This window comes from Macrotis lagotis, chromosome 1 (genome assembly GCF_037893015.1).
Source record: "Macrotis lagotis isolate mMagLag1 chromosome 1, bilby.v1.9.chrom.fasta, whole genome shotgun sequence".
NCBI classification, from domain to species: domain Eukaryota; kingdom Metazoa; phylum Chordata; class Mammalia; order Peramelemorphia; family Peramelidae; genus Macrotis; species Macrotis lagotis.
In genome coordinates, this window is record NC_133658.1 from 299,235,939 (window position 1) to 299,296,886 (window position 60,948).

A 60,948-nucleotide genomic window follows, 5' to 3' on the forward strand; every position below is an offset into this window, starting at 1 on the left:
CTATCCCCTTTCCCTCCACTGGCAGGTAGGCTCTCAGGTGGACTTGTTCTAGGGTTCAAGTCTTAACAAGATGGTGGATGGGATTGAGACCACCATGTGTCCAACCCACCTCCCCTTCTCCAACCCAGGGAGAAAGCATGGAATCTTTCCCAGACACTGATAAGGATAAAAAATCTTTCCTCCTAAAACTTCTCAATCTTTGCCTTAAAGATTCTTTCTTCTCTTAAACTCTTCTAAACTCTCCCCAAACCACAGCTTTTCTCTTTAAGAAACCCTCTCCCTTCCCTTAACTCTGCACAGCTACCACTGGCTCAGTGAGGGAGGGGCTGATTTCCACGTGGGGGGGGGGGGCAGCCCAAAGCACAACCACTTTCTTCTCCTCTTAGAATGATTTGTAAGCCACTTTACAAAATTTCCCAAAATCCATGTGTGGCATACAACGTCAAACCTGCTCAAACCTTCTGTCTACATTCTTCAACCCATTTCCATACTTACTTCCTTTTCATTAGCTCCTCTTGACTTTAATTCATACTATTCTTAACTAGAATCACATAGCTTATCCACTTATAGAAACCAAAGATAGGATTCCACCCCCAGCTTTTAATAGTTAGCATTTCTTGATTATAACTGCTAAAACCCTAGAAAAGGCAAACAGTTATCCAAAACTCCCTTAGACTAATCAGAATAGTCCCTGTCCCTCCCCCCACTTTCTTCAAATAGAGTAAAGCTGAATAACTTTTATAGAGGGACAATTCTTTCGGGGGGGGGTTGATCTTCTATTCTTAAATCCTTACATGTCCCATAATTTTCTGTAATAACCAACATTACCAGAATCTAAACTGATAAACTCCTGAAGCTTTGTTACCATATCATTCTGGGAAAAGATTAACTATTTAGTTTCCCCTATACTGGCATATCTTGGTAACCACATTATATACTTTAGGATTAACCTCTCTAACAACCTCTTTTTTTCAAATTAAAATAGCATTTCTTTCTCTTTTTTCACTTTATTTTTTATTTTTATTAAAGATATTGAGTTTTACAATTTTCCCCCAATCTTGCTTCCCTCCCCCACCCCCACCCAACAGATAGCACTCCATCAGTCTTTACTTTGTTTCCATGTTTTACCTTGATCCAATTTGGGTGTGATGAGAGAGAAATCATATCCTTAAAGAGAACAGAATTCTCAGAGGTAACAAGATCAGACAATAAGATATTTGTTTTTTCCAAATTAAAGGGAATAGTCCTTGTACTTTGTTCAAACTCCAGAGCTCCTTATCTGGATACAGATGGTACTCTCCTTTGCAGACAGCCCAAAATTGTTCCCAATTGTTGCACTGATGGAATGAGCAAGTCCTTCAAGGTTGAACATCACTCCCATGTTGCTGTTTGGTTTACAGTGTTTTTCTGGTTCTGCTCATCTCACTCAGCATCAGTTCATGCAAATCCCTCCAGGTTTCCCTGAAATCCTGTCCCTCCTGGTTTCTATTACAACAGTAGTGTTCCATGACATACATATACCACAACCATTCCCCAGTTGAAGGACATTTACTGGATTTCCAATTCTTTGCCACCACAAACAGGGCTGCTATAAATATTTTTGTACAAGTGATGTTTTTACCCTTTTTCCTCATCTCTTCAGGGTATAGACCCAGTAGTGGTATTGCTGGGTCAAAGGGTATGCACATTTTGTTGCCCTTTGGGCATAGTTCCAAATAGCTCTCCAGTAGGGTTGGATGAGTTCACAGCTCCACCAACAGTGTAACAGTGTCCCAGATTTCCCACATCCCTTCCAACAATGATCATTATCCTTCCTGGTCATACTGGCCAATCTGAGAGGTGTGAGGTGATACCTCAGAGAAGCTTTAATTTGCATTTCTCTAATAATTAATGATTTAGAGCATTTTTTCATAGGGCTATGGATTACTTTGATCTCCTCATCTGTAAATTGCCTTTGCATATCCTTTGACCATTTGTCAATTGGGGAATGGCATTTTGTTTTAAAAATATGACTCAGTTCTCTATATATTTTAGAAATGAGTCCTTTGTCAGAATCATTAGTTGTAAAGATTGCTTCCTGATTTACTACTTTTCTTTTGATCTTGATTACATTGGTTTTATCTGTGCAAAAGCTTTTTAATTTAATGTAATCGAAATCATCTAACTGGTTTTTAGTGATGTTCTCCAACTCTTCCCTAGTCATAAACTGTTACCCTTTCCATAGATCTGACAGGTAGACTAGTCCTTGATCTTCTAATTTGCTTATAGTATTGTTTTTTATGTCTATGTCCTGTAACCATTTGGATCTTATCTTGGTAAAGGGTGTGAGGTGTTGGTCTAATCTAAGTTTCTTCCATACTAACTTCCAATTATCCCAGCAGTTTTTATCAAAGAGGGAGTTTTTATCCCAGTGGCCGGACTCTTTGGGTTTATCAAACAGCAGATTACTATAATCCTCTGCTGCTTTTACACCTAGTCTATTCCACTGGTCCACCACTCTCTTTCTTAGCCAATACCAAACAGTTTTAATGACTGATACTTTATAATATCATTTTAGATCAGGTAGTGCTAAGCCACCTTCGTTTGCATTTTTTTACATTAAGCTCCTGGCAATTCTTGACTTTTTATTTCTCCATATGAATTTACTTACAATTTTTTCTAACTCATTAAAGTAATTTTTTGGAATTTTGATTGGTAGGGCACTAAACAGATAGTTTAGTTTTGGTAGAATTGTCATTTTTATTATATTAGCTCTACCTATCCATGAGCAGTTGATGTTTGCCCAGTTATTTAAATCTCATTTAATTTGTGTGAGAAGTGTTTTATAATTGTTTTCAAAGAGATTCTGAGTCTGTCTTGGCAAATAGACTCCCAAATATTTTACACTGTCTGAGGTTACTTTGAATGGGATTTCTCTTTCTAGCTCTTCCTGCTGTTTCTTGCTAGACATATATAGAAAAATTGAAGATTTATGAGGGTTTATTTTATAACCTGCAACTTTGCTAAAATTGCTAATTGTTTCCAGTAGTTCTTTAGATGATTTCTTGGGATTCTCTAGGTATACCATCATGTCATCTGTGAAGAGTGAGAGTTTTGTCTCTTCCTTCCCAATTCTAACTCCTTCAATTTCTTTTTCTTCTCTAATTGCTGAACCTAACATTTCTAATACAATATTGAATAGTAGTGGTGATAATGGGCACCCTTGTTTGACCCCTGATCTTATTGAGAATGCCTCTAGCCTTTCCCCATTGAATATAATGCTTGTTGATGGTTTCAGATAGATACTGCTAATTATTTTAAGGAACAGTCCATTTATTCCTACACTCTCTAGTGTTTTTAATAGGAATGGATGCTGTATTTTGTCAAAAGCTTTTTCAGCATCTATTGATATGATCATATGATTTCTGATAGGTTTGCTGTTGATATAATTGAGTATACTGACAGTTTTCCTAATATTGAACCATCCCTGCATTCCTGGAATAAATCCTACTTGATCATAATGTATTATCCTTGTGATGACTTGTAGTCATTTTGCTAAGATTTTATTTAGGATTTTTGCATCTATATTCATCAGGGAAATAGGTCTATAATTTTCTTTCTCTGTTTTAACTCTTCCTGGTTTAGGTAACAGTACCATGTTGGTCTCATAGAAAGAGTTAGGCAGAGTTCCATCTTTCACTCTTTTTCCAAAGAGTTTATATAGGAATGGAACCAATTATTCCTTAAATGTTTGGTAGAATTCACTTGTGAATCCATCTGGCCCTGGAGATTTTTTTTAGGGAGTTCAATAATGGCTTGTTGAATTTCTTTTTCTGAGATAGGGTTGTTTAGGTATTTAATCTCTTCTTCATTTAACCTGGGCAACTTATATTTTTGTAAATATTCATCCATTTCACTTAGATTATCAAATTTATTGGCATAGAGTTGGGCAAAATAGTTTCGAATTATTATTTTAATTTCCTCCTGATTGGTGGTGAGTTCACCTTTTTTCATTTATAATACTAGCAATTTGGTTTTCTTCTTTCTATTTTTTAATCAAATTGATCAGAGGTTTATCAATTTGTTTTTTTCATAATACCAACTTTTGGTTTTATTTATTAATTCAATAGTTTTTTGCTTTTGATTTTATTAATTTCTCCTTTAATTTTTAGAATTTCTAATTTGGTATTTGATTGGGGATTTTTGATTTGTTCTTTCTCTATTTTTTTAGTTGCATGTTTAGTTCATTGATTCCTCTTTCTCCAATTTATTCATATAAGCATTTAGAGCTATAATATATCCCCTGAGAGTTGCTTTGAATGAATCCCATAGGTTTTGGTATATTGTTTCATCATTATCATTATCTAGGATAAAATGGTTAATTATTTCTATAATTTGTTTTTTGGTCCACTCATTTTTTTAAAATGAAGTTATTCAGTTTCCCATTTGTTCTGGGTCTATATCTCCTTGGCCCAGTATTGCATATGACTTTTATTACATTGTGATCTGAGAAAGATGTATTCACTATTTCTGCCTTTCTGCAGTTTATTATCAGGTTTTTATGTCCTAGTACACAGTCAATTTTTGTATAAGTTCCATGTACTGCTGAGAAAAAGGTATATTCCTTTCTATCCCCATTCAGTTTCCTCCATAAGTCTACCATATCTAATTTTTCTAACAATCTATTTACCTCCCTAATTTCTTTCTTGTTTGTTTTATGATTTGATTTATCTAGATCTGATAGCGGGAGATTGAGGTCTCCCACTAGTAGAGTTTTGCTGTCTATGTCTTCCTGTAATTCTTTCAGCTTCTCCTCTAAGAATTTGGGTGCTGTCCCACTGGGTGCATATATATTCAATATTGAAATGACTTTATTTTCTATGGTACCTTTTAGGAGGATAAAGTTTCCTTCCTTATCTCTTTTAACACTATCTATTTTTGCTGCTGCTTTGTCTGAGATAAGGATTGCTACCCCTGCTTTTTTTACTTCAGCTGAAGCAAAATATATTTTGCTCCAGCCTTTTACTTTTACTCTATATGGATCTCTCTGCTTCAAATGAGTTTCTTGTAAGCAGCATATTGTAGGATTCTGGTTTTTAATCCACTCTGCTATTTGCTTACGTTTTAAGGGAGAGTTCATCCCATTCACATTCAAGGTTATGATTACTAATTCTTTATTGCCCTCTGTGCTATCTTCCCTCTGTTTGTATTTTTCCCCCTTTCCCCCTTTTTATCCATATTCCCCAGTATTTTGTTTTTGAATACCACCCCCTTCAGTGTGTTTGCCCTCCTATATCACACCCTCCCCTTTCTTTCCCCTTTCCCTTTTTCCCTTTTCCCCTTCCCTTCCTTTTGTTATTTCCCCTTATTTCCCCCACTCCCCTTCCCTTTCTCCATCCCTCCTCCCCTTTTCCCCTTTTAATACTTGAAAGGTTAGATGTTTTATAAGTTAACTGAGTATGTGTAGGTTGACTTTTAGCCAAGTCTGATGAGAAGAAGATTCAGGTGTTTCTCCTCTGCTCCTTTCTTCCCCTCTATTACCATAGGTTTTTTGTACCTCTTAGTGTAATGAGATTTGTCCCATTCAATCCCCTCCCTCCTCCCGTCTCTTTCCTGTCCCCCTTTTTAGGGAGGTAGTGTATGTTTTTAGATCATTCTATCTAGGCCATAGAAAATTCTGAGTGTCTGTCCCTTCTAGTTCAGTATATATTCTATTGAATAAAGTCAAAATTCCTGAGAGTTATTAGAGTCTTTCTCCCAAGTGGGGTTAAAGCCAGTTACATCCCATTAGATAGCAGTCTCATGGATAGGTCATGGATGTCCATCATTTCTGGCTAGGTATATTCTCTCTGTTAGAGTTCCATTTCTCAGGATTTATGAGAGTCTCTTCCCCCCCATGCTGGAATATAGCCAGTTTCAACTTACTGGATTGCATTTTTTTCCTTTTACCACCTTTTTTTTAACCTTTTCATGTGTCTCTTGAACCTCCTGTTTGATATCCAAATTTTCTGTTTAGCTCTGGTCTTTTCATCAGAAATTTTTGGAATTCTTCCATTTCATTAAATGTCCATCTTTTTCCCTGGAAGAGAAGGCTCAGTTTTGCAGGAAAGTAGATTCTTGGCTGCATTCCAAGCTCCCATGCTCTTCAAAATATCTCGTTCCAGGCCCTTAGATCCCTTAAAGTTGATGCAGCCAGGTCCTGCGTGATCCTTACTGTGGCTCCTTGATATTTAAATTGTTTCTTTCTGGCTGCTTGCAGTATTTTCTCTTTTATCTGATAGTTCTGGAGTTTGGCCACAACATTCCTTGGTGTTTTCATTTTAGGATCTTTTTCTGGTGGAGATCAATGTACTCTTTCAATAACTACTTTGCCCTCCGATTCCATGATATCAGGGCAGTTTTCCATCACTAGATCCTGTAATATTAAGTCCAGGCTTTTTTTCCTTTCAATGTTTTCAGGAAGTCCTATAATTTTCAGGTTGCCCCTCCTCGATCTATTCTGGAGGTCAGTGGTTTTGTTGATGAGGTATTTTACATTTGCTTCTATTTTTTTCTATTTTTTGATTTTGTTTAACTGACTCTTGCTGTCTCACTGAGTCATTAGTTTCTGTAGACTCCATTATTTTTTGGGGGGAGGAGTTTTCTTCATTAACCTTTTGCAACTCCTTTTCCAATTGGTCAGTTCTACTTTTGAAAGAGCTTTCCATTTGACCAATTGGGGTTTTGAGAGAATTAATTTCTTTTAGCATTTGCTCATTTGAGGATCTGAGAGAATTATTCTCATTTTGTAATTGTCCAATTGATGATCTGAGAGATTTATTCTCCTTTTGTGTTTGTCCAATTGTACTTTCTAAGGTACTAATTGTCTCTCCCAAATTTTTAAGCTCCTTCCTTATTTCTTCAAGGATGTCTTTCTGTGCTGGAGACCAGATTGTATTCTCCTCAGAGGTTCCAGGTCTCTCTGAGTTGGGGTCTTTTCCTTCCAGGAATTTTTCTATGGATCCACCTTTCCTCTGACCCTTCTTCATTATGCTAAGACCTTGAGTTGGGGCGGAGCTGGTTCACCTGGGCTTGGGATAGCTAAAAGCTTTACTGAGTGCATTTTCTCTGGCTGGCCAGTAGGAGGTGCTGGTTGCTTTCTCTGGGGTGTCTGTGACCTTGGTTGGGAGGCCTTCTCCCTTTGCCAGAAGGCAGGAGTTGGAACTATTGAATTCTTTTGCCTTCAATCAGTGGTGGGCTTTACCCTGGCCTGAGATGATTCCTCAGCTGGGCTGGTTCTTCTGCTCACACACCTGGGCCTGAGGCAGAAATAATTTGCCTTTGAGGAGAGGCCTCGGTGCAATGGAAGCATGCCCACAGAATTTCTCAGACCTGAGAAGCCTAGGGATGGTGTCTGCCGTTCTCCTGCACCAGAACTCTTCCCCCAGCCTGGTCCCTGAGCTCCAGGGGGATAGCACCAACACCAGTGCCTCTGCTTCTCCGCCGACCCAAGCCCCTTTCGTCCAGCTCCACCGCTGATCCAGCAGGTCCGGCTCTCGAGCCCTCAGACTACTGGTTCCAATTTAGCTGTTAATCTGGCTGATCCCAGGCTGCATCTCCCTCGGAACCCAGAATCACCTGCCAGTACTCAGCCAAGGCTGCTGCAGGAGACAAATCCTGAGGTAGATCTTCCTCTCCTGGCTTTTCTTTCTGGGTTTCCTGGTTTGGCTTACTTTTAAGAGGTTTGTTTCATGTGATAGATAGGGAAGAGATCAGGAGACTTTAGAACTGTGCCTGTCTTCTCTCTGCCATCTTGGCCGGAAACCAATAGCATTTCTTTCTATGATAATATTCACTATCTCTTTCCTGTTTCTTTTTATTTTAAAATAAGGTCCCTTTGAACATTTATTTTACTAATTCTCCTGAAGTAATTTTCTCTCTTAGTCCTTTTCTAAAAGAGAGTGGGGGAAAAACATTCTAGCACAACAGAATCATGGAGAACTGGGAAGAGAAGGGAACATAAACAGGGAAAGGGGGGGGCTTCTCAACAGGGTGAGTAGTTTGGCCTCCATAATCCATTCCTTTTTAATCAAAATAAAAATGCCTCTTTAAGTGCTCAAGAGTGAGGAGGGAGGTATCATTATCTATTGTAACACAGGCAGAAAGCAGGCTCAAGGGAAGAGCCAGAGAGTTAGATAAATACTTCCTAAAAGTCCAAACAAAATGAGGCTACCCAAGTGCGGGGGTCCAGCCTCCTTGGAACCTGACAGGAAGGATAGAGTCAGTGAAATGAGTTGATTCAACAAGTGGGTAAAGGCAGGAGCAGGTTGACTGACTATCAGCTGCTTGAATTTATTTTTATAGTTTCAGAATCATGTATGCTTCAAGCAAGCAAGCTGAGATCATTTCCTTGGTTACAAAAGTGTACAGTTTTCATTATCAATCATATAGTTCATATGGTTACAAGTTTTAATCATGTGATTACAAGTTTAAGTAATAATCATGTAGTTAATTGATTTCTCATCCCTACTCAAACCATGATGACCTTAACCTGTTACCTTATTACTGCATTGTATAATTGTTAATTCATTTAAAGTTATTAATTAAGCAATTCTTTTAATGGAAAGTCTTTTGTGTAAGTAATGTTTTTCGATACACTTCCTTAACAATCTATAGTGAGGGTCTTTATGCTTGTCCACCCATCCGTTAACTCTTACAATAACCAATTTTTCTTTCAGGACTTGTTGGTAGAAACCACAGTTTCTGTGACTTTTTTATTCTTTCCCATGAAACTAAGGCTGCTGGAGTTCACATATCAGTCACCTGTACTATTTTCTCACCATCTTTTTCATATATTCCTGTGTATGGTAAGGGGGGCAAAACTATTAATTTCCCTGGAATTCTATCTGACCCATCTTTTATCTGTTTTCCCTGTATATATTCTGGCATCTCCTTGGAATTCCCAATATTGGGTTTTCCAGAGATTTCATAATGTTGAAGCCTTTTGTATGCCTCAGGGAGAGGCAGTCCTGTTAAATTTGGACAGTGTTTACAATCTGTTTTATTCAAGGAATTTTTCTGAAATCCTTCCTTTATAGTCATTCCAGTATTAGGGTGAGTAAATATTGTAATCAATAATAAACCTATAAATATTGGTATGCATGAAATCCCTATATATATTGAAGAAGGAAATGTTGTTCCATCAGGCAGTGTGACTGCCTTGAATTTTCTTGCTGCGACTGTGTCAAACAGCTTAGAGACCCTGGCTCCCAACACTCAAGGAACTCTTTAGGGGGAACCTGCCAACTCTTCTTTTCCCTGTTTAACAAATCACACAAGTAAATAGACATTCTAAACACATAAAGACAGACAAGGCACAAACACAGACCACACAAAATGCAACAGAATTTTCCAAAACAAATTTCAAAAGACAGGCCAATGGCAAATTCCTGACATCTCAGGAATTCAGAGAGGGCTCTCCCTCCCAAAGGCAGACCAAATTCATTACAATACTTAATCATTTTCTTCTTACTTTTCCTTATATTTTAGTCTTATTTACCTGATTTCCCATGGGGGAAGGTGATGAAGTGCCCTAAGATCCAAGTCCCTTATGCCCAAACTGGAAGGGGTCACCTCCAACCCTCAGTCACCCAAATGAACCCTCAAGGAATCTAGTGCCCTCAGATTCCAAGGCCTAGGCTTACCCAAATGGACCCTCCAGGAATCTAGTGCCCTCAGATTCTAAGGTCTAGGCTTACCTTTTTTTGGGGGGGAGGGGGGGCTCTCTATGCATAGAGTTTTAAAGACTGTTCTTTGTCCTCACTGACGGCGGGTTCCTGCCTCGGATTTGCTGTTCTCTTCATATCAAGTCTCTCTGCTTTGGGTCATTTGCGCAGAGGGGAAACCAAGGCTTCCCAGAAAATGACAAACTGCCATAATTTTGTGGCAGCAGTGCTGTTCTGCCAAATTCTGAGAAGCCGAGGTCCCCAATGGGTATGCTATCCCGGATGAGCCCCCAAACTATGTGGGACAAATGCCACTTAAATAAATTCCAGAGATCTCTCAAGGTATGAAGAGAAGGCTTTATTTGTTTCTCAGAAATGGGCCTCAATCAGTTAGAGAGGTTGAGGCAAAAAGGGAAAGGTTCAAGAATCACATTTATCCTAATTCGACCCCCCCACTGACCCCACCCTCATTCCCTCATTAATGAGGAATGTGGTCTTACAATCTAAACAGGAAAACTACCCTAGGGAAAGGGGCATAGAATTCAAACAAAGCAAACTAATCTAGGGAAAAGAACATAAAATTCAAACCAAACCAGATTATCTCTTTAGTCCCAGGAATTGAATGATTTTCCAGATATCAACAGCTAAGATGAAGTCAGTTGACTCTTCAACAATATCCCAGAAGTTTGCTTTGTCAAAGGGAGGAGGGGCATATAGCTAACCAAATTCAATCTATTATTTTTTTACTGAAGAAATCTCAAAACTTTATCCCACACACAATTTACAGGGATTTTAATTTTAATAACAGTAATACTAACAGTAAACATCTATGACCCTAAGTATGAGCCATAATCTTCCAGTCCATTTTACCTATTCATTTCTATAATTGTTAAACATATACTCCATATAAAGCACTAAAATAAGAATTGAATATTTCACACCTTTAAAGTTCTGCACTCAAATCATAAAACTACATTGAAAGCATTTGGCAATCAATGAACAATTATTTCACCCTGTGACACAGGCACTGAGAATAAAATGAGTAAAATGAAACAATCCTTGCCCTCAAGGAGTTTATAATCTATTTGAGGAAAAAATATATACCCAATTAAAACATATACAAAAATATGCTAGAGAAATACAAGGCAATTTTTTAGGGGTTGGGGAGAAGGACACTCAAATCTATGTGTCTATATTCCTCAATTCCTACTTTACCTATGCCCTTGAATATGTATGTCAGTTATTAAAGATTTAGAGACTGAAGACAGAAGATTTAAGACTACTGAAAAAGCAAAGAAATTCACAGCTCTCTGGGACATTAAAACTGCTCAGGATTTTATTAAGTTAAAATATTGTTACAAAGTACATTGGCCAAAATTAGTAAGGAAGGCAGTAAGCAGATGAAGACCAGGTGGAGAGAGAGAGAGAGAGAGAGAGAGAGAGAGAGAGAGAGAGAGAGAGAGAGAGAGAGAGAGAGAAAGGGCAGGCAGCCATGGGGTTTGGTTTAACCAGGCCTCATGGAGAGGCCCATGGTGCTCCATATGGATTAAGGTAGAGCAAAAGAAAGCGATATCCTTCTGTATGGGAGATTGGTAGAGGGCTTGAAGGGGTGCTTCTGTTATGGTAGGGTGGACAGAGGGTACTGCTAATGGCAGTCTATGTACTGGTCCTTCTTGTCCCCAGGTGCTCAACCCCCCAAGTTCAGCATGTTATTTCTTGTCCTGCCAGTGTCCAGGCCAAAGTCAAGTGAAAGGGAAAATGGGGACAAGATAGGCAGGACACAATCAATAGGGGGTCACTTTACATCTCAAGAGTGGGGAACCTCCACCCATTCAACATGACCCAACAGAATTTAAGACTACAGATTTTTCTTTCTGCCACATACATAATTCTCCACATCATCCCCCTGTATCATATAAGGCACCAAAGTGTGAAACCTGCACCAAGAATCCTAGCAGTTTTAAGTGTAAGTTATTTCTCATTCCTAAAAGCTAGCCCTTGCAATAAAACAGCTGTTAATCTGGGGCCCTTTTCCTAGCTCATTTCATTTCTTATTCTTATTTTTCTAAGCCAAATGAGATTGAATACTTGGTTTCAGTAAACCTGGGGCCTGAAATTAGGAAGGATTTAGTTCTTATTACCCTACTTCCCTCTTTATAGGTAAGAAAAATGGTGGTAAAAACCTAAAAGAGAAGAATGGAGAAGGAACTGAGTAATTTGATGTACAACTAGGCTTAATGGGGGGGGGGGGGTGTCTTAGCTTCACTGCTCTCTAACAAGGTCATTTTCATTCAATTAGGTAATCTTTTAAGTGTCTCTTGCTAGGAACCAAATTTGGAAAGATTAAAAGTAGGCTCTTGTTCATTAGCTCAAATTCTTCTACAGAATAAAAGATTCACTGGAGATGAGTGGGTGGGGAGGAACAGAGTATTTATAAGCACCTCCTACATATTAGGGCAGCTACATGATACAATTAATTGAGCACAATCAGTCCCTGACACTTGCTAGCTGTGTGACCTTGAGCAAGTAACTTATTTACCTCAGTTTTCTCATCTGTCAAATGAGCTGGAGAAGGAAATGGCAAACCACTCCAGGATCTTTGTCAAGTAAACGTCAAATAGGGTTTGAATATGGTTGAACAACAACTATATACTAAGTACTTTATCTTAACAATTCCCATTTACAGTTGAGGTAGAAAGTGAGGTAGAAAGCATTAAATGACTTACCTGGGGTTAGAAAGCTAATAATTGTCTGAGACCAAATTTGAACTTGGGCTTTCCTAACTCCAGAACCAATGCTCTTGACCCTGAGTCATTCAGCTGCCCCAAGATAAAGTCAAGACTAGGTCTAACCTACGGCATCTAATTCTCAAATCCCCATTCATTCAGCATTGCTACATTTTATTATTATTATACTCATTAGTAACATGAGTTACACTTTAGTAAATAAATATTGAATTCTGTATGTGACTCTTGACAAGTTTTTATTGGGCAATGTAGCCCAGAAGATCTAAGTTATTGGTCATAAGGGTCAAGACATTTTGACATGGGATGAGGAATCATTTTGAGGTGGGATAGAGGAATTAGGGGAACTTTCACATGGGAAGTGATACCTAAGGTCAGCCTTAATAAAGGGAAAAGATTGAAGATACAAAGATGAGAAGAGAAGGCATTACAGAAGCAGTAGTCTGTTCAAAGCATGGAGCTTGGGGTGGCTAGGTGGCGCAGTGGATAGAGCACCGGCCCTGGAGTCAGGAGTACCTGAGCTCAAATCTGACCTCAGACACTTAGTTATTACCTAGCTGTGTGGCCTTGGGCAAGCCACTTAACACCCCCCCCCAAAAAAAACCCAAACCAAATAAAATAAATAATAAAGCATGGAGCTGGCTAAATTTGGAAAGCAAATAAATATACTGTTATTATTATCCTACAGATTGTAGGAGAGAGAGGAAAAGTTTGGAAAGGTAGATCAGCTTATCAGTCTTTTTATGGCAAACCCTTAAATTTCTCTTTGATTATATAAGCAGCCGGAAAGCATTGATAATTCTTAAGCCAGTCATTGTGATCCAGACCTGTAACTATGGTACCATCTCTTGTTCCCTGCTCCTAGGGAGACTGAAGCTGAGGCTGAAGGATTATTGAAACTCAGTTGTTCTAAGCTTCAGTACAGCTCTGCACTAATGTGGTGAGCCCAAGGAAAGGAGGGCTGCTAGCTAAAGAAGGGCAAACTTCCCCCTCTTGGAATAATGGAACAATTCAAAACTTCCATGGGGTTCAACATTAGGTAGAAGCTACACTTTCAATCTAGGTGAACTAGAGAATCCCATTTTCATAAATTTTTAAAATTTATTTTTCCAACAACATGCAATTTTCAACATTCATTTTTTGGTAAGGTTTTAAGTTCCAAGTTTTTCTCCCTCCCCCCCCCCCCTTTCCCCAATAGAGTAATCTAATATAGGTTATATATGTATAACTGTTAAGCATATTTGTATATGAATCATATCATGCAAGAATCAGAACAAAAGGGAGAAAAAAACCATGAGAAGGGGAAAAAGAAAATTTTAAAAATGGAAAATAGTAAGCTTTAGTCGGCATTCAGATTCTACAGTCCCTTCTCTGGATGTGAATCATATTTTCCATCTCAAGTCCTTCAGAAATTGTCTGAGAACCCCCTTCTCAAAACCAAAATAAATACTTAAGTGGAAATGAGTGTGACTATGAGAGGACAGGAGGGGAATAAGCAATTAAATAGCACTATTTGTATTTATTTAACAAGGTACTCTGCTAATAACTTTTTACAAAGATATCTTACTTGATCCTCCCCAAAACCTTGCAAGATAGGTGCTATTATTATCCCCAATTATCAGGTGAAGGAATTGAGGAAAATAGGTTAAATGACTTGTCCAAAGTCAAATAGCTTGTGACTGAGGCCAAATCTGAACCAGGGTCTTCTTTCCTTACTCCAGTAGAAGACTTTTTTGGCCTCTGGGTAGAGGGAAGATGGACTGCAGAAGGGAAACATACAGGAAATTGGGTGACTTTCTGAGAAGCTATTTTAACAGCTTACCTGACAGAGGTGATAGAAGACAGGGTGATCACTGTTTGGCAGTAAGGGAAACAGTTATAAAGGTTTAGGAGACTGTTGGGCATATTGCCCATTATTCTGAAGTAGAAGCCTTGGCAACTTTGTAAGAGCTATAGAAACCTAGGCTTTTCAAAAAAAAAAAAAAAAAAGCTTAGATTTCAAAGTCCCTGCCCTTCAAAAATCTGAGTAAAAAAAAATAAAAATTAGTCTTTTTTAAAGGAAGCAACTCAAGTATCCACTACAAGAGGCAAAATCATCTAGCAGAGATTCTGTAAATAATGGATTTGTAGAACCTAACCTTAAAACAATTTGCCAGCAAAACTGTTTCCCAGCATTCTCAAATATACTGAAAATAAGAAAAGGAGGACACAAGAAAAGAAGGACCCAAAGGACTCCTTTTTTTTCCCACTCCTTTTTCCAACATAGAGGAGGAATGACTTATCAGAAGACCCTTTTGAGTCCCAAAACATCTAAGTCTGTGGATTTTACCCACCCTTTCCACTGTTTCCTTCCACCCTTGAGATATACACATAATGAAGAAAAACAAACCAGGAATTTCCTTTGTTCACCAAGTTTATTTTCATTCAAAAAAATGAATACATTTTTATAGTAGCCCATGCACACTGGTCATGCCTTTCCTCATGCCTGTAGGAAAGAACAGTTACAAGAAGCCAACAGCTCCCTCAATGGCAGCAACTGCCCTTGTCATTCCCTTTGCTGGCACACTCCTTGGAACACTTGGGACACCCAGCAGGGCAGGAGCTACAGCAGCCTAAGAAGACAGAGACATACAGAGAGAGAGAGAGAGAGAATGATTATCTTGGTTGTAATCCTAGTTCTGGTACTACAAATTAACCTTCTCTGGATGTCAGTTCTCTCATCCATAAAATGGGAGGGAGACAAACTAGATGACTGGGGAAGGGAGGCAAAATAGATGACCTGTGATGTCACTTCAAGTTCTAAAATGACCCTATGATCAGGGGTGGCTAGGTGGCATAGTGGATAAAGCACAGGCCCCTGTGTCAGGAGTACCTGGGTTCAAATCTGCTCTCAAGACACTTAATAATTACCTAGCTGTGTGGCCTTGGGCAAGCCACTTAACCCCGTTTGCCTTGCAAAAACCTAAAAAAAAAAAAAGACTTCTTTTATTGGCTATGATAATTAAGATGCCTTCTAACATTCTAAATTTGCAGAAAGTTTTCATCATGTATATATAGAAAGTTGGGAAGGGGTCCTGATTTTTTTTTATTTTAGATTTAGAGAATGTTACCAAAAAAAGACTACTTGGTTTCATTTAGATCTGTTACCATGGCAGCACAGGAAACAAAAAAAACAGGGTCTAGAATGATCAGATTCATAGAGATTTGTCCAGACAGAAATGCACCCCCAATGAAGAATAGGGAGAAGATTGTGGAACAGGAAAGCAGAGGAAAATTCATATTAGAGGTTTAAATTTAGGAGTTGGAAGGCAAGAGCTCAGGAATAGGGTTGATGGGGAATTTCCAAGGCAAACCGTAAATTGGGGTCACAACCTCCTGACACTCAGTTCTACTTTGATATCTTCCTTGAGATAGGCTGCTTTAGTCTCTGGTGGCAAAGACATGGTGATGGAATCTTTTAAATCTCCCTGGGCCTCTAGACTTACCTGTGATGTTCACAGGGGACCAAGAGTAGTTAGTCCCTCTATGACTGTAGCAACAGAAACTTGTAGAGGGCTTCTTAAAGAATGAAGGGAGGAAGGAGGGAAATCTGAATTGGCCCCAAACCACATTCCAGCTTACTAGACCTCCTTGACTGAGGTCAATCTGCCTCATACAAGGATGACTGGATGACTCTTCTGGTTCCTTTGTTAGTTTTAGAAAGTAAACAGAGTTGAGTGACTTGCCCAGGGACACACAGCTAATAAGTGTCTGAGGTTGGACTTGAATTCAGGTCCTCCTGATTCTTGAGCAGTTGCTCTGTCCTCTGCACCACCTAATTGCCCCCTGGGTGACGTTTCACCCTCCCTCCTAGCCCAGGATTCAAGGTCACTGTGGGGGAGAGGGGAAGACACTCACTCACCTCCTTTCTGGCAGGAAGTGCATTTGCACTCTTTGCATTTGCAATTGCCAGAACAGGTGCAGGGGCCTCCTAGGAAAGGGGGGAAAAAACCACATCAGTAGAAGGAAATACAAATTTCCTAGGATACAGTACAGAGTCATGGAAAGAATGCTGGTTCTGCAGTCAGAAGGTCTGGAGTCTGCTGCTTAGGTCACCTGATCAAGAGTCATGGACTCTAATCGGCTCATTCTTCTCTAAAGATGAAGGAAATAAGCCCCACCATTTCTTGGCTCTCTTACAGTTCAAAGTCCAAGATCTCTATGGAAAGAATAATTCGTCATGTATTTGACCACAGCTTAGAAAGCCTCCCGGGCTCCATTCCCCCCCCCCCCCTTTACAGACAGAGGGTCTCCTGAAGGGAAGGCAGGGAACGCTTCGCCTCCACCCATCACTAGCCAAAGGGCGTGAGGGAGGAGGAACAGAATGCTGGGGCACCCTCAAATGATGCATTCGATAGTGGGGTTCTCGTTAATGCCTCAAGCAAAAAGAGCTGCTTGGGCATCCTCTGTTCAGCTCGGGCTCCCCTTCTCCCTCTGCCCTCCGGAACCCCCGGGCAGCCGCGGGTGGCTCGCTCCTGGGGACCATCAAGCGGGAGATGTTGTTCGGCTCCATCCTCCCTCACCTGTAGGGCAGCTGCACTTTCCGGGATCCATGTCTCGGGGTGTCTGGAGCTGGCGCAGTTCAGACAGTAGCCGCCGATGGCCGCCGGATTCCTCGGAGCCTGGGCTTTGGGGAGCGGCCGCGGGTCCCTGGAGCTTTATAGCTGCGGGAGTCCAGGGAGTGAGCGCAGAGCCGGTCCCCGCCTCGCTCCCCCTTGCGCACGTCCCCGGCGCCTCCCCCAGCGCATCCACCAGCCCAGGGAGCCGGGCGCTTGGCAGTCGCCACTGCCTCCCGCCTCCAGACTCCCGGCTGCGGCCGTGCGCAAATACTTCTGGCTCCCCAGATTTGGACCCCGCCCAGCCTTGCTTCCCACCTGCACCGCTATTTACAAGGCACCAAAGACCCCATAGTCTCTCCCAGGGCAGATCGGGTTCCCTCCAGCCTACCCTTGTCATTTGTAATCTCCCCGTGCCTCAGTTTCTCCTTCGGTAAAATGAAGGGATTGAACTCATCTACCCCGACACACACTCATGTCCCCATTTCCAAAATTCCCTATTCCTGTCATCCTTTCATTCACTGAGATCAGCAAGCCTCTAATCCCCAATATCCTTCATCTCCCATATCTCATCCTTAGCCAAATCTTTTTTTTTATAAAGATGTATTCAAATTTTTTTTTTATTTATAAAGGCAATGGGATTAAGTGACTTCCCCAAGGTCCCACAGCTAGGCAATTATCAACTATCTGAGGTCGATATGAACTCAGTGCCTTCTGACTCCAGGGCCTGTACTCTATCCACTGCCTCACCTAGCTACCCCTCCTTGGCCAAATCTTGTCTTTCCTATCCTGCATCATCTCTCTGAAATTTACCACCCTTGTGACCCTAGGCAAGTCACAGTTTTTTTATCTACAAAATGGGGATAATAAAATAATAATGATGTTGATGGTGCCGATGATAAGGAGCTGTAAAAGGGAGGGGATAATTAATAATGGTGATGGTGATGATGAACTGTAAAATGGGGATAATAAAAATAATGGTGATGGTGATGATGATGATGAGCTGTAAAATGGGGATAATAAATTAATAATGGTGATGGTGATGATGATGATGATGATGATGACAGCAGTGGTGGTGGTGGTGTTGATAGACCTCCCAGGTTTGTTTATGAGGTTCAAATGACATAATATTTGTAAAGTGCCTTTTACAATTGTAAAAGGCAATAGTAAAGCTTAGCAAAGTGCCTAGCATACTCTGTTATATTATTGTTACTGTTATTATGTTTCCTGTTGAAACTCATACATCCACAACCCCAGTTGAAGTCTGTGTCACATCTTGCCAGGACCACTTCTCTTTGATCTCTGCCTCAAGTGTCTCTCTTCTCTGACCCATTGTCCACTCAGCTGCCAAGATGATTTTTTTAAATTAATCTGACCTGCCAGAGGACCTTTAACAGTTCCCTATTATCTCCTAGATCACATTTAAAATCCTCCATTTGACATTTAAAGCTTTTCACAACTAGGTCCCTGTCTATCTTACCAGTTATCTCATACTTTACCCCCTCTGTCAACTATGCCAACAAAATAGATATACAGGCTAAATTAGGGGTAGTCTCAGAGAGGAGGCATGAAGATCACGGAGGACTTAATTTCCTTAATTACAGAACAGAGGAAACTGGCCTACTGGAAATTCTTGGAAAACTTTGTCTCTCTCTGTACTTTTTCCCTGGCTGTATGGAAGGCCTGGAATTTCTTTCCCTGCCTCTTCTTCAGATTAATTTCAAAGTTGCAGGAGACCTTTACTGATACTGTCCAGCTGCTAACACCTTAATTTTAAAATTACTTTCCATAGATACCATATAAATTTTGAATGTACCAAGTTACTGACATTTTGTTCCTTCCATTAAAATGCATGCTTCCTTAGGACAGGGACTGTATAGGTGTGCATGTGTTTCCCTTCCCTTTATCTCTCTTAGCTAGTGACTGGCACCTGTTAAATGATTAATCCTTGCTGACTTGATAAGATAGTATTTGAGGTCTCTTCCAGCTCCAGATCAATGATCCTGTAACCTGGGGAGGCATCACAGTTATTAATGAGTAAGGTAAGACCTAGAGTTGGAAGGCATCACACCTATCAAGTCCAATATCCTCATTTTCCAAAGAGCAGAACTGAGTCCTTGGGAAGTTAAATGACTTCCCCAAAGTCACTTGGGAAGTAAATTTCAGGAGCAGGATTTGAATCTAGGTTTTTTTGAAGCTTGAGTCAGTGTTCTTGGCTCTATGGTGCAGTATCAGTCAGTCAACTAGTACTTATTAGAAGTGCCTACTATGTTCTAGGCTCAGTATTACAGGATGGAGGTACAAAGAAACATTAAAAAAATCTCAATCCCTGTGCAGCACTGAGAGCAGCCAGGTGGCACAGTGGACAGAGAACCAGCCCTGGAGTCAGGAGACCTAAGTTCAAATGTAATCTCAGATATCTGACACTACCTGTGTGACCTTGAGCAAGTCATTTAATCCTGATCGCTTCTCATCCAGTGCCATCTCGGTCCTCTTAATCCATATCTGCCATGGGACTCAGATGGCTCCAGAGGAGAAAGTGAGGCTAGTGACATAGCACAGCTCTCCCCCCCCATTCAAATCCAATTCACATGCATATCATGGCATCACCTCCCTGATATCATAGTCTTCTTCAAGAATAAGGGACAAGGGGTGGCTAGGTGGTGCAGTGGATAGAGCACCGGCCCTGGAGTCAGGAGTACCTGAGTTCAAATCCAGCCTCAGACACTTAATAATTACCTAGCTGTGTGGCCTTGGGCAAGCCACTTAACCCCATTTGCCTTGCAAAACAACAACAACAACAACAAAAACCTAAAAAAGAAAAGGACAAACCTTCAATTGGGGAATGACTTAACAAACTGTGGTATGTATGTCATGGAACACTATTATTCTATTAGAAATCAGGAGGGATGGGAATTCAGGGAAGCCTGGAGGGATTTGCATGAACTGATGCTGAAAGAGGTGAGCAGAATCAGAAAAACATTGTACACCTTAACAGCAACATGGGGGTGATGATCAACCTTGATGAACTTGCTCGTTCCATCAGTGCAACAACCATGGGTTGTCTGCAATGGAGAATCATCCATATCCAGAGAAAGAATTGTGGAGTTTGAACAATGACCAAAACCTATTACTTTCAATTTAGAAAAAAGTTATTTTATTATGTAATTTTGCTATCTCTTATACTTTAGTTTTCTTCCCTAAGGATATGATTTCTCTCTCATCACATTCAACTGAGATCAATGTATACCATGGAAACAATGTAAAGACTAACAGACTGCCTTCTGTGGGGGGGGGGGGAAGCAAGAATGGGGAAAAATTGTAAAACTTAAAATAAATAAAATCTTCCTAAAAATAAAGAATGAAGGACAAACATTATCATCATGAGGCACATGTAGGTGCTTAATAAATATTGATTGATTAAAGAGTTTACATTCCATAGGAAGACAAAAAACACCTCCTGCTTTATTTGGGAGAGACAACATGAGAACAACTGTATATAAACAAAATAGATACAGGATAAATTGGGGTACTCTCAGAGGGAAGGCACTAAGATGAAGAAAGACGTAATTTCCTTAATTAAAGAAAAATATTCCTTGGATATGTTTAATCTATATCAAATTGCTTACTATCTCAGGGAGAAGGCAGAAGGAAGAAAATAATTTGGAGCTCAAAATTTTTAAAAAATGAGTATTAAAAAGTCTTTTTATATGTAAAATTAAAATTAAATTTTATTTAAAAATTAAAATAGCATTTAAAAGAAAAAATAAACATTTTTGAAAAAATCTTCATGTAGAAGGTGAGGGTTTTGCTAAAACCCAAAGAAAACCCAGAAAGTTGAGAAATGAGCATAAGGAGGGAGAACATTGCAGGCATGGTAAATAGCCAGAAGAACTCTAATGGAGATGTAGGGTCATGAGAGCAACCTATGGTTTCCTGTCTCACACCCTCCATCTTAATCAAATTGACTTATTTGATAGTCCCAGTACAGAACATTCCATCTCTTGCCCCTATCCTTTTGCACAGGCTCTCTAGCCCCCACTCCCATGTATGCAATATTCTCCTTCCTTACATCTGCTTCTTGCAATTCCTAACTCCCTTCAAAATTCAAAGTCCTTCCTGATTTCCTCCAGTTATTAGTATATCCCCCACCCTTAAACTTACTTTGTAACTTTTAAAAACATATTTTGATCGCAGAGATGGAATGACATGTACTGGGACTATCAATAAGTCAACTTAGCCAGAATGGGGAGTGTGAGAAGAAGAGTCACATATAATCAAATTGGAAAGATAGACTGGAGCCAAACTGTGAGGAGCCTTCAATGCCAGAGGAATATTGTTATCCTTGAATGAGAAAAATGGTTGTTAATAACCAGTGATTTAGGGATATCTCCCCTTTTTTCTAAAGTCCTGATTTTAAAAAGTTTCATCTCTTGAAGGACATAATATTGAACTAACTTTCTTGTTCATAAGTCACTCAAGTGGGAAAGCTATTGTATTTTACTCAGGCTTAGATGCGGCATAAATTCTTTAAATAGATTGCTCACCCCTTCTCCATAAGGGGTACATGATATTATTCTCATCCTCTCTCATCCTCACCCTCTCATTATAATAATCTTTCTTTCATTAATTGTTAAACAGAGTTGATTACTACTCTTCTTCTAAAAACCCTGAGCCAATACCATAATTATCTTTGGTCTAAGAGAGAGATGGTGAAATGACCACTCTTTTATTACTAAATGTACTGATCTTATTAATAAAATAAAACCATTTCTCTTGAATTATTTTAATCACCACAGATGGGGAAGCTAGATGGCAGAGTGAATAGAGCACTGGACATGAGTCAGGAGGACCTGAGTTCAGATTCGACTTGATACGCTTAATTACCTGTGTGACCTTGGGCAAGTCACTTAATCCCATTGCCTTGCCAAAAAAAAAAATCACCACAGAGGAAATGGGGAACCAAAATGACGTGATCAGTTGTGGGCTTTAAGAATATTAATTCGGCAGCTATGCAAGGGATGAATTGTCAAAAGGAGAGGCTATCTTCATGGAAATCTCTATGAATACCAGGTGATGCCTTTTGGCTTATGTAAATAACATTTTTATTGATATCTTGTTTTTTCATTGCTTAAATTTCCTTTAAGAGAAAAAAATTATAGGGGCAGAGCCAAGATGGCGACAAGAGCAGATCCTGTCTTGGGCGCTCTGTCATAAAACTTCTAAACTAAGGACTCTAACTAAATTTTCAAGAGACAGAACCCACAGAGGGATGCAGTGAAGCAGTTCTCCTACTCAAGGTAACCTGGAAAAGAGCAGAAATGCTCTGCTCCCCGAGGTTGGAGGGGCGGCCCATCGGAGGGGTGGCCCGCCAGAGCGAAAGAACTTCAGCCTCCCAGAGGCAGCCCCAGGGTGCTGGGAGCCACAGCTCCCAGAAGCGGGGGAGTTTCCTGACCTACGTCCCAGGGAGCCCTGGGCACAAATTGGAGGAACGGGGGGGGGGGGGGGAGGGGGGGGGGTGGCGACCTCTGCCAGAGCAAGCATGTGAAGCCCAGCCCTCAGGGCACACAGGGAGCAGGGAGCAGCAGCATGGCCTGATCCAGGAAACAGAAGCAGGCAGAGCCAGTAAACAGGAGCCCCCAGGACATGAGCCCATTGAACCTAGGGAGGGGAGTGAAGAGAGGACTGCAGAGCTCTGTCCTCTGCCCCTGGAACAGGACTCTGGGCCTCTGAACACATTCAGATCCTGATCACAGTCTAGGGTCCCCCCACAGAACAGCAGGGCCCCCCCACCTCAGCCCCGTGGCAGAGGGGGGGTGCATATGGTCATTCACAAACCAGGAGGGAGGACAGAGCCTCTCCCATTGAGACGCTTGTGGGAGGGTCCCAAAAGCTCAGGAAGCACCCCCAAAACAGGCTAAGGCTGGGAAAATGAGCAAGCAAAGAAACAAGAGGAATACCATTGAGAAATATTTTGCCTGTGAGCCCAAGAAGGATCAAAACACTCAATCTGAAGATGAGGAAGCAGAAGCTCCTGCATCTAAAGTCTCCAAGAAAAACAGAAATTGGGCTCAGGCTATGACAGAACTCAAAAAATACTTTGAAAATCAAATGAGGGAGTTAGAAGAAAAACTGGGAAAAGAAATGAGAGAGATGCAGGAAAAACATGAAAATGAAGTCAGCAGCTTAGTCAAAGAAATCTAAAAAAATGCTGAAGAAAATAGCATGCTAAAAACCAGCTTAGGTCAAATGGATAAAACAGTTCAAAAAGTTATTGAGGAGAAGAATGCTTTAAAAAGTAAAATTGGTCAGATGGGAAAAGAGATAAGAAAACTCTCTGAGAAGAACAAATCCCTCAGATAAAGAATAGAACTCAGGGATATTGATGAATTTACGAGAAATCAGGACTCAATACTTCAAAACAAAAACAATGAAAAATTAGAAGAAAATGTGAAACATCTCATTGTAAAAACAACTGATATGGAAAACAGATTTAGGAAAGATAATTTTAAAATTATTGGAATACTTGAAAGTCATGATCAGGAAAAGAGCCTTAACATCATTTTCAAAGAATTACTACAGAAAAATTTCCCTGATATCCTAGAAGCAGAGGGCAAAATAGAAATGGAGAGAATCCACAGATTCCTCCCAAGAAAGAGATCCAAAAAAACCAACCCCCAGGAATATTATAGCCAAGTTCCAGAACTCCAAAGTCAAAGAGAAAATATTAAAAGCAGCCAGAAAGACACAATTCAAATACCGTGGAGCTGCAATCAGGATCTCACAGGACTTAGCAGTAACTACATTAAAAGCTCGTAGGGCTTGGAATATAATATACCAGAAGGCAAAAGAGCTTAGAATGCAACCGAGAATCAACTACCCAGCAAAATTGAATGTCCTCTTCCAGGGAAAAAGATGGACTTTCAATAAACCAGGGGAATTTCAAATGTTTCTGTTGGAATGGCCAGAGCTTAACAGAAGGTTTGATCTTCAAATACAGGACTCAGGCGAAGCATAGAGATTGGAGGAGAAGGGGAAAACATGAGGCACTTAATGATGATGAACTGCATGTATTCTTGTATAGAAAAATGACACTGATAATACTTATATGAACCTTCTCAATCAACAGAGCAGGTAGAATGAGCTTTTATAGATGAAGCACAGGAGAAAGCTGAATTTGAAGATAAAATATGGTGCAAAAATGGAGTCAATAGAAAAAAGGGAAATGTAATGGGAGAAAGAAAAAGCAGAGGGGGGAATAGGCCAGTATATTTCATATAATAAGATTTTTCTTTATTACAATGAGCTATTGCAATGATATGGAAGGGAGGAAGGCAAGGGGGAATGAGGGAATCTTTACTCTCATCAGAGGTGGCTAGGAGAGGAAACAGCATATATACTCAATGAGGTATAGGCATCTGGAGTAAGAAGGAGGGGGGCACAGGGGGAAGGGGTGGGGATGTGAATGAAGGAGAGGATGGACCATGGGGGGAGCGTGGTCAGATATAACGCATTTTCTTTTTTACTTCTTGCAAGGGGCTGGGATTGGATGGCCTGTCCGGGACCATAGGGCCAGGTGGATGCAGGGCCTAAGGGGTGGTATGGGGCTCAGGGCCTCTTGGCCCCAGGGCCAGGGATCTATTCTCTGGGCCACTCAGCTACCCTACAGAAGAGTCAGAGTGAAAGGAGAGAGAAAATATATTACATGAAAGTAGAGAAATACAAAAGGAGGGAGTTGCAATCAGCAATGGCAACGGTGGAAAAATATGGAAGTAACTTTTGTGATGGACTTACAAAGAATGTGATCCACCTGCAACAGAGTTGGGAGTGTTGGAACACAGATTGAGGCACTTTTTTCTTATTATTATTTTGGGGAGGGGTACAGGGCAAATAGGGCTGGGTGGCCTACCTGGGATTGCATAGTCAGGTGATCATTGGGTGTCTGAGGCTGGATTCAGACCCAGGTGCTCCTGGCTCAAGGGCCAGTGCTCTGTCCACCACCCAGCCGCCCCTACTATTATTCCTATTTTATTTTATTTTAGGTCTTTTTTTTTCTTTTTTTGGTTTATGCAGGGCAGTGGGGTTGGGGTGGCTTGCATGTCACATAGCTGGGTGATTGTTGGGTGTATGGGACCGGACATGGGCTTGGGTGCTTCTGGCTCCAGGGCTGGTGCACCATCCACTGTGCCACCTGGCCATACCTACAATTATTACTATTATTTTTAATTTTAATTTTAATTTTTTTCTCTGCCCTCTACTTTATTGCTCAAGTGTGTCTATATTTTTGGGGGGAGAAGGGGTATTTTGTTTACAAGAATATTTTATTAATGTATAAAAAAATTCTACAAAATGAGAATAAATATTAAATTTTTAAAAAAGAGAAAAAAATTAGCAAAAACAATATATTAAAAAAATCTGAAAGTGTATGTGACTTCTTTGCTTATAGACTTTTCACCACTGCAGATGAGAAGACTTTTCAGATGTCTTCTTTGAAGCCATGCTTGTTCTTTGTTATTTTGCAATATTCATTTTTGATTTTCTGGTGGTTTTCTTTCCAGTCATATTGCTGTAGTTGAAATGTATATTTTTTCTAATTCTGCTTACTTCACTTTGAATCAGTGCATTATATGTCCATACTTCTCTATATTCATAATTTTTGTTGTTATTTACCACATAATAATATTCAAATACATTCATGTGCCATGATTTATTTAATCATTCCCCAAATAATCTTCATTTACTATGTCTCTAACTATTTGCTACCACAAAAAAATCCTGCTATAATTCTTTTTATCAGTTAAGACCTCTCTGGACCAAGGAGTATTTTAGTTACTTTATTTTCATATTTTCATATTGCTTTCCAGAATGGTAAAGCTAATTCATAACTCCATCATCACTGAATTAATGTACTGACATTTCAAAAAGTCCTTGAACTTTGACTATTCCCATATTTTGTCACTTAGATGACATTTTATTATTTTCCCACTATAGGCAGGAACATATTTCCCATTTCAGGGTGCTGTTAAAATAGCTGGGGTGCCATGATTTGTTTTATAAAATAGTGTAATGTGCCTTCCTTCAGACTTAGGTAACCTTTAGATATATTTTAGAGTTACATAGATTACAATTGCATTTGGAAAATATACAGATCAGAAAGAACATGATGGCATCCCTGGAAGGGAGTCCTTTGCACTTCTTCCTAGGAATAGCCATTTTACAGGAGAACTTTGTCAAGTTACAGCTTGTTTGCCTCAGTTTCTCATCAGTAAAATGAACTAGAGAAGGAAGTGGCGAACCACTCAATTATCTTTGCCAAGAAAACCCCAATGGGATTCATGAAGAGTTGAACATTATTGAAAAATGTCTGAACAAACATCTGAATTTAGTTGAGAGGCCCCTTCTCTGCTACCCCTAGATACCCCCTGGTACTGCCCTTATGATATAGCTAAAAATCACTGCTTATGAGCTTCAAAAAAAAACCTAAACCAAACCAGGACAACAAATATAAGGCAAAGACATTTGACAAAATATCAATGAAATTAAATTGGATATAAAATTTCTCAGCTTCCATTTCCAAATAGCTGCAATTCATCTCCCACATAGACATCTCCCAGAGAGGTTTAGTATCACTTCTGATTAACCCTAAGTCTTTTCAAAATGACAAGAGAGAGATGTAGAAGCTACAACAGATACTAGGAAATCTCTCTATAGGCTATTATGTGGTTTTCATTGTAGAATACTGTGGCAGCTCCCTCTGTTTGGCTCCTGACAATTGACTGTTTGTACATATGATATTTTCACTTGTCTCCTTGGCTCCAGGTTATTTCTGTTCCTATCTATTTCTTGTATTCTATTCCATGCCTTATTGACATCTGCACTCTGATGCTCAAAAGCCCCTCACGCCAATGCTTTTAAGATTTTCTCATGTTGGAGATTCCCAACATTCCCTGGATTATGAATCCATGATGCATTAGCACTTAGTAAGTACCTGGTACTTGCTTAATAAATGCTTTTTGACTTTTCTTGACTTGTAGATTCCATACACAGGCTTCTGGGAAATGAAAAGGGGGCTTTCTGAGACTTGAAAAAGCCATCTGTTCTTTTATAATGTCTTGCTTCTACCCAAGCATTTATCTGAGGTGATCTTTGAAGCAGCTCTTAATCAAAGAGCTGTAAAAAAGGGGAATATCCTAAATCTCAAGATGATGCCACTATTTGGTGTCTACCATTTGTACCATCTACTATAACCCCACAGAAAGAATTAGTAGAGTTATAGATAGGGAGGTATTGGCAATTAAGGTGACTCTAGGACCAGGGTGGCATCATCTAGAGGGAGCTTGAAAGTCATAATGGATTTCACACATCATAAATATTTGACATTTTAAGAGAAGAGGCAGAATGGCAAATGGATACAGAGCTGATCTCAGGGAAAGGAAGCCCTGGGTTCAAAGTCACTAGCCATATACTGGCTGGGTGACCCTGGGCAAAGCACTTAACTTCTCAATGACCCTGGCAACTCCCTAAGATAAGGGGTTGTTGAGGTGCCAATTCAAATTGGTAGAGGAAGTTTCTCACTGGAAATTCTCAACAGTAATGAAATCATAGGTCTATTAAAACCAACAAACAAAAAAAGCGACTATATGTCGCCTGCTCAGTCAGCATGAACAATGAATATTTCTGTTCTCCGGCTCTTTCCTCTGGGTAGTTCAGGTCCCGGGGAACAAGAATATTTTGCTAGATGTATTGCCTTAGAATTAAGAGATTGGACAGAGGGAGTAAAAGATGAAAATCTTGGCACAGGGGACCTGGGGCTACAGTATTTCAATGGCTAAAAGACAATGTCTCCATACTACTCAGAAGAGATTATATGGATTAATCATAATGACATACTCACAAGGTTCATGGGGGATGAAGGAGAAAAGAAGTGGGCAAAAGAATTAACTCAGAACTATTTTACCCTGGCATCCTTTCTCATCTCAGTCTCCTGGCTTCCTTTCGGTGTCAGTTAAAATCTCATCTTCTACATGAAGTCTTTCCCAAACCCTTTTAATTCTAGGTAGCCGAGGTTGAACATGTGCTACAAGAAGGACTGTGCTAAGAACTCCCATACCAAGAAAGCCCACCATGATCTGTGGGTCTTCCATGACTTTCATTACTTTCTCTACACCATAGAATCTACTGCCTTGACTTTGATCTGAGGGCAGAACTCACAACCAACTTACTTCCATTCTTGGCAACTCAACCATTTTCATAAATGTAAACCACATCATTCACTTTGATAATGCCATTTAGCCTTATGTCCAAGGGTGTGTTCTCTGGTCCAAAAATAGTCCTTCCTAAAGAATATAATGAAGTTATTTCATGGATGTCTGGCATAGTTGCAATACACAGCTAAATTCTAGAGGCCCTTACAAAAGGGATTCACTTGTCTCTATTTTACATAGGTCCCTTGTCAAGGGAATGGATTAACCAAGATATTATAAGAGTTTTTGAGCTACTGCATTACATTTCTGCACTGAAATATGTCCTAGAACCAGCTGGTGGCAGAATTTGTTCAGAATAGGGTACATGGGCAATGCCCCTTCTCTACATATATGGTCATCCCTATGACTTTCTTTGGGATGCATTCCAGAGACACATTCCTTGCCTTGGAGGCATAGGAGCTGCACTTATTAGGTTATCATTTGTACTGCATTCTCCAAAAGGATGGTGACATCAGGTAGGTGATGCCATGACTACAAGTGAATTGAATTTGAGGGAGGGTTTTGCAAAGTCACCAGTCTTACTTTCTCTTCCAGGGTCATCTGGGTTCAGTGGCCAGATGTGGATCAGAACTACTGGAGAAGCATTCCAATGCATTAGGATACCTTCAACTTTTTGAGATAAGGTCTTTAACAGGTCTCAGAGGTCTATCTGAAGGAGAAAAACTCTATGAAAGACCTGAGTCTTGTAAGGAGACCTGACTCTAGGGAAACTGGAACTAATAGATATTCTCTTTCTGGAGCTAGTAAAACAGATCTGGCTAAATTATCTATTAAATTATTTATCTATTTCAGCACCCAATCCTTCTTAGGCCCTTGATGTGAATGCTACTTAGATATGAATTTTACTTAGAACTATTGACCATTACTTGGACAATTATGCAGAAACAATTGATTCTGGTTTTTAAAAAATTTTTTTACATTAAAATGGCACATCCTCCAGAATTCCTGTAGCATCTGTGGAGGCAACTATTCCTTAGTTTTGGGTCACAGAAAGAGTATGAAGTGAGGAAGGTTGTAAACTTTAACAATAGAGAGACTGTTGGTATTACCCAATGTCTTGGAAAGCATACAGTCTTAAGAATTCAATGTGAGAATTTTCAGAGAATATCTAGATATATGAATATAGATAACTCTATATCAATATATCCATATAGGGGTGGCTAGGTGACACAGTGGATAGAGTACTGGCCCTGGAGTCAGGAGTACCTGAGTTCAAATCTGGCCTCAGACACTTAATGATTACCTAGCTGTGTGGCCTTGGGCAAGCCACTTAACTCCATTGCCTTGCAAAAAACCTAAAAACAAAAGTCAATTATATCTATATCTATATCTATATCTATATCTATATCTATATCTATATCTATATCTATATCTATATCTATATCTATATCTATATCTATATCTATATCTATATCTATATCTATATCTATCATCTATATCTAATCTAATCTAATCTATATCTAATTTAATCTATATCTACATCTATATATATATCTATGTCTGTGTCTATGTCTATGTCTATGTTTATGTCTATATCTATATCTATCTATATATCTATCTAATCTATATCTATCTCTATCTCTTATCTCTCTCTCTCTATCTCTATCTCTATCTCTTATCTATATATTACCTGATACTAGTCATGTGTTGATATCAAAATTACCCAGAAAGGCTACCAATACCTTTTATGGGGAAATAGAGAAACCTTAAAAGGTGAAAAAAAAATGTGATAAATAAGCATAGGAAGAAGGAGCATGAACTGAAGATGGAGAATAACAAGCACTGGTGAAGGATCTCAAGGGAGCTTGTGCAACAGAGAAGAGTTTACTGACAAGCACAGGGGGATAGTAGAGTAACCGGTCCTAATGATAATAGCAGCTAGCATTTATGTATAGAATTTTCAAAACCTTACAAATAGTATCTCATCTGATCCTCATAATAGGATCAGATAATAAGTTTGGGAGGTAGGTATTATCCCCATTTTAACGGAAGAAAACAGACTGAGGGAGATTAAATGACTTACCCAGGTTTACACCACTAAGAAGATTCTGAGGCAGAGCTTGAACACAGGTCTTCCTGATTATAGTCCCAGCACTCTATCCATTGAGTCCTGTGCTAGGGATGAGAGGCCCATCTGTCCAGATGGACTGCCCCACCTACACTTTTGGTATACACTGATCAGCCTGACATAATCCTTCCAAGTGTTTCTATGTAGTATATGAGAAGGAGTCTAGAAAAATGGAGGAAAGTCTGAGGAACTTGCCTGGGGGGGACTAAAACCTTGACCCCATTATGGGAGTGCAGATGGGGAGATGGACAACCAATCACATCTATGTAGCATCTTCCAAAGGTGAGGCAATAGAAGGGAGGTGCCCTGCATCTTCAAAGTTTGAGTACACTTCTTAGAAACCAGAAGACCGTGTAGTAGATATTAAGAGGATATAGCAGGATAGGACTGGTAAACTCAACTTCCTTGTATCTAAACTCCATACTAAGAAGGGAGATTTATGTGTAAGAAGTCCATCTTTGTGGTAAATCACAACACAGCTTAATTCAATATATGAATGGATCCAGTTGGTGAATATGATGATTGATTTAGAGTTTCCCAAGGCCATGTGACTAATTAGGGCAGAATTCAAGTCAGAAGATCATTGACTTAGAGCTGGAAGAGAGGTCATCTACAACATATTCATTTAACAGATGAGGAGATTTAGGCGCTGAAAGATGAAGTGATTTTTGCAAGATAATATAGATAGAAAAGTGATGAGTCAGGATTGACTCCAAATCCAGAATTCTATTGTCCCTCTCTCACAGACCATGAGTAGTCCAGTTCCATTTATATATATATATATATATATATATGTGTGTGTGTGTGTGTGTGTGTGTGTGTGTGTGTGTGTGTGTATGTGTATGTGTGTACCTTCATACACACACACACAAACACAAATAGATCTGTAATTTATGTATTGCTTTAAGATTTGCAAAGTTCTTTATAAATAATATCTTATTTGATCTTCATTACAACCCTAGGAGGCAAATTATGTTATCTTCATTTTACATATGAGGAAACTGAGGCAGACAGTAGTTAGTAATAATAATAGCATTCATAGAACCCTCTGAAGTTTACAAAGCACTGTACATATATTGAATCACTTAATCTTTACAACAAATACCTATGAGGCAGATGCAATTATTTTATAAATAAGGAAATGGAGGCAAACTGTGTTAAATGACTTTCACAGAATCTCAGAGCTAGAAAGTATATGAAGCAGGATCCAAATTCAGGTCTTCTTGACTCCAGGTTCTGCATTGTGTCATCTAGCTTCCTCCTAGCAAGATAATATCTTTTTAACCAAGATGTCAGTTAATAATCAATGGCTGTTTGTGGTGGCAAAGAATTGAAAATTAAGTGAAATGTCCTTCAGTTGGGGAATGGCTTAACAAACTGTGGTATATGTATGTCATGGAACACTACTGTTCTATTAGAAACCAGGAGGGATGGGAATTCAGGGAAGCATGGAAGGATTTACATGAACTGATACTGAGTGAGATGAGCAGAGCCAGAACACTGTACACTCTAACAGCATCATGGGGGTGATGATCAACCTTGATGGACTTGCTCATTCCATCAGTGCAACAATCAGGTACAATTTTGGGCTATCTGCGATGGAGAATACAATCTGTATCCAGAGAAAGAATTGTGGACTTTGAACAAAGACCAAAGATTATTGCCTTCAATTTAGAAAAAAAAAACCATTATCTTATTATGTAATTTTGATATCTCTTATACTTTATTTTTCTTCTTTAAGTATATGATTTCTCTCTCATCACATTCAACTTAGATAAATGTATACCATGGAAACAATGTAAAGACTGACAAATTGCCTTCTCTGGGGGTTGGGGGGAGGGAAGTAAGATTGGGGGAAAAATTGTAAAACTCAAAATAAATGAAATCTTTCTTTAAAAAATTCTTAAAAATAGAAAAAGATAAAAAATTGTCTTAAAAAAATAATCAATGGCTGACAAATTACAGAGAACAAGTATGACCCAAAGAAGAGTTATGAGAAGAAAGTCTTTTGTGAAGTGGAAGTTCATGGTTGTAGAAGATTGCATCTGTTTTCAAATTCTTTCAATATATTGACTAATTTTTTGAATTTTTTTCATTTTCCTCTTTTTTTTCTTTTTTTGAGGGCTTTTTGGTGAAGTTTTTTTATTTTAAAATTAAATACAAAATTAGAAAAGAAAAAAATTGCCATTTGCACATCAGACCATAAGGGAATACTTAATATAAAATATGTAATATAGTGAGTAAACAGATTAGTCGGGTAAAATTGCCATTTAAAAAATTATATTGACTTTACCTATGAACCACGAATGCTGCTGCTGCAGTTATTTAGACCAGAGTTTATTTGTGTGAAAAGTAGTTTAATGTTTATTTTCGTAAAATTCCTATATCTGTTTTGGCAAATATATACCAAAGTATTTTATATTGTCTAGAGCTTTGAAATGGCCTAAAACAATATTGAATAATGTTCCTGACACATAATGTAGTTTGTCTATTTTTCACTTTTGATTAAATCTATTTTAACTTTAACTTTGTTTGGGATCATGATTAAATATCCTTGATTTTTATATACTAAATTCTACTCCTGTCCTTTATTTTATCTTTTTGCACATCTAAAATTTTTTTGTTTCCTGAAAGTAATATATGAATTCAAATTTTTAAGATAAGTTTGTCTCATTCACATTCTAAGCTACTATTACTTGTTATGTATTTTCTTCCTCCCTATTTTTTGCTCTCTATTCTTCTCACCCTATTGATTCTGTGCCTCCTCCCTTCTTTCCTTTACTTTTATCAGCTTACCTTGTCCTATTCCTTAACCTATCCATCCTTCTAAAAGTCCCTCACTTATCCTCTTCACCTACCCTATTCCCTTTTCCTCATTTCTTTCTGAATTTAGAAGACTTTTCTACTCTTCTAGATTATGTTGTTCCCTCTTTAAATCATTCCCTAGAGAGTAAGGTTCCAGTACTATGTGCCCTTCCCCTACCAGCTTCATTTATTTTTAATTTTCCTTTTATACCTCATTTGTGTGAGATAATTACTCGTCTTTATTGCTCCTTAATTTTATTTTTTAGAATTTCCCCATTATACTCAGCTCAGTCAATGCCTTTCTTTCAAACTACCCCACTAATCCTGACAATCATAAAACTGCTAATATTTTCACAAAGTACACAATTAGATATGATATATGTAGATATAGATATATAACAAAAAATTGGTCTTTAATGTTTACCTTATGTTTTGTCACCAAAACCTGAAAATTTCTCAGTTCATTAAATGTTCATTTAAATTCAAGATTATATTTAAGTTTACTGGACAAGTTATCTAGTTGTAAACTTAGATCTTTTGCTTTTTGGAATATAGTGGTCCCAGACCTACAGTTTTTTGAAGTAGTAGCTGCTAGGTCTTACATAATCCTTATTATAACACCATAATATTTAAATTTGGGGTTTTTTTGGTTATTTCCAATATTTTCTCCTTAACCTGGGAGCTTTGAAACTAGACTATGATAGTGATACAATTTTTTCTCCTGGGATCTCTTTTAGGTAGTGATCAGTGTATTCTTTTCTATTTCTACTTTTGCCTTCTTGCCCCTTCAGGGCAATTTTCTTTGATAATTTCTTATAATGTATCAGAATTCTCTTTTTTAATCTAATTTTCAGATAGTTTGACAATTCTAACATTATTTCTCCTTGATCTGTTCTTCAGATAGTTGTTTTTCTGATGAGATGCTTCATCTTTGTTTCTATTTTTTCATTCTTTTTTTGTTTTGTTTTATGATTTCTTGGTGTCTTTCATACTATTACTTTCTAAGGTCTGTCTTGGGGCCCAACCCTGGGCTCTCCTCTCTGCTCCCAAGCCACAACTACACTATTGTGTAAAAAAAACTTGTTCCCTGTATTCAAACTACAGCTGTCATCTCTGCCCTGGAACTCTGTCCTCCTGCAAGTGCCCACAGTCAATAGGGTTCCTGACCGTCATAGCTACACTAAACAGGTGTGTGTTATATCCTTCTCCCCACAGCCACAACCCAGTCCGTGTCTGCTCATCACAGCAGTGCTTAGCATGCCTGGACAATGGAAGGTCCTTCATTGTTCTCCCACTCAGTTTTCAGACCCCCCCCCCAAGAGTCTGATCCCCCACACTGTGTGGGAGATGATAGTTTCTAAGGCCTCAGCTGCCTCCAGAGCTTGTGGTTTGTTACTTTTGCAGAGTAAACCTGGGGGTGTTTGCACTTTACTTTGATCAAACCTCAAACCCAGAAGGGTCTTTCCTGGAAGTTTTCTCAAATTGTCTTAGGGGCACAACTGTTTTATCTAGTGTTTATTTCGGCTTCTCTGAGGTGATGTTCTTCCTTTTTTTGTGGAAGAAATTTAGAAAAAATACTTTTTTGACCTATTCCATCTTTCCATAATCCTCTTCCTCTTTTTTCTTTAAAAAATATCTTTGTTAAATAGGATAACTTAGGGGTGGCTAGGTGGCGTAGTGGATAAAGCACCAGCCCTGGAGTCAGGAGTACCTGTGTTCAAATCTGGTCTCAGACACTTAATAATTACCTAGCTGTGTGGCCTTGGGCAAGCCACTTAACCCCATTTGCCTTGCAAAAACCTAAAAAAAATAACTAGGATAACTTTCTGGGAAATAAAGATGCTGGAGAAATATTAGGCAATGTAAAGACTAAAGATATCAATATAATATATATTTTTTTTATTTTGCTTTTTGCAAGGCAATGAGGTTAAGTGATTTGTCCAAGGTCACACAGCTAAATAATTATTAAGTGTCTGAGACCTGGACTCAAGTCCTCCTGACTCCAGAGCCAGTGCTCTATCCACTGTACCACCTAGCTACCCCAAGAAAATGTATTTAAATTATTTTTTAAAAAATGACTGAGTGCTTACAGAGTCTGAAGATCTGAAAAGAGATACCCCATTCACACACATACACACACATACATGCACACAACTGGAAATTGCTATATAGTAGATTATATTCTACATAGGGAAGTTATCTAAACAAAGAGCCCATGGGTGCCCTTCTTCTAAGTTGGCGTTACTTAGGCAAAGGTTTTACTGAGTCTCTTTTGCTCACTCCATTAAGATACTCCCCCCTTTGATAGTGCAGAACAACAGCCTAGAAACATACTCCAGTTTACTGAGATATGATTATTTTTCCTACAGCAGCTATACTTCCCATCTTTTTGTTGTTCATTACAGTTGTACTTCTAAACACATTTGGGGCAGCTAATAAGACAGTTTTGCCAGTAGAATGAAAAAGGATGAAAAAATAAGATGAGGACTCAAATTCAGCAAGCTCTCCCAGAACCCCAACTCTTCCAACAAAAGACTCTTGCCTATGCATCCAAGTCTGCACTAATGACAGGTGGAAGGGAGCTGACATCTAGGATTTTAAAGTTCCCAGAGACCTTTGAAATAATTTAGTCCAACTTTATTTTACAACTGAGGAAATGACTTGGAGTCAAAGTCACCCAGATAGTAAATGGAAGAGCCAAAATTGGATGCACTAATATAGGGCTCTTTCCATTCAACCAAGCTTTCTCTTATTAACTTTTACCTTCTTGACTTTGGTTACATAACAATTAAGTTCCTAAAATCTTCTATTTCTAATCAAAAAATGATTTCTCAGACTCTAATTAATATTTAAAAATTTGAATGTTAGCCTCTGTGCTTCTCAAGGTCTATGTATCTTCTAAATCTGAAAGTGGACTCTGTGAGAATTAATCTGGTCCTACTCTAATTGAACCTACAAATTTACTTTCCCAGTTATGTCAACAATTAGAGAAAGACCATCCTGAGGAGGCAGGAAACTGGTCTGCTTAACATATGAGATCTAAATAAATTCTCATACTATTTTTACATTTTAGAAAGGGAGAAATCTCAATGTTTTATATGTCTATAACATTATCTGATAGCATGATATATCAAGCTAGAAAAGGAGACACTAGTCCTGCTGTTAATTGAACCTTTGTAAGTTCTGACACAGAACAGACCTTACAGATGCATAAGAGGATCATAAAGTAATCAATGACACCTTTATGAACTAATGTGTAAGCTGATTAGTCGACCACCAAAAATATATAACTTTTTATGTGTTTTCTATAAATACTTTTCTAAGTCTTCCATCTATAGGTTTTATGGTAAATCTTAGAGAATAAACTTTATGTATAACCCAATTATTTATTTTAGCCCAAAATAATTGTTTCACAGTTCATAATCCTGTCTCCTGATTCAACCAAATGTTGAATAAAGGGGTTTGATCATATGTCTAGAGGAGAAAGATCCCTTTGCCTTGTATCCTGAAGTTGCATAGAACCCTCCTTCCTCCCTACCCCACTCCAAACATAATTTGGACACCTCAGTTTCCTCTTTTATAAACTAAAGAGACTAGATGACCTCTAAGTCTCTTCGACTCAAAGATGTGCTTGTAAATTTTATCAGCAGGCTCTCTGAGAAGAGGATGCCAGGGCACACAGTTTAAAATTTAATCTGCATTATTAGAACTTTCTTAAGTCTAGACAATCAATACAGCAATACATCAGGCCCCCATGTGAAACTTTTGAGGATTTCAGAGATATAAATGCTCACACTGACAATTTAACCTTGTGAATCAGTCTGAGGTAGCTCCAGTACCCATGCTTCCAGCTCTAACATTATGTGGTTTTTTGAAGAAATAAAACAAGTAGGCACCTATTTTGTCTCAAGTAATGTGCTAAGTGCTTTATCTGTATAATCTCATTTATTTTTCTCAATAGCCTTGGTAGATTTATTATTATTATTATTATTATTATTATTATTATTATTATGTGGTAACTTTTTAATAGTTTTATTATTTTTACATTTTATAACTGAGGAAACCTGAGTTAAACTGAGGTTAAAACTTGCTCCAGGTCATACAACTAGTAAGTGTGTGAGGTCAAGTTTGAACTCAGCTCTTCTTGATTCCAGTTCTGTGTCCCTACCTAGATGCCTCCTGGATGAGAATTGAAATAGAAAAAAATAAGTAATTTTAATTCTTTCATGTTTGGAAATTCAGCTCCCTGAACTGTGTGTCCTAACAAATCTCTGGATTCTTGTTCTATCTTATTACATGCCCTGTCACATACAAAGTCACAATGATAAAGTTCCAAAGAACAAGAGTTGGCCTTCAGAAGCTACCTGACCCCTGTGTCATCTTCCTTCCCTTGATCCCTATGGTCATTCTGTAAGAGTCCCTGTCATTTTAACTGGCTCTAATTTTCACTGAAGCCTCTCACCCACTGTACAGCTAGAAGGGATCCAAAAGTGCAACAAATTGAAGGGATAGCTGAATTTAAAATAAGAAAAATCGTCCAAAGGATGAATCTTTAATAATGGAATTTCAGGCATCTGAAGGGAGATTGTTTTTGGAGGTTGGAGGTAGAGATATTTCCCAGAATCCCTCAAATCTTACCTACAGTTAAATACTTGTTCTGTTAACTTTCTTACTGGCCTGGCCATTTAGTTGCCCAGGGGAAAAGGGAGCACTCACTTTATTTTTTCTTGTCTTTTGTTTCTAGTCTGAAATGCCACCCACTCCTGTGTTTTTAAAAAACACACTACCTGGAAAGAGAAAATGGAAATTTAGCTGAGTACATGGCAATGAAACATTCAAACTGAATCCTTCAAAAGTTCAACTCTTATCCTTTCTCTCCCTGCATTTCTCTCTGTGTAGTAATCTCATCTTTTTTAATGATCTTTCTTAAAAATAGCCTTTTATTTGCTTAAGAAATCCCTCATTTCAGTAAACTGACCCACAGAACACCTGCATATAGAAATTTGTTATTAATTAGGGTCAAAGAAAATAATGGGGTAGTGGGACATAGAAATATGTAAGAATAAAAATATTCTTTCCCCCTGCTTCTTTCTGCCAGTGTCACTGGTTTTCTGAGCTTCCAGTCAGCATCAGACTAGTCGAGGCTGTTTCAACTAGTGGCTATATTGGTTGACTTGATGTTGACAGATGGTTCAACCAACCATTGACAAGGCAACTGAAAGCAAGTTTTCTCCTCCACCAATCCAAGATACATAGGAAATTATTCCAGGCAACAATCTGAGGACTCATTGTTTGCTGTGGTTATGGAAATACTGAGAGACAATATTTCCCTAAATACAGGGAAGGAAGCTACGTGAGTATATAATTTTCCTCACTCTGTAATTGAGAGAAAGAGGTAGTTCTGCAAAGCTGGACAGACAATATCAAATTTCTGTTCTAGTTTGTTTCTTCCCTTTCGGTATGGAAATACTGAACATAGACTAGTGATATTCAGACTTCTGTTTGACATCTCCTTTTCCAATAACTGCCATGGAGCTTAGCTTGCTCCCCCCCAAGGTCATATTGGTGGGTATTAAGCCAAAATTGACCTCTGCAACTTCTATGCCACCATTTCTAATTCTGCTCTCTTAGGCCAAGCAGAATGCAAAAGCCATTTTGTATCCTCAGTTAATCCAACTGTCTCTTTTTAAAGATGAGGAAATGGACCTGTTCAGTGGAAGATACTTGCTAGGGATTTAATGTGTTGCTGCTTTTTCAGGTGATTTTACATTTAAGAAGAGATAGCTAGGCTCTGACTTGGGTCCACTGACTTTGGAGGAAAAGAGCTAAAAGATTCCAGTTCTCTATAAGCTAGGCAAGGAGAGAGAATTAAGGCAGAAACTCACTCACCAGAAGCACAATTGCAGAATTTAGGATCTAGAAACACTTCTTAGGCTTTGAGGAAATATTAATGCCCCCAAGCTTTTTTATACTCTCAGGTACCACAGACTGTCCAAAGCAGAGAAGGAAGTTACATGAGTATATAATCTTCCTCACCCTCTAATTGGGAGGAAGAGATATTTCCACAAAACTGGATAGGTAATATCAAATTTCTGTCCCAGTTTGTTCATCCCCTTTTCCCCCACCTAGGCTGTTATGAGATATCATGAAATGATGGATAAAAATGTATTGGAAGATCTCAAGTTATGGGAAACTTGATACCAGCCAAGACAGCAGATTATACTTTTAGATATCATTATAGAGCTTTCTTCCTTATCAAGTCAAAATTTGGACATAAATTGTGGAGAATTGGCAGCATAAGAGGTCATGTGTGGAACAAGCATTGTTCTAAGTAATGGGGATACCAAAAAATGGCAAAAAATATAGTCTCTACCCTCAGAAGCTTACAGTCTAAAGAGAGGTATAAGGAGAAGATTTCTAGGCAGGAATATTTCTTCACTGGCCTATCAGATACTACAGGAGAAAGAGTTCTACACTAGGAATTAGGAGGCCTGCATTCAAGTTCTCAACTTTACTATTAAGTTAGTAAATATTAGTAAACACGAATATTTCCTTTTTCCAAATTTCCTCTTTTCCCTTCTCTCTCTGTAAAACAAGAGTCCTAGACTAGATGGTCTCTAAGGGTACTTCTAAGTTTAAAATTTTATTATTTTATCTTTGATGTTTGAAAGACTCCTACTAGAAAGTTTTTCTCTTCAGGTGTGATGCTGATGTTTGTTTCCTACTTTGTCCTTCAAGCTCCAAAGAATCCTAGAATCTCAGAGTTGGCAGGGACCTCAGAGGCCTTTTTTGTCTAACTCGTATATGTACATGATCAGAAATCCCCCTGTATATCATCCCTGAAAAGGGGTTGTCCAGGTTTCACAAGGACCTCCAATGAGAGGGAAAGTCCCTTTTTCCCCCGAAGCAACCCATTCCACTTGTGAATAGTTCTAATTGTTAGGATTTCTTTTCCAATGTCAAACCCCAAATTGCCTCTTTGCAAATTTCACCTGTTTTTCTTCTTACTTTGATTCTCTGGAGCCAAATATAACAAGTCTCTGCCCCTTGTGATATTTCAAATATATCAAGATAGCTATCTTTCCTTACCATTTCCTGCCCCCATATTCTTTGTTCCAGGCTGAAAGCACCACCCTGGCTGCCCTTTTCTAGCCCTTACCAGCTTATCGGTGTCCTCCCTAAAATCAGGCACCAGAGCGCAGTGTTCCAAATGTGATCTGATTAGATTAGAGGACCAGGAAGACTCCGTCTTTATAATCTTGGGCAGCATACTCCTCATATTGAAGCCTAAGAATTTAGCAGCTTTTTTGGCTTCTTATCACATTATTAGCTACAATGAAGTTTACAATCCTTGTCATTTGGGGACAAGTTAAACTAGTCTCATCCCTCTGCCTGAAATGCCTTCTCCCCAAAACTATTAACTTTGTATCCCAGGGCAGCTAGATGACACAGTGGATAGAGCACCAGCCCTGGAGCCTGGAGGACCTCATTTCAAATTCAGGCTCAGACTTAATAATTACTCAGCTGTGTGACCTAGGGCAAGTCACTTAATCCCATTATCTTGCAACCCCCCCCCCCCAAAAAAATTGTATCCTTCATTCAAAGCTAAGCATCAACTCTTCAGGTTTCTATTTTCAAACACAGAAATACTCACACGTCAGTATAGAATATCAACTTCGGAGAGGAACACAAAAATCATCCAATCCAACACACACTTGAGCAGGAATCTTCTCCCTGGTATTTGAAAACCTCCAGAAGAAACTCACTTTTTGGGGAGGTACATATAGTTTATCTGCTCCTCAGTCCATTCTTCCCATTGACCATGGTTGTACACTATGGGGACAAGCAGAAATATGTCCAATCCAAGCTCTGTTCAATGGTTTTTCATAGACCATTTGCAAAGTTTTTTTAGGTTTTTGCAAGGCAAATGGGGTTAAGTGACTTGCCCAAGGTCACATAGCTAGGTAATTATTAAGTGTCTGAGTCTGGATTTGAACTCAGGTACTCCTGACTCCAGGGCTGGTGCTCTATCCACTGTTCGACCTAGCTGCCCCTAAATTTATTCATTTCTGGATGACTGAGTTACTAGACTGAATGACTGTCTCATAACATAAGGAACTTCTGTTGAGTTCAATCCAATTATTTTAGTCGATTAAAGTCATTAACTTTTCTCTTTCAAATCCTTATGCAGAGTTTTCTAGCCCTGGGTTTATTCATCAAATAGAATTACTTCTAGGAAAAAAAGAGCTTTTGGTGAGAAATTATTCAAGGTCATTAGAAAATCCAGAAAGGACTGGAAATAATCAAAAGAGTACATGGACTACCTTGCCTCAACCTTAACTAGCTCAGAGAAATTCTCTACTTCCTTTTTACTGGTTCTTCTGATTAATCAATCAGATAAAAATGTAGCAGTGGTAGATGTTATTACAGACACAGTAAACAGGAGATAGAGTAAATCCAAATAAAACTTATGCTCTCTTTACTAGAAAAAAATAATCTTTGCTAGCAAATATTACCTCAATTTGGAGTGGTGAAAATATGAATCAGGAGACCAGAACTCTTGTCCCACCTTGGCAACAGAGCATGGCATAGTAGAGAGAGAACTCACCACCTAGACAGGGAGATCTGAGTTTGTACATTTGACATATACATATGTGATCCCCAGCAAATCATTGCTCAAAGCAGTTATCAGTGTTGTCTACAGAATTATAAATTGCAGAGAATTGGTAGAGGAGTCTCTTTGCATTGAAACTCCTCAACTCAGACAACTGAGTCATTAAGTATATATTAAAGTATTGAGACTAGAGTCAGCCTCAGATGTTTTCTAGCTATGGAACTAACCCTGGGCAAAACACTTTACTTCTGTCTGCCTCAATTTCTTCAGTGTCAAATGGGGGAAATAAGAGAACTTATCTCAAAGGGTTGTTTGAGATAATACTTTTTTTTAAAGCAATCAGCATAGTACCTGGTAGAGAGTAGGCCTAAATAAATTCTTTTTTTTCTCCCTAAATAAATTCTTAGTCCCTTCCCTTCCCTCTAGTCCATGACTGGTCTTATCAAAAAAGTTTAGTTCAAATTGAGAAGAGGAAAAGTTCAAGTCCCTAATTTTATTGCTGAGGAAACTAAAGGTCAGAATGTTAAGTGACCTGCCCAAAGTTGCACAAAGTATAAATGCTAAAAACCAACATTTAAGTCTGGGTCTTTTGATTTTAAATCCAGCATATCCAGTAATAGACTAGATTAGATTAGCAGAGTATGGGTCAGAAGTAGGAGAGGTTTTATTATACTAACCCAGTATCTTGCATTACAACTCCACTCCATGCTATACTATATAGCATTCAACTTATAACCCAAATATATTTGTAGAAATTTGAGAATATCTTCCTCTTCAAACTATGCCAAAGATAACAGCTTTGTCTTTACCATATCAGACTTTCTGATAGGACATCCTTATAACTTATAACATCACTTATAGCCTCTGGAACACATCTCAATCATGACAGTGTTAAAGATGTGACCCACTCTGAGTTTATCCATAGCCTAAAAGTAGTTCTGGGTCCTAGGACCATCTTTAGGACCAAAACTAGGTTAGGGTCCAAGGATTATGCTACATAGCATTGAAATTTATAGGAAGCAAATATCTAACATATTCATTTAGTGTCTTAGAAGTCATCTTAGAAAGTAATTTTCCTCCTCATTCAACTGAATTTGTCTTAATTACATTTTGTAATACATTACTTCAAAAATTACAAAATTGGGACAACTTGGTGGCAAAGTGGATAGAGTACCAGACCTGGAGTCAAATCTGGCCTCAGACACTTGATAATTACCTAGCTGTGAGACCTTGGGCAAATCACTTAACCCCAATGTCTTGCAAAAAAAAATTACAAAATTGAGTTGAGGACATTTTTATGTTGTTTGTCCTCAGTGTCAAAATTATCAGTTATTGTTTTGTCCTAATCCTTCCTACAGATCTTTCTCCTAAAAGAAATTACTTTGGCGAATGAGATCATCAGATAACTGAAGCAAAGAATTAACCTGGGACAATCCTCAATCTGAATCAAGTACTACATTCAATTTTAAGAACCATCAAAACAAAATATCCAATGACACTTCTTCATGGGGAGGTAAAAGTCCAACTCTTACCTGCTCTTAGGGGTCCAGTTTTAGTTGAGTGTTTTCAGGATTGTTTGGCTCTAGAATTATAAGCTCTTGGTGTTCTAAATTCTAAAGCCTTGACAACTAATGCTTGCATTCATTATGTAGTTTTTTTAGATACAAACATTTATATTTATTATTTATTTATTTTTATTTTTGTACAAATGATTTTTTATACATTACTAAAATAATCTTGTTTCAGAGTAAACATAATACCCCCTTCCCCCCAAAATATAGACCCTCATGAGCAATAAAGTAAAGAGAAAAAATTAAAATTAAAATTAAAAATAATAATAATAATAAGGGCAGCCAGGTAGCACAGTGGACAGAGCACCGGCCCTGGAGCCAGGAGCACCTGAGTCCAAATCTGGCCCCAGACACCCAACAATCACCCAGCTGTGTGACCCTGCACAAGCCACCCCAACCCCATTGCCCTGCAAAGACCAAAAAACCCAAAATAAAATAATAATAATAATAATAATAATAATAATAGGGGTGGCTAGGTGGCACAGCAGACAGAGCACTGGCCCTGGAGCCAGGAGCACCCAAGCCCAAATCTGGCCTCAGACACCCAACGATCACCCAGTTGTGTGGCCCTAGGCAAGCCACTCAATCCCATTTGCCCTGCAACCCCCCCCAAATAATAATAATAACAATAATAAATAATAATAATAATAATAATAGTAATAGTAAATGTGCTTCTGTCTGTGTTCCAACACCTTCAGCTCTGTGGTGGGTGGATCACATTCTTTATGATAAATCCATATTTTTCCACCGTTGCCATTGCTGATCACAACTCCCTCCATTCGTACTTCTCCACTACCATATACTATATTTTTTCTCTCCTTTCACTTTGTCCCTCTTCTTAAATGTGCTGTAGGGTAGCTGAGTGGCACAGCAGACAGATCACTGACCCTGAAGCCAAGAGGCCCTGAGCCCACATACCACCCCTAAGGCCCAGCAACCACTTGGCCCTGTGGTCCCGGACAGGCCACCCAATCCCAGCCCCTTGCAAGAAGTGAAAAAGACAATGTGTTATATCTGACCACTCTCTTCCACAGACCACCCTATCCTCCATCACTCACATATGTCCTTTAAGCAATCATTTGGAGAAAAACTAAATTCCTTTACTTTCAAAAAAGTTACTCTTCAGCATGTTTTAAGATTTTGTGATTTTTAAGAATCATAATCTCCAAAAACAAAGATTAGCCAAGAAGCAAATATATTCCTATCCTTACCTTAAGGACTTTGTTTTTGGTCCTGACCTGTGATTTCTGATGCAGCATGCTCTGCAGCTTTTAGGGTAGCAGGCAGCTAGCTGCCTTGGGACATTGAAAGCTGGAATGACTTGTCCATTGTCAGATAAACTAACAATGAACCCAATTATTTTCAAAGGTGGATAGGATATGACTAGACATTTTTTCTATGTAACTTTTCAATGTAGTTAGGGCTATAGAACATTTACTGGTATAACAAAAGTAACAACAAATAATTCTCCCAAATCTCATACATTCCCTCCACTCCCTCCTCCATTGTTGTCTTTGGCAATGCTTAAAAATCCTGAGTGAAACAAGGATGTATAACAATTTTAAGGGTTTAGAAAAACAACGTCGGCATATGTACATATGTACTTCCCCAAAGAAAAGACTGAATAGTTTTATATCAATCTGCTCACAAGGGAGAAGAGCAAGAATTTGAAACCAAATGACAGGGTCTGTTTTACTCCTCTGACCCTCTCTTCCCATCTCTTTGCTTAGAGTGGGTTGTTGGGGCAAAGAAATTTCAAACACTGAAAGTTAGTGAGTGATTCATGAAGAATTGGAGGACATAGCAGATAAAAGAATTCCCAGATGAAGGCAGCAGCAACATATTTGACTGTCGATGAGTTTCTTTGCTCTGGCATTGGCATTATCAATTTGATCTTTGTTAGTATCAGCCTTCTCATGATTCTTTCTATTTGCTTGTTTTGAGAGTCAATTTCATTGCCCATGTCTATGGCCATGGTTTTCAAGTTCCCCAGGATACTGCCTACTTGAGTCAAATTTTCTTCCATTTCATCTTCTCTGGCATCATTAGTTATCCGTTTAATGTATCCACCACTGGCTCCTCCTGCAGCTGTTTGCTGAAGCTGACCATTTGTCATACAGCCTGGCTGCTTAGAAACCACATTACTAGATGAATTGTCTCCACCTTCAGCCCATGTTGTCTTATAGGCCTTGCCAGATTCAAAATTTGTTGTCCTATTGCAAGGGCAAACACAAAGTCCACAACATTTGTTGAGTTCTGTTAGTGTCTTCTCTGCTTCTCTCATGTCTTTGTTTATTTGGTACATGCCTTCTTCTATGCGAATCAGTTTTTCCCCTTGTTCATCCAGCATAGTGATGGTTTTGATTCCTGCATCCTGAGACTCAGTGACTAAACCCAGGATTCTCCTTGTGCTTTCCAGGGACTCATCAGTCACCTGCTGAGCCCTTAGCTGAACTTCTGCTGACAGATTATCCATGATGGATCAAAATTCTTGGTAAACAAAGAAACAGCAACTGAGATATTCAGAAACCTCTGCCGCCCTTCCTCCCCAGCCAGTCCTCTTCAACCCAGACCTAGCCCGAGATCAGGAATTCTTTAAAAATGATGTCAAGGCTCTTTTCCTGATCATGACTTTCCAGTATCCCAGTAATTTTTAATTATCTTTCTTGAATCTGTTTTCCAGATCAGTTGTTTTTTCAATGAGATGGTTCACATTTCCTTCTAATTTTTTCTTTTTTCTTTTTTTTTTTAGGTTTTTTGCAAGGCAAATGGGGTTAAGTGGCTTGCCCAAGACCACACAGCTAGGTAGTTATGAAGTGTCTGAGACTGGATTTGAACCCAGGTACTCCTGACTCCAAGGCCAGTGCTTTATCCACTATACCACCTAGCCGCCCAATTCTTTTGGTTTTGAAGTATTGTTTCTTGATTTCTCATAAAGTCAGCAGCCTCCCTCAGTTCTATTCTACATCTGAAGGATTTGTTTTCCTCAGAGAGCTTTCTTATCTCTTTTTTCATATGGACAGCCCTGCTTTTTAAAGCATTCTTCTCCTCAATAACTTTTTGAACCATTTTATCCATTTGACCTCTGCTGGTTTTTAACATATTATTTTCTTCAGCATATTTTTGGATCTCCTTGACTAAGCTGCTGACTTCTTTTTCATGTTTTTCCTACATCTCTCTCATTTCTTTCCCCAATTTTTCTTCTGTCTCCCTCACTTGATTATCAAAATCTTTTCTGAGCTCTGTCGTATCCCGAGTCCAATTTCCATTTTTCTTGAAGTCTTTAGATGTAGGAGTTTGTACTTCCTCATCTTCTGACTGAGTATTTTGATCCTTCTTGGGATCACAGACAATGTGTTTCTCAATGGTGTACCTCTTTTTTCTCTGTTTACTCATTTTCCCCAACCTGTGCCTGGTTTGGGGGTGCTTCCTGAGCTTTTGAGTATTATTGGAAACCTGCCCCCCACAAAGATCTCAGTGTATGAGGCTCTGTCTTCCCTCCTGGTCTGTGAATGACCACAAGCACACCTCTCTGCCACAGGGCTGTTGTTTTATTGGGGGGGGGCCCTAGACTGTGATCAGCATCTGAATGTGGTCAGAGTCCCAGAGTCCTGCTCCAGGTACAGAGGACAGACCTCAGAAGTCTCTCTCCACTCCCCTACCTAGGCTGATAACTCAAGGCTCAGTTGCCTGGGGGCTCCTTCTTATCCGCTCCACCTGCTTCCATTTCCTGGATCTGGGCTGCTAGCTGAGTGCTCTGAGGACTGGGCTTCATGTGCTCGCCCTAGCAAAGGCCCCTGGCTGATCTTCCAATTTGTGCCTGGTGCTCCCTGGGGTGAAAGTCATGAAACTACCCCTGCTGCTTTGAGCTGTGTGGCTCCCAGGCACCCTGGGGCTACCTCCGGGAGGCTGAAGTTCCTTCACTCTGGCGGACCGCCCCTCCAACCCCGTGGAACGGAGCCTTTCCACTATTTTCCAGATTACCTTGGGCTGGAGAATTGCCTCACTGAATCCCTCTATAGGTTCTGTCTCTCAAAAATTTAGTTAGAGTCCTTATTTTATGAGTTTTGAAATATTAGAGAGAGAGAGAGATAGAGAGAGAGCACCTAAGAGAGGCTCTTCTATCACCATCTTGCCTCCACCCCCATTTTGTAGTTCTTTTCAGGCCTCTGACTATGTTGTCCCAGTGATTTAGCCATAAAGCTACATCTTTCCCTCTCTCCTCACCTCTATAATCTTGCAAATGTGTAGATTACTAAAAGAAACTAGATAAGGACTCCTGCTTTTTTTCTTCCTGCTTCTTGCCTGGATTAAAGATCATGTATGGAATGAAACTTGAATGGAGAATTGGAAAAGGGGAATGTTGAAAGGGCTCTCTAAACATGATGTAGTTGAAAGAATGTTGGATTTGGTATCAGAGGAGTTGAATTTTCATTCTGACTCAGACACATAAAAACTGTATAACTTTTACTTTTTCTGAGTCTCAGTTTCCTCCTCTATGAAATGGGAATATTTTCCTGTAAAATGACTGTACTTGTCTTCCAATAAAGATTAAATGCGATCAGGTAAGTAAAATGCTTTGTAAATAATTAAGGGATTTACAGATGTGCTCTAGTATTATCTTGTTCTCGGACAGCAGGAAAAATTGTTCATCCAATGTTACTTCCAGGCAGTCAGGCTTAGGTAGGTGACTCTCATTCCTTTTCTAATCCTGGAGCTCCCTCTACAGCCAATGAGAGTGAGTTTCCTGCCCAGGTTACTGGACCTTCATGGACTCCACCTTGAGGTCTTTCTGTCTTCTATAGGTAGTCTGAGAAGTACAATGATTGTCAGGAGACAAGCCACATCCATCCTGTTTCCCATCACCCAACTCTTAAAATTCAGTTATAGGTTTGGGGCAGATTGTAGCAACAATCTATGGGGGGGGGGGGGAGAAGAGAAAGGGAAAGAACACATGAATAAAAGGCAGAGGACCTTGGGTTCAAAATTTGTCTCTGCTGCTTTCCATTCTGTGACCAAGGGCAGGTCACTAAACTTCTCTGACTCTTGGTCTTTTCATCTCTATAATGAGGAGATTGGACTAGATGACTTCTAAGATTTCTTCTGACTTTAATTTCTGATCCTAGCTTGAATAGAATTTGGAAGGAGATGAGGGACAGTAAGGGGTAGAGGTGAGAGGACAATGCTCTTCAGGCATGGATGAAGGATTGCCTGGGCAAGGATTCAGAGGGGAAGATGGAATTCCTGGGTAAGAAGCAGTAAGTAGGACATTTGGAGAAAGGTTCTGAATACTGGGTTGCTCTTAGATTAATGCTATTGTTAAAAGAGAATCCGTAAAAGGTTTTGAGCAGAGCAGTGATGGGAGATCAAGCTGATGGTTTGGCATCACCAAGCTTTACAGGAATATCTACTCCAGTTGCCTTTTTGTGACTCCAGTTACTTATACCTGAAAGCTATTGAAAGATCCTTGACTGGCTAGAACTCTAAATTACTGACCTAAAAAACACTCCTTCTGAGCAAGAAATATTGGGAAGGTTGTGACACAAATATAAAATGAAGAGGATGTTTTTGGAGATTTTACCATTTCAAACATGCTCCTAAGGGGCAGTTAGGTGGCACAGTGGAAAGAGAACCGGCCCTGGAGTCAGGAGTACCTGAATTCAAATCCTGCCTCAGACACTTAATAATTACCTAGCTGTGTGGCCTTGGGCAAGCCACTTAACCCCGTTTGCCTTGCAAAAATATTAAAAAAAAAAACAAAAAACCATGCTCCTAAGATCCCTGGAAATAACAGTCTGGTATTAATAAACTTTGGTATTAGTTTTGCTTCTGCCCTTCCAGAAGATAAAGGTGGAAACTCTGTGTCCTAGAAAAAGATTTTCCTAGCACTGATTGCACCTGAGTCACTATTCTAGGTCCTTCTGGAGTGGTATTCTTCAGAAACCAATTGTCACAATAATAAGAACAGTAATAGTCATAATAATAGCTAATACTTCAAAGGACTTTAAGGTTTTTAAAGTCCCAGATTTCATTTCATTCTCACAACAAACTTGGGAGGAAAGTGCTATTATTATCCTCATTTTATTATTGGAAAAAACTGAGGCTAGAGAAGTTAAGTGACTTGCCTAGGATCTCACAGTTAATAAGTATTTCGTGTAGGTAGGAATTGAATTTAAGTCTTCCTGTGGCCAAGTTCAGCACCATATTTCAGTGCCATACTTCATCACCCAGATGCCAAGAAAAATAAAATAAAAATCAAAAGCTAGATAAAAGTTTGATTGAGAAGAAGAAAACTCCCATCATTTGCATAGAAGAAAATCCTGTGATTAGAACAAAAAATGTGTTTATTTCCAAATAAATTTATTGGGGTTGGGGTGGGAGGAAGAGCAGTGCTACTAAAATTTATATTTAATATCTAAATAAATATAAGTATATTTTTTAGAATTGAGCTTGATGATTCTATGAAATAAAGTTAGGATGGCAAAAGGCAAAAATATTCAGAAGTATCATTTGAGCTTCAGAAAAAAAAAAGAGCTTTCTAGTCCATGATAGGGCAATTAGGATTCAGGAGGACAGCAGTTTGAATCCAGCCTCAGACACTTGCCACTTACTAGTTGTGTGACCTTGGGCAAGTCACTTAACTCTGATTGCCCTGCATCTAGGACCATCTCTGGTTGTCCTAATTCATAATTGGCCACTTGATCCAGATGGCTCTGGAGGAAAAAGTGAGGCTGGTGACTTATCCCAGCACCCCCTCACTCAAATCCAATTCACATGTCTGTCATGCCATCACCTCCCTGATGTTGTGGTCTTTTTCAAAAATGAGGGAAAAACATTATTAGTCCCTGATAAATGAGAGAAGTGGGCCCAAATTGTCTGAAGCCTCACATTCCATGTAGTTCTGACACCTTGCTATTTCTCAAGAGCATCATTCCTTCATACCTTTGCACTTGTTACACCATATATGGGGAAGTCATCTTATTAAAAGCCACTTCTCAAAATTCTTTGCTTCTTTCAAAGTACAATTCACCTGCCAATTCCTAGAGGAAAACTTTCGGGGTCACTTTAATTTTGAGTGCTCTTTTCTGTTTCAAATTATTTCAATATCTTATCTGGTAAAGATTGTATTTTTTTAGATAGAATATAAGCTCCTTGAGGTCCAGGACTTTTTTTCATTTTGTCTAGCAGTCTCTTCATTTGTCTTCTATTTGTCTATTTGTTCATTTATCTATTTAATCTCTACAGCCTATCACAGTGCCAGAGACATAATAGACAAAAAATTAACATCATAATGGAAGAATCAGCATAGTATTTTAGAAAGGGTACATGGTGGTGATCTTGTGATGTGATGTAATGTGATCTTGGCCAAGTAATCTGTCTCCTTTTGGTTCTTTATAAAATGGACATATGTATACACACACACACACACACACACACACACACAATACTTTTGTTGTCTGTCTCAAAAAGTTGTTGTGTCAGGGGAACATGTGAGCATACTATATAAATTGTGTTAAAGCACCAGATAAATGTAAGATATTATTGAAATAATGACAACTGCACACTTCTGATGATTTTGCATGGATTCAAGTGATATTGCTAGTGGAATTTCCAAAGTATTTCCAAGGATTACATGATCTTGGTCAAGAACCTAAAGATTACAAGGGCAACGATAATTGCTTTTATCACAATTGTAATGGAAGTCAAAGACTTTCTTTTAATCTAAATTTATTTATTATTCCAACTACATGTAAAGATAGTTTTGCCATTCACCTCTTTTTTTTTTGGGGGGGGGGTTTGCCTGGCAGTGGGGTTAAGTGACTTGCCCAAGGTAAGTATTATGTGTCTGAGGTCACATTTGAACTCAGGTCCTCCTGACTCCTTTGCTCTATCCACTGCACAATGAGGTGAACTCACCCATAAAATGGAAATAGAAGAATGAATTAGAAACCAGAATCTAAGAATATATTATTTGCAAGAGACACACTTGAAATAGAGTGGCAGACAGTTAAAATAAGGGGCTGGAGTAGAATCTATTATGCTGAAGCTGAAGTTAAAAAAAGGCAGGGGTAGCAATCATGATCTCAGACAAAGCAAAAGCAAAAATACATTTAAAGGGGATAATCAGAGACATTACATTTTGATAAAAGGTATTACAGACAAAATAATATAAAAAATTTTAAAGCAAATTTCTCTGAAAAATTCTTCATTTCTCAAATATATACCAAACAATCAAATTTATAAAAATAAGAGCCATCTCCTAATTGATGAATGGTCAAGATTGAATATGAACAGTGAGCTTTTAGAAGAAGAAATCAAAGTTATCTATAGTCATATAAAAATCTCTAAATCACTATTAATTATAGAAATACAAATTAAAGCAACTCTGAGTACCATCTCACACCTATTGGAACAACAGATGCTTGAGGTGATGTGGGAAAACTGATACAGTAATGAACTGTTGGTGGATTTTGAACTGTTCCACTCATTCTAGAGAGCAATTGAAACTATGCCCCAAAATCTATAAAACTGTGCATATCTTTTGACTCAACTAATGCCACTACTATATCCTAAAAAAATCAAAGAAAAATGGAAAGGCACTATAAGTACAAAAATATTTTCAGCAGTTCTTTCTGTGATGGCAATTAATTAGAAATTAAGGAGATGCTCATCAATTGGAGAATGGCTGAATAAATTGTGGCATATAATTGTGATGGAATACTTTTGTGCTATAAGAAATTATGAAGGGGGATGGTTTCAGAAAATATGGGAAGTCTATATGAACTGATTCAAAGTGAAGCAAACAGAATCAGGTCAACATTGTATACAGTAATATCTATATTGTAATAATATTGGCTGTTCTTTAGTTACTCTGAATACAATGCTCAAAGACAATTCCAAAGGACTCAGTGAAAAATACTATCCTCTTTCAGAGAGAGAACTGATGAACTTTGTGCAAATTGAAGTCAAGTTTTCTACTTTCTTTATATTTCTTGTTGCTTGGGGTTTGTTTTTTGGCAATAGAGCTAATATAAAAATATGTTTTACATGATTTCGATGGATATTTGATATTATATTGCTTGCCTTCCCAATAGGTGGAGGAGGACCTGGGACATCATTTGAAAATCAAAATTTTTTAAATGTTAAAAGTATATAAATAATAAAACATTTTAAAAGTAATCTGATTATTTAGTGATTAAATGGAACTGAAGAGCAGGGTACCCCTAAAATTAAAATTACACAGTCAGTGGAGGCTTGAGCTACTGTGTGTGGAGAATAGACATTCTCAAATCTCCTTAAGGGTACTTAAAGATCTCTAGGGGAAAGGCGTAATGTAATAGACCTGGTCTTAAGGCAAGGCAGACCAAAGTGTCAATGGTGCGTAAGCAAGAGTGCATTGAGTTGCATTTTATGCATTGAAATCAGCAGGCCCAGATAAACCTATAGCAATGTACCAAAAAAAAAGTGTCAGGCATTATTCTTGAGTCATTTTCAACAATTTCTGGAAGATCACAGGAAGCCAAAGCTCTGCAAAAATTGGTCCAATATTCATAAATGGAACATAATCTGTAAACCATAGTTAGGGAATCAAATATTATCCCTGACAAAATTTTTCAAAGGATGGTTAGTGAATGTTTAGGATCAACTGTAGTAGATACAAGAGACAGTATGGCTTTATTTAAAACAGTTCATATGATTAACCTAATTTCATTTTTTAAAATTATTACAATTTACCTAAATTTTGGACACCTCATTTGACAAAACTCATTCTACTGTTATGTACAAAATTTAAAGATATGAGCTAAATAGTAGTATAGTTAGATGGTTTTGTAACTGGTGGGTAACTACATCCTAACAGTATTAGTCATTAAGAATTTGGTTTCAGACTTGAATGTACTGCTCTGGAGGATTTCTCCCCAGAATCTTTCCTTGGCTCCTGTGATGTTTGCCATTTTATTCAGCACTTTGAATGAGAGAATAGATGGCATAGTTGTTAAATTTGTAAATCATATGAAGCTAAGAAGGGGTAACATTCATCGTACGATAGAGACAGGATCCAAAAAAATCTCAGTAGCCTCAAAAGTTGTGACAAATCTAATAAGAAAAAATTAATAAGACTAAATGTAAATAAGGATAGATTGGGCTTAAAACAAAACAGAATGGCTAGACAACATTGCAGCTAAAAAATTTGTACTTCTGGTTAAGTATAATCCAAGAGTGTGATATGATGGCCAAAAAAGCTAATATTTTTTGGAGGGGGGGGTAGTTCTGGATCTATTAGTTCTTAGTATTTTATCAGAGTATGTCTCAGTATGGAAGTTCTCTGGACAACGATCAGTAAATCAACTGCAGTTTGCAATCTTAAGAATTGCCTGTTAGAGCACCAATCATGAAGGAGGACCTGAGTTCAAATCTGACTTCAGACACTTAATAATTACCTAGCTGTGTGACCTTGGGCAAGTTACTTAACCCCACTGCCTTGCAAAAAAAAAAAGAGTTGCCTGGGACACTAAGAGGTTAAACAATTTGTACATGGTCTCACAGAAGGAATTGGAACCAGATCTCCCTGATTCCAAAGCTCTTCCTCTGTCCAAATATGAAATTGACTCTGGACTGAATTAAAAGAGGAATGGGGTTGTCCAGGATTAGAAAATTGATCATACTCTTTCCCCAGATACACATTCTATCTGTATTAGGTTCAACTCTGAAAGCTTCATTTTAGGAGGAACGTTGATAAACTAGAATATTGTTTGGGGGGCACTAGGAATGTTTCATCCAGATAAAACTCAATAGTTAACTTCAAATATTTGACACATTATCATGTGTGAAAGAGATTACTTTTTTTTTTGCTTGATCTGGGAGATGGAACTGGGAACAATAATAGAATCCACATAGACGCAGACTTCAGCTTAATATAAGGGAAAACTTCCTTAACAATTAGGAAAGAAGGAAGAAAAACTTTCTTTCTTCAATGTTTATGTTAAGTGCTGGGTATATTAATGCAAGCAAAAGGAAACACAGACACTGATTTCAAGGGGCCTATAATCTAATGATTTAGAGTTATTTAGGGTGATTCAAGAGACAAATGGGGGTACAGTATTTCCCCATCACTAGAAGCTTCCAAGTTAGGAGGCTGAGTGTCCATTTGTTGGTTATTCTCTAGAGGGAAATGCTTGTTCTGGATTAAATAGAAGTTCTCTGAGATCAGTTTGGATTTGTTGTAATTCTATGCTTTCATACTTACCATCATTATCAGTGTTCATATTACCATTTCTCTCTTCCATGGAGCAGCTAGAAGATGCATTGTAGGTGGAATACCAGTCCTGAAGTCAGGAAGACTTCCCTTTCTGAATTCAAATCCAGCCTTAGACACTAGCTGTGTGACCCTGGGCAAGTCACTTAACCCTTCTTGCCTCAGTTTCCTCATATGCAAAAAAGAGCCAGAAAAGGAAATGCTTTTGTTTTTTGCAAGGCTTAAATGAGGTTAAATGACTTGCTCAAAGTCACACAACTAGGTAATTATTAAGTATCTGAGGCTAGAGTTGAACTCAGGTCCTCCTGACTCCAGGGCCACCCTCCCCCTTGAATTCTTGAAAAAAAATTATTTAGTTATGTGTCCTTGGATAAGTCACTTAATGTCATTGCTTTGCAAAAACAAAGAAAAAGTACTGGAGAGATGCTAATGATTTCTGGGATGAGATATCATCACACTGGCAATATTTCAACATCATAGGGAATGTTCATAGATCATGTGAAATGCTTTAAGGTTTATAGATGTAGACTTTTAAGAAAAATAACTGTCTACAAATGCAGGGATATCAGACATGGAAAGGTCATAGAATCTATCTTTTTTAATCCTCTTATTTTATAGATGAAAATACTGAGGTCCAGAGCATGGGAGTGTTTTACATAAAATAGGCACAACTGGGATTTTAATAGGCTCTTTGTTGTTGTTGTCAAATTATACTTTATTTTATTTTCAGATTAAGATCCACCTTTTCTCCCTCCTGCCTCCCATCTTCCTTATTGAAAAAGCAATATATGATGGACTCCTTGTATTACACTGCCCAGTCATTCACAACCTGATCACAGTTCATCTCAAACTTGTCTTTGACTATTATGATTATGGAAGGTTTTTCACACACGCACACACACACACACACACACACACACACACACACACGCGCGCGCGCGCGAGCGCGCATACATCTGGAGACCAAGTAAGTTCCATACTCCAATTAATCTTTCTATTAAATTATGTGAAAAACATGTATGAAAATGCAGACATGGAATACTCCTGGCCTAATCCACCATTCCCAGGAATCAAAATAGACCTTAGTATGATGGAACAAAACCAGAAGTAATTAATTAATGCCCATATTTCTTGGTGTTGGGAATTTTCAAGCAATGCAACTGTTTTCTTATAAGACCACCCCATCTACCCTCTTTGCATTGTGATCACCAAGCCAGGAGATATTTAGCAAAACTGCAATATTCTACTGATGTTGGGTTAAATTAATTCTCATTTTTCAATACATATGACAAGACTTTTATTGCTAAGATTGCCTTATAGGAAGGTTACCATGGTTAAACTTGGACAAATATATAAAAAATACAACACATTGTACAAGGACGCCATTTTCTCAAATATGCAAATATACAGAAGGTTTCCTGGTGATCCTTCCCCTCCCCATCCCACCTAATCATTGTACATGTATTTTCATGGGCAGCAACTGCACTTATTAGATCCTCCTTTGCAAATACAGCCTTGGGCACATTTGGCACAGCCAGGTGGGCAGCAGGGACAACAACCTGAAAGGAGATAAGGAGAAAATTAGTTCTGGGTCAGTCTTTCCACTCAACTTTGGGAAGGAAATATCAGTTCCTAGAAGAATGAGGGCTTAAAATATGTGTAGGAAAAGGCATTGGAAAAGTTTTTCTAAATTGAACATCATCAAACTGATGATTCCCCAATCCTGACCTTGACTCCCTGCTCATGACTATTCAAACTATTACTTTGACCATTACTCTAAAGCAAGTCTATGACCTCTTACTAGAAATCCACAAATGAAGAGGTAAGGGAACCACTAAACAAAACTTGCATTTCTTACTCAAGCATCATGATTTAAAATTCAGAATCTCCCAGGCAAGATTCAGTTCTAACCACAACCTAATCACAAACTCATCCTGATCATGATGTCTTTAAATCTGATCATGACACTTCAGTCATGCTTATAGCTTCAAAATCCAATTGGATTTGAGTGACAGGGATGCTGTACTAAGTCACTAATCTCACTTTCTCTTCCAGAGCCATCTGGGTCCAGTGGCCAGATACAATCAGGATGACTGGAGATAGTCCTGGATGTTGGGCAATCAGAGTTAAGTGACTTGTCCAAGCTCACACAGCTAGTAAGTTCCAAGTGTGCCACTATCCTCCTGAATCCAAGGTCAGTGCCCTATCTACTGCACTACCTGTCCACTTCTAATACAAAAGGGAATATAGGTATCTTCAGGTGGGTTGGGACTTGGGAGTAGGAGAAAAGAAGCATGGACACCTGTGTTCTTGATTTCTGATTGGCTTCAATTTCAGTTCGCCACTACTGAGGCCTAAAAAACATGCCCAAAGGGCAATTAAACCATGCATTCTCTTTGACCCATAAATACCACTACTAGGTTTATATTTCAAGAAATTTAAAAAAAAGAAAAGGACATATATGTACAAAAATATATTTTAACAACTCTTTTTGTGGTGACAAAGAATTGGAAATTGAAGGGATACCCATTGATTGAGGAATAGCTTAACAAATTGTAGTATATTCTTGAGATGGAATGATGTTTATCCTTCATTCTTGAAGAAGACCGTGATATCAGGGAGGTGATGCCATGACAAACAAGTGAATTGGATTTGTGTGAGGGGGACTGTGCTGAGTCACAAGCCTCACTTTCTCTTCCAGAGCCATCTGGGTCCAGTGGCCAGATATGAATCAGACAACTGGACATGGCCCTGGATATGAAGCAATTAGGGTTAAATAACTTGCCCAAGGTATGTGATTATGATAGTATATTATTGTACTATTAGACATGATCAGCAAAATGATTCCAGAAAAACCTGGAAAGACTTCTATGAACTGATGCATTTAAGTGAGCAGAACCAGGAGAACATTACACATAGTAACAACAATATTGCACAATGATCAACTAAGAATGGCTTAGTTATTCTCAGTAGTACAATAATTCAAGACAATTCTGAAGGACTTATGATGAAAAATGTTATCTATCTCCAGAAAAAGAACTGATGGCACCTGAATGCAAATTGAAGCAAACATTTTTAAACCTTTCCTTATTTTTCTTGGGGTTTTGGTATTTTCTTTCTAATATGAAAAATATGTTTGGCATGATTGCATATGTATAACCCATGTCGAATTGCTTGCTTTCTCTATGAAAGTTATAGGAAGGGAGAAAGGGAGAGAGAATTTGGAACTCAAAAATTTTAAAAATTAATGTTAAAATTGCTTTTATATGTAATTGGGGAAAAATACTAAATAAATGTTTTTTAGAAAAAGAAAAAGAAAATTATTCCAGGGATCTCTGTTTCACTCCCCCTTTAGAGGGAGATCAGGCAAAAAAAGTTTCAGAGATTTAGGGAAGGAAGCAAGGAGGACAAAGGGAGATAAGAATGGAAAGAATCTGATTGTTTTTCCCATACAAGCAACCATATTCTAGCATCCACTTTGGGTGAAAGGAGAATTAAAAACACCTTCGAACAGAAGAAGTCAAAGATTAAAAATTGTAAATTCCATGAAAAAAATAGACTATCAGTGTTGGAAATGACCTTAGAGGTTAACTGATCAAATTCTCTCATTATACAGAGTAAACAATAAGATTTAAAGAGAGGAAATAACTTGTGGAGTCACACAGCAAAAGAGTGGAAGGAATGGAATTAGAAGCTAGATCTTCTCTACTGGCTATATTGTAAATAAACTTCCCAAAGATATAACTGAATCTATACTGGGTCCTTGGACTATGAACCTGGAAGTAACTGGTAAAAGGGACCACATGTGTCACTATACTCACTTTTCCGACATGTCTTACAGCTGCAGGATGTACATTTGCAGTTGTCACCACAGATACAGATTCCTCCTATAAGAGATCACCAAAAATACTGTCATGAGATCAGCTGCTATCCTCTGAGTCAGTTTGGGTCCCCATTATGGTCAGGCATGCTGCAAGGTCTGAGGCATTTTCTGCGGAACAGTAATGCCCAATTGAGAATTGGGTGCCCCAGGCAAATGAGGGGGAAAGCACATTTGTGTGCCAGATTTTAGATCTCCTGAGTCTCATATGCTGCTGAAGAAAAAAACCAACTTCAAAAATTTCCTGTAACCATCTGATTTCAGCTAACTAAAATTAAGGACCATAGAATTAAGTTGGATGAAATGCTCAATGGAATCTACTCTCAGAATTGACTCGGGGAGGTAACGATATTCTGCCCATATCTTTCATTCATTCATTCATGGAATGCATTCATTCATTCAAATAGTGATTAAGCATCTACTTTGTAAAGGCAAAGCTTTGGACCAAGCAAACACCAGTAACCTGAAGATGAAAATGACAGTTGTTACCCTCAAGCAGCTTAATTTCTATAGGGGTGGAGAGAGAAGTAGCCAAGGAGAAGGGGAAAGGACTTTCAACATGAACACAAATAAATGTAACCCAAATTGGGGAAATAAAAGCCACAATTTTATGTTTTCTCATTATGCCTTTGTTTAAATTTTCAATTTTTACAAGTTAAAACCTTTGTACCTCATCTGATTCAGATACTAATTGTCACAGTTATGTTTAAGGGATCATGGGCAGGGAGTCTGCCCATCACATCTCACCTTGTTCTTGTTATTATTCTAACAAGAACTTTAAAGACTTCTGAGTTTTCTTGAAATATTGCCTTTATAATATTGCAAACAATGGGATGACTTTGAACACTATCTCCTCTGATCTCCCTGCTTATACCACTACATAATCCCTAGTGAGAGTAAACAAAATCTAATCTTGGTGCTCTAGAATCTAGAAATGCTTACAATAGGTTATTTGTGTAACTAAGACTTATTGGGTCCCTCAGAAGACTTATACTCAGTCTGCGGGGTAACAAAATCAGAGCATTGCCAGAAAGCATACCTGTCATCTGGGTCTGAACTGAGTTTAGGGAGGTCATTAAATCTATTCATGAAAACCATAGAAAGAGGAAAAGTTTAAGGCTAAAGTTCTTATTCTTATGTGAGATAAAAATCAGAAAACTTAATTATATCCTCAGTGGAAAAAGGAAAAAAGAGACTCTCTCCCCAAACCTGAATGAGTCCACCAGAGCCCAGCTTCACTTACCAGACATACAGGTACAATCTCCAGGATCCATGGCCTCAGACAGGTGGAGTGAGCTCAAACGGGGTGAAAAGAAGGGATGCTAAGTCTGGAGTCCCAGAACTTGCTCTATTTATAGCAGTGTAGGTGCGAGGGAGACCCACCCCTCCCCACCCTGGAGCTAGACGCCCTGCACACGGCCCTGCTCAGGCACCTGTTGGGGATGAAGGGCAATACCGTTTAGTCATGTGATTTTCCCAGGGAGGGAGAGGTGAAGGGGGAAGGGAGGCAGAGCTGGCAGAAGAATTAAAGTTTGTCATCCAGTATTTTATTTTATTTTTCACTAGAGGTGCAGGTGACTTGCCTGCCCTGGCCATCTGTTTTTCCACTACATCTTGGAATCTAGGGAAAAGAAATCAAATGCAATCTAATAGTAGAAGCTAAGCAGTCACTAGTATTTTGTCTGTATGTTTGCCAGTTTCTATATTTCTATCTCTCTCTCTCTCTATTTCTATATTTATTTATCATCTATCTCCATGTCTATCTGGTCTATCTAATCTCTAAATTTCTATATTTACTTATCTATCTATTTGTCCATCTATATCTCTATATTTTATGTTTACTTATTTAACATCTACACATCTGTCACCTGTCAATCTTTCTATATCTCTATATTCTATATGTACTTTTCTATCATCTATCTCTAAATCTATTTATAACAATATTTCTATATATACTTATCTATCATCTATCTCTAAATCTATCTCTATATCTGTCTTCTGCCTATCTATATTTCTATATCTAATTATCTATCATTTATCTCCATAACTATATCTATATCCATCTGTATGTCTGTCTGTCTGCGTCCCTATATCTAACTTTCCTCAAACCTGGGTTTTTGAATTCCAAGCCCTGTGAGCCAATTGTTCATATACATTTGTTGCCCTCTCTACCCTGTGATGTCTCTCCATTACTAGAGGCAGGTAGCACAGTAGATAGAGCTCTGGGCCTAGAGTCATGAGGACCTGAATTCAGGTCAAGTCTCAGACACTTATTAGCTATGGAAGTCATTTAACCTCTGTCTCAGTTTTCTCAACTGTAATATAGGAATAATAATAATAACAACTACCTCAAAGTACTGTGAGAAACAGATGAGATAATATTTGTAAAAGGTCTTAGTACAGTGGATAGTGTAGAATAGATGCTAAATAAATGTTTCCCCTTTTCTTCCTTCAACCCAAGGATTTTCCC

The 60,948-nt window shown here is 38.5% G+C and overlaps 1 protein-coding gene, 1 long non-coding RNA gene and 1 pseudogene across 5 annotated transcripts; all 3 read right to left on the reverse strand.

The window, feature by feature from the left end:
* Positions 1 to 14,828: 14,828 nt before the first annotated feature.
* On the reverse strand, positions 14,829 to 43,360 carry LOC141516946 (uncharacterized). Of its 4 annotated transcripts, none has more exons than XR_012476792.1 (7): positions 43,306 to 43,351; positions 41,676 to 41,770; positions 40,814 to 40,992; positions 37,876 to 37,942; positions 16,990 to 17,130; positions 16,329 to 16,397; positions 14,829 to 15,039 (listed from the first exon to the last, which is right to left on the reverse strand). It is a non-coding gene; the product is annotated as an uncharacterized LOC141516946 (long non-coding RNA). The 4 variants fall into 4 exon arrangements; XR_012476791.1 differs by having other exon boundaries at positions 37,876 to 37,946; XR_012476789.1 differs by lacking the exon at positions 37,876 to 37,942.
* A 1,765-nt stretch (positions 43,361 to 45,125) lies between these two features.
* On the reverse strand, positions 45,126 to 45,827 carry LOC141494026 (synaptosomal-associated protein 23 pseudogene; annotated as a pseudogene).
* Positions 45,828 to 55,933: 10,106 nt separating this feature from the next.
* LOC141516963 (metallothionein-4) lies at positions 55,934 to 59,780 on the reverse strand. Its single transcript, XM_074227915.1, has 3 exons — positions 59,722 to 59,780; positions 58,420 to 58,485; positions 55,934 to 56,157 (listed from the first exon to the last, which is right to left on the reverse strand). The coding sequence occupies exons 1-3, from the start codon at positions 59,750 to 59,752 to the stop codon at positions 56,066 to 56,068; spliced, it is 189 nt and encodes a 62-aa protein (XP_074084016.1). The 5' UTR covers positions 59,753 to 59,780; the 3' UTR covers positions 55,934 to 56,065.
* Between the last annotated feature and the right edge of the window lie 1,168 nt (positions 59,781 to 60,948).

What these genes read in the sequence shown, in the direction of transcription:
- LOC141516963 (XM_074227915.1), bottom strand. Translation starts at nt 59,752, where the DNA reads ATGGATCCTGGAGATTGTACCTGTATGTCTG. An exon ending in AGATTGTACCTGTATGTCTG is followed by an intron (nt 58,486 to 59,721) that starts GTAAGTGAAGCT and finishes GATCTCTTATAG; the next exon opens with GAGGAATCTGTATCTGTGGT. An exon ending in CTGTAAGACATGTCGGAAAA is followed by an intron (nt 56,158 to 58,419) that starts GTGAGTATAGTG and finishes ATCTCCTTTCAG; the next exon opens with GTTGTTGTCCCTGCTGCCCA.